Source organism: Eriocheir sinensis, chromosome 21, assembly GCF_024679095.1.
Source record: "Eriocheir sinensis breed Jianghai 21 chromosome 21, ASM2467909v1, whole genome shotgun sequence".
NCBI classification, from domain to species: domain Eukaryota; kingdom Metazoa; phylum Arthropoda; class Malacostraca; order Decapoda; family Varunidae; genus Eriocheir; species Eriocheir sinensis.
The window spans coordinates 25,408-97,335 of NC_066529.1; the positions used below are offsets into that span (position 1 = coordinate 25,408).

The window sequence follows — 71,928 nt, forward strand, 5'->3', positions numbered from 1 at the left end:
AAGCGTCAAATGGAAGGTGTAAAAGATGACGACGAATCCAGTGGTGTCATCAGAAATGCTCTAGGTTTAGAAATGAGGGACATATATGCATTTGTATCATTCATATGGGAAAACACGAATACTTCATTAATTCTGCACGACCAGCTACCACCTGATGCAGAATTTCACGAGGATGTCAAAACTGGTCTTGCTTTTACTCTATAACGAATGTTAAGAGAGTAATTGGCAGTTTTCTATATCAAGATCCTGATCCTGATGTCACAGAACTGGTCCCAGGTTCGTTGTTTATCTTTTTACTATCGGGGTAACAAAACCATTAAAACTTATTAGTTTACTTGAAAGCGTCAAATGGAAGGTGTAAAAGATGACGACGAATCCAGTGGTGTCATCAGAAATGCTCTAGGTTTAGAAATGAGGGACATATATGCATTTGTATCATTCATATGGGAAAACACGAATACTTCATTAATTCTGCACGACCAGCTACCACCTGATGCAGAATTTGACGAGGATGTCAAACTGGTCTTGCTTTTACTCTATAACGAATGTTAAGAGAGTAATTGGCAGTTTTTATATCTAGATCCTGATCTTGATGTCACAGAACTGGTCCCAAGTTCGTTGTTTATCTTTACTATCGGGGTAACAAAACCATTAAACTTATTAGTTTACTTGAAAGCGTCAAATAGAAGGTGTAAAAGATGACGACGAATCCAGTGGTGTCATCAGAAATGCTCTAGGTTTAGATATGAGGACATATATGCATTTGTATCATTCATATGGGAAAACACGAATACTTCATTAATTCTGCACGACCAGCTACCACCTGATGCAGAATTTCACGAGGATGTCAATACTGGTCTTGCTTTTACTCTATAACGAATGTTAAGAGAGTAATTGGCAGTTTTTTATATCTAGATCCTGATCTTGATGTCACAGAACTGGTCCCAAGTTCGTTGTTTATCTTTTACAATCGGGGTAACAAAACCATTAAAACTTATCAGTTTACTTGAAAGCGTCAAATAGAAGGTGTAAAAGATGACGACGAATCCAGTGGTGTCATCAGAAATGCCCTAGGTTTAGAAATGAGGACATATGCATATGTATCATTCATATGGGAAAACACGAATACTTCATTAATTCTGCACGACCAGCTACCACCTGATGCAGAATTTCACGAGGATGTCAAAACTGGTCTTGCTTTTACTCTATAATGAATGTTAAGAGAGTAATTGGCAGTTTTCTATATCGAGATCCTGATCTTGATGTCACAGAACTGGTCCCAAGTTCGTTGTTTATCTTTTTACAATCGGGGTAACAAAACCATTAAAACTTATTAGTTTACTTGAAAGCGTCAAATAGAAGGTGTAAAAGATGACGACGAATTCAGTGGTGTCATCAGAAATGCCCTAGGTTTAGAAATGAGGGACATAGATGCATTTGTATCATTCATATGGGAAAACACGAATACTTCATTAATTCTGCACGACCAGCTACCACCTGATGCAGAATTTGACGAGGATGTCAAAACTGGTCTTGCTTTTACTCTATAACGAATGTTAAGAGAGTAATTGGCAGTTTTCTATATCTAGATCCTGATCTTGATGTCACAGAACTGGTCCCAAGTTCGTTGTTTATCTTTTTACTATCGGGGTAACAAAACCATTAAAACTTATTAGTTTACTTTAAAGCGTCAAATGGAAGGTGTAAAAGATGACGACGAATCCAGTGGTGTCATCAGAAATGCTCTAGGTTTAGAAATGAGGGACATATATGCATTTGTATCATTCATATGGGAAAACACGAATACTTCATTAATTCTGCACGACCAGCTACCACCTGATGCAGAATTTCACGAGGATGTCAAAACTGGTCTTGCTTTTACTCTATAACGAATGTTAAGAGAGTAATTGGCAGTTTTCTATATCAAGATCCTGATCCTGATGTCACAGAACTGGTCCCAGGTTCGTTGTTTATCTTTTTACTATCGGGGTAACAAAACCATTAAAACTTATTAGTTTACTTGAAAGCGTCAAATGGAAGGTGTAAAAGATGACGACGAATCCAGTGGTGTCATCAGAAATGCTCTAGGTTTAGAAATGAGGGACATATATGCATTTGTATCATTCATATGGGAAAACACGAATACTTCATTAATTCTGCACGACCAGCTACCACCTGATGCAGAATTTCACGAGGATGTCAAAACTGGTCTTGCTTTTACTCTATAACGAATGTTAAGAAAGTAATTGGCAGTTTTTTATATCTAGATCCTGATCTTGATGTCACAGAACTGGTCCCAAGTTCGTTGTTTATCTTTTTACAATCGGGGTAACAAAACCATTAAAACTTATCAGTTTACTTGAAAGCGTCAAATAGAAGGTGTAAAAGATGACGACGAATTCAGTGGTGTCATCAGAAATGCCCTAGGTTTAGAAATGAGGGACATATATGCATATGTATCATTCATATGGGAAAACACGAATACTTCATTAATTCTGCACGACCAGCTACCACCTGATGCAGAATTTCACGAGGATGTCAAACTGGTCTTGCTTTTACTCTATAATGAATGTTAAGAGAGTAATTGGCAGTTTTCTATATCGAGATCCTGATCTTGATGTCACAGAACTGGTCCCAAGTTCGTTGTTTATCTTTTTACAATCGGGGTAACAAAACCATTAAAACTTATTAGTTTACTTGAAAGCGTCAAATAGAAGGTGTAAAAGATGACGACGAATTCAGTGGTGTCATCAGAAATGCCCTAGGTTTAGAAATGAGGGACATAGATGCATTTGTATCATTCATATGGGAAAACACGAATACTTCATTAATTCTGCACGACCAGCTACCACCTGATGCAGAATTTGACGAGGATGTCAAAACTGGTCTTGCTTTTACTCTATAACGAATGTTAAGAGAGTAATTGGCAGTTTTCTATATCTAGATCCTGATCTTGATGTCACAGAACTGGTCCCAAGTTCGTTGTTTATCTTTTTACTATCGGGGTAACAAAACCATTAAAACTTATTAGTTTACTTTAAAGCGTCAAATGGAAGGTGTAAAAGATGACGACGAATCCAGTGGTGTCATCAGAAATGCTCTAGGTTTAGAAATGAGGGACATATATGCATTTGTATCATTCATATGGGAAAACACGAATACTTCATTAATTCTGCACGACCAGCTACCATCTGATGCAGAATTTCACGAGGATGTCAAAACTGGTCTTGCTTTTACTCTATAACGAATGTTAAGAGAGTAATTGGCAGTTTTCTATATCAAGATCCTGATCCTGATGTCACAGAACTGGTCCCAGGTTCGTTGTTTATCTTTTTACTATCGGGGTAACAAAACCATTTAAACTTATTAGTTTACTTGAAAGCGTCAAATGGAAGGTGTAAAAGATGACGACGAATCCAGTGGTGTCATCAGAAATGCTCTAGGTTTAGAAATGAGGGACATATATGCATTTGTATCATTCATATGGGAAAACACGAATACTTCATTAATTCTGCACGACCAGCTACCACCTGATGCAGAATTTCACGAGGATGTCAAAACTGGTCTTGCTTTTACTCTATAACGAATGTTAAGAGAGTAATTGGCAGTTTTTTATATCTAGATCCTGATCTTGATGTCACAGAACTGGTCCCAAGTTCGTTGTTTATCTTTTTACAATCGGGGTAACAAAACCATTAAAACTTATCAGTTTACTTGAAAGCGTCAAATAGAAGGTGTAAAAGATGACGACGAATTCAGTGGTGTCATCAGAAATGCCCTAGGTTTAGAAATGAGGGACATATATGCATATGTATCATTCATATGGGAAAACACGAATACTTCATTAATTCTGCACGACCAGCTACCACCTGATGCAGAATTTCACGAGGATGTCAAAACTGGTCTTGCTTTTACTCTATAATGAATGTTAAGAGAGTAATTGGCAGTTTTCTATATCGAGATCCTGATCTTGATGTCACAGAACTGGTCCCAAGTTCGTTGTTTATCTTTTTACAATCGGGGTAACAAAACCATTGAAACTTATTAGTTTACTTGAAAGCGTCAAATAGAAGGTGTAAAAGATGACGACGAATTCAGTGGTGTCATCAGAAATGCCCTAGGTTTAGAAATGAGGGACATAGATGCATTTGTATCATTCATATGGGAAAACACGAATACTTCATTAATTCTGCACGACCAGCTACCACCTGATGCAGAATTTGACGAGGATGTCAAAACTGGTCTTGCTTTTACTCTATAACGAATGTTAAGAGAGTAATTGGCAGTTTTCTATATCTAGATCCTGATCTTGATGTCACAGAACTGGTCCCAAGTTCGTTGTTTATCTTTTTACTATCGGGGTAACAAAAACATTAAAACTTATTAGTTTACTTGAGAGCGTCAAATAGTAGGTGTAAAAGATGACGACGAATCCAGTGGAGTCATGAGAATTGCTCTAGGTTTAGAAATGAGGGACATATATGCATTTGTATCATTCATATGGGAAAACACGAATAATTCATTAATTCTGCACGACCAACTATCACCTGATGCAGAATTTGACGAAAATGTCAAAACTGGTCTTGCTTTTACTCTATAACGAATGTTAAGAGAGTAATTGGCAGTTTTTTATATCTAGATCCTGATCTTGATGTCACAGAACTGGTCCCAAGTTCGTTGTTTATCTTTTTACAATCGGGGTAACAAAACCATTAAAACTTATCAGTTTACTTGAAAGCGTCAAATGGAAGGTGTAAAAGATGACGACGAATCCAGTGGTGTCATCAGAAATGCTCTAGGTTTAGAAATGAGGACATATATGCATTTGTATCATTCATATGGGAAAACACGAATACTTCATTAATTCTGCACGACCAGCTACCACCTGATGCAGAATTTCACGAGGATGTCAAAACTGGTCTTGCTTTTACTCTATAACGAATGTTAAGAGAGTAATTGGCAGTTTTCTATATCAAGATCCTGATCCTGATGTCACAGAACTGGTCCCAGGTTCGTTGTTTATCTTTTTACTATCGGGGTAACAAAACCATTAAAACTTATTAGTTTACTTGAAAGCGTCAAATGGAAGGTGTAAAGATGACGACGAATTCAGTGGTGTCATCAGAAATGCTCTAGGTTTAGAAATGAGGGACATATATGCATTTGTATCATTCATATGGGAAAACACGAATACTTCATTAATTCTGCACGACCAGCTACCACCTGATGCAGAATTTCACGAGGATGTCAAAACTGGTCTTGCTTTTACTCTATAACGAATGTTAAGAGAGTAATTGGCAGTTTTTTATATCTAGATCCTGATCTTGATGTCACAGAACTGGTCCCAAGTTCGTTGTTTATCTTTTTACAATCGGGGTAACAAAACCATTAAAACTTATCAGTTTACTTGAAAGCGTCAAATAGAAGGTGTAAAAGATGACGACGAATTCAGTGGTGTCATCAGAAATGCCCTAGGTTTAGAAATGAGGGACATATATGCATATGTATCATTCATATGGGAAAACACGAATACTTCATTAATTCTGCACGACCAGCTACCACCTGATGCAGAATTTCACGAGGATGTCAAAACTGGTCTTGCTTTTACTCTATAATGAATGTTAAGAGAGTAATTGGCAGTTTTCTATATCGAGATCCTGATCTTGATGTCACAGAACTGGTCCCAAGTTCGTTGTTTATCTTTTTACTATCGGGGTAACAAAACCATTAAAACTTATTAGTTTACTTGAAAGCGTCAAATAGAAGGTGTAAAAGATGACGACGAATTCAGTGGTGTCATCAGAAATGCCCTAGGTTTAGAAATGAGGGACATAGATGCATTTGTATCATTCATATGGGAAAACACGAATACTTCATTAATTCTGCACGACCAGCTACCACCTGATGCAGAATTTGACGAGGATGTCAAAACTGGTCTTGCTTTTACTCTATAACGAATGTTAAGAGAGTAATTGGCAGTTTTCTATATCTAGATCCTGATCTTGATGTCACAGAACTGGTCCCAAGTTCGTTGTTTATCTTTTTACTATCGGGGTAACAAAACCATTAAAACTTATTAGTTTACTTTAAAGCGTCAAATGGAAGGTGTAAAAGATGACGACGAATCCAGTGGTGTCATCAGAAATGCTCTAGGTTTAGAAATGAGGGACATATATGCATTTGTATCATTCATATGGGAAAACACGAATACTTCATTAATTCTGCACGACCAGCTACCATCTGATGCAGAATTTCACGAGGATGTCAAAACTGGTCTTGCTTTTACTCTATAACGAATGTTAAGAGAGTAATTGGCAGTTTCTATATCAAGATCCTGATCCTGATGTCACATAACTGGTCCCAGGTTCGTTGTTTATCTTTTTACTATCGGGGTAACAAAACCATTAAAACTTATTAGTTTACTTGAAAGCGTCAAATGGAAGGTGTAAAAGATGACGACGAATCCAGTGGTGTCATCAGAAATGCTCTAGGTTTAGAAATGAGGGACATATATGCATTTGTATCATTCATATGGGAAAACACGAATACTTCATTAATTCTGCACGACCAGCTACCACCTGATGCAGAATTTCACGAGGATGTCAAAACTGGTCTTGCTTTTACTCTATAACGAATGTTAAGAGAGTAATTGGCAGTTTTTTATATCTAGATCCTGATCTTGATGTCACAGAACTGGTCCCAAGTTCGTTGTTTATCTTTTTACAATCGGGGTAACAAAACCATTAAAACTTATCAGTTTACTTGAAAGCGTCAAATAGAAGGTGTAAAAGATGACGACGAATCCAGTGGTGTCATCAGAAATGCTCTAGGTTTAGAAATGAGGGACATATATGCATTTGTATCATTCATATGGGAAAACACGAATACTTCATTAATTCTGCACGACCAGCTACCACCTGATGCAGAATTTCACGAGGATGTCAAAACTGGTCTTGCTTTTACTCTATAACGAATGTTAAGAGAGTAATTGGCAGTTTTTTATATCTAGATCCTGATCTTGATGTCACAGAACTGGTCCCAAGTTCGTTGTTTATCTTTTTACAATCGGGGTAACAAAACCATTAAAACTTATCAGTTTACTTGAAAGCGTCAAATAGAAGGTGTAAAAGATGACGACGAATTCAGTGGTGTCATCAGAAATGCCCTAGGTTTAGAAATGAGGGACATATATGCATTTGTATCATTCATATGGGAAAACACGAATACTTCATTAATTCTGCACGACCAGCTACCACCTGATGCAGAATTTCACGAGGATGTCAAAACTGGTCTTGCTTTTACTCTATAACGAATGTTAAGAGAGTAATTGGCAGTTTTCTATATCTAGATCCTGATCCTGATGTCACAGAACTGGTCCCAGGTTCGTTGTTTATCTTTTTACTATCGGGGTAACAAAATCATTAAAACTTATTAGTTTACTTGAAAGCGTCAAATAGAAGGTGTAAAAGATGACGACGAATCCTGTGGTGTCATCAGAAATGCTCTAGGTTTAGAAATGAGGGACATATATGCATTTGTATCATTCATATGGGAAAACACGAATACTTCATTAATTCTGCACGACCAACTATCACCTGATGCAGAATTTGACGAGGATGTCAAAACTGGTCTTGCTTTTACTCTATAACGAATGTTAAGAGAGTAATTGGCAGTTTTCTATATCGAGATCCTGATCTTGATGTCACACAACTGGTCCCAGGTTCGTTGTTTATCTTTTTACAATCGGGGTAACAAAACCTTTAAAACTGATTGATTGAGTTTATTGTTGCAGGTAAACAACAAGGGAGAAGTATTAGTTTACTTGAAAGCGTCAAATAGGTGTAAAAGATGACGACGAATCCAGTGGTGTCATCAAAATTGCTCTAGGTTTAGCAATGAGGGACATATATGCATTTGTTGATTGATTGATAGTTTATTGTTGCAGGTAAACAACAAGGGAGAAGGGAGGAACATGCCATCCCAACCCCCAGGCAGGACAGAGTGTGATTATACAACTATTAATACATGTGTAGGGAGCACCATGAAACTAAAAAGACACAATGGCAGGAAGGAAAGCACAACAAGGGATCATTCATATGGGAAAACACGAATACTTCGTTGATTCTGCACGACCAACTATCACCTGATGCAGAATTTGACGAGGATGTCAAAACTGGTCTTGCTTTTACTCTATAACGAATGTTAAGAGAGTAATTCGCAGTTTTCTATATCTAGATCCTGATCTTGATGTCACAGAACTTGTCCCAGGTTCGTTGTTTATCTTTTTACTATCGGGGTAACAAAATCATTAAAACTTATTAGTTTACTTGAAAGCGTCAAATGGAAGGTGTAAAAGATGACGACGAATCCAGTGGTGTCATCAGAATTGCTCTAGGTTTAGAGATGAGGGACATATATGTATTTGTATCATTGATTTTTGAAAAACACGAATCATTGCTTAATTCTGCACGACCAAGTATCATCTGATGCAGAATGTGACGAGGATTCCAAAACTGGTGTTAGTTTTCCTCAGTAACGAATATTAAGAGTATTATTCGTAGTTTTCTATATCTAGATCCTGATCTTGACGTCACAGGCTTGTGTGTGCGAGGTGAGGGGTTGTGGATTCTTCCGCGCTTGTCCGTGGTGACCCTTGCTGGCTGGGCTCGGCCTTGTGTTTCCTGACCTCGTAGCGTCTGCACGCGTTCCCTCCTTCTGCCTTGGTGTTCACGCTGCTGCCAGCAGGCTTGCTCCTGTGTCTGCACGTGTCCGCGAAGGTTCCTGGGGCCGTTTCATCGCCGACTACATGCAAAGGGCCCTAGCTGCCCCACCAGGAGTGTGCTTACGCTGCAAGCGGGTTCCGGGCAGGAGCTGAGAGGAGTGTCTCGTCCTTAGGCTGACCACGTGCACGCTAAGTATCGAACCTCATCTCCACCACAGGGCTTTAACTTAAGTTAGCTAGGTTAGCTTGTCCTTACTGTAACCTGTTGTGTGTGGGAGTGGGTTGGGGCTTCTAGTAAATAAATATTGTGTTAGTGTTGTGAAGTGTGTTACTGCTCCTGGCATCTGGGAGGAGTGGAGTCTCCTTAGTCACCCCTGTAGAGGTTATTACAAGTACCCTCAAGGGCTGGGTTAGGTTGTGTGTGTATGTGTGTTGTTGTCTTCCTTGCAGGTCCAATTCTGCCCAGCAGCATCGGAGGAGGTCCACATGGTACCCGCAGGCGGAGTGAGGGCTCTCTAGGACAGCACTGAAGCACGCGCACGCATTCTCTAATCATAATTTACCTAACCCAAGCATAACCTTGACGTTTTGCCTGATTGATAGTTTATTGTTGCAGGTAAACAACAAGGGATAAGGGTTGTATTCTGTTGTATTTTGTTGTATTCGGTTGTATTCTGTTGTATTCCAGTGGTGTCATCAGAATTGCTGTACGTTTAGAAATAAGGGACGTTTATGCATTGTTATCATTGACTTGGAAAAAACACGAACGTTTGCTTGATTATGGACGAACGGCTCAGAGTTGCTTTGTGCAATATTAGGTAATGTGGCCCAAATACTGGCCACTGGGGGGCGTGGACTATTACAACATAATTTAGAGGTGTGCCGGCAGGTGTGTGAGGTGCCAGGTCAGGTGAGCCAGCGTTAGTTACCCCGTTAGGAGCGATTCTAACACCCGCTTCTTCGGGGGCCGCCGGACCTGAGCCATGCCCCGTACAGACAGTTTTTCTTACGTTATGTCACTAATTATCGTTTGCAAGAGACGCCACAACGCCCCACGCATTCACTGTCGATGGGGAAAGGCTTGCCTACACTGGTGTTAGCGTATATGATGTAATATTGCAGAAAACAAGCTCAAATATTCTCAGCGGGCGGGGCGGGGCGGGGCGGGGCGGGACAGTTTGACCTTCACCTCGTAACAAAATTTTCGTCTTCACGGCTAAAATACATCTTTCCTGCACTAGTCTCATATATCCACGTGTGCACGGGCGTGGAAGGCTGTCGTGGGCGTACGGGCGTGATCTTAACAGTCTTCCTTTGTGAGAAAATAAGGATATATATTTTTCGTGGCGGGTTTGGGCATTAACCTAGCCCGTAACATATTTCTCGTTTTCACGGCTAAAATACATCTTTCCTGCACTAGTCTCATGTATCCACGTGTGCACGGGCGTGGAAGGCTGTCGTGGGCTTATGGGCGTGATCTTAAGTGTCTTCCTTTTTGAGAAAATAAGGATATATATTTTTCATGGCGGGCTGGGACAGTAACCTAGCCCGCAACATATTTTTTCGTTTTCACGGCTAAAATACATCTTTCCTGCACTACTCTCATATATCCTCGTGTGTACGGGCGTGGACAGCTGCCGTGGGCGTACGGGCGTGATCTTAAGTGTCTTCCTTTTTGAGAAAATAAGGATATATATTTTTCGTGGCGGGCTGGGACAGTAACCTAGCCCGTAACATATTTTTTCATTTTCACGGCTAAAATACATTTTTCCTGCACTAGTATCATATATCCACGTGTGCACGGGCGTGGAAGGCTGTCGTGGGCTTATGGGCGTAATCTTAAGTGTCTTCCTTTTTGAGAAAATAAGGATAGGTATATATTTTTCGTGGCGGGCTGGGACAGTAACCTAGCCCGTAACATATTTTTTAGTTTTCACGGCTAAAATACATCTTTCCTGCACTAGTCTCATATATCCACGTGTGCACGGGCGTGCAAGGCTGTCATGGGCTTATGGGCGTGATCTTAAGTGTCTTCCTTTTTGAGATAATAAGGATATATATTTTTCGTGGCGGGTTTGGGCAGTAACCTAGCCCGTAATATATTTCTCGTTTTCACGGCTAAAATACATCTTTCCTGCACTAGTCTCATGTATCCACATGTGCACGGGCATGGAAGGCTGTCGTGGGCTTATGGGCGTGATCTTAAGTGTCTTCCTTTTTGAGAAAATAAGGATATATATTTTTCGTGGCGGGCTGGGACAGTAACCTAGCCCGTAACATATTTTTTCTTTTTCACGGCTAAAATACATCTTTCCTGCACTAATCTCATGTATCCACGTATGCACGGGCGTGGAAGGCTGTCGTGGGAATCAAACTCGGGCTCTCTCATTTGTGAGCCGAGTGTGCTAACCACTGCACCACGAAGCCCCCTGCTGGGTTGGGAGAGGGGGGGGGCGGATTGTTTGCATATGTGGACATTTTTTGTGGTGTGTAGTGGGCTGGTGTAATAGTGGTTTAGGTCTGGTAATTCCTTGTATTTTACAGAAACCACTACAAGCCTGAGATGACTCGCCCCACCTTCCTGGCCTGCCCGCCCCCTGGCATAAATTGGTAAGAAATGCCTGCTGTTAATGGATATTCCAGTCCATAGCTATGTGGGGTGTGTTGTTATATATACCCTTGATTTGCATCCCTTTACTGTAACATTCAAAACAATTCTTACATAACCTTGGGAGTAGAAGTTAGGTAGCATATTAGCTTTGCATACCAATTTTGAGACACTGACTGTTCATTTCTAATAAATATATGATGCCTGTTATTATTTATAAGGTTATAGTTTCCAGAAACCCCTAAATGACCGACTCTTCCATGTCTGAGATGACCCGCCCTGCCCTGCGTCATGACCTCCCGGCATACATTGGTAAGAAATGCATACCACTGTTGATGGTTACACAAGCCCATAGCTGTGTGGGCTTTGTTGTGTTCATGCATAGTTACCCTTGAACTGCTTCATTTAGTACTAACCCGGTAGCAGTGACGGGCCAAATTTGTGGCCTTACCTTGTAGCAGTGACGGGCCAAATTTGTGGCTTTACCGTGTAGCAGTGACAGGCCAAATTTGTGTCTTTACCGTGTAGCAGTGACGGGCCAAATTTTTGGCTTTACCGTGTAGCAGTGACGGGCCAAATTTGTGACCTTACCTTGTAGCAGCAACGGGCCAAATTTGTGCCATGATATAAACCCCCCAAAAATAGATGATGCATAAACTGGTCACAAATGCTTTGATATATATTATGAAATGGTTTGTGTGAGGGGTGATTTTTTCTCATTTTTCTTGCTTAGAGGGACCATTAAGAAACATGATCCCCCGCTGCTACTGCCGGGTCAATAATAAAAGAAAACTAACCTAATCTAACCCCTTCTGAGAATTTACTCTGAAAATTTCTCTTATTCCATTTGTGCCTTGATTCATTGGTATTATTACAACATAATTTAGAGGTGTGCCGGCAGGTGTGTGAGGTGCCAGGTCAGGTGTGCCAGCGTTAGTTACCCCGTTAGGAGCGATTCTAACACCCACGTCATCGGGGGCCGCCTGACCTGAGCCCAGCCCCGTACAGACAGTTTTTCTTACGTTGTGTCACTAATTATCGTTTGCAAGAGTCGCCACAACGCCTCACGCATTCACTGTCGATGGGGAAAGGCTTTCCTACACTGGCATTAGCATAGATGATGTAATATTGCAGAAAACAAGCTCAAATATTCTCGGCGGGGTGGGGCGGGGCGGGGCAGTTTGACATTCACCTCGTAACAAAATTTTCGTCTTCACGGCTAAAATATATCTTTCCTGCACTACTCTCATATATCCACGTGTGCACGGGCGTGGAAGGCTGTCGTGGGCTTATGGGCGTGATCTTAAGTGTCTTCCTTTTTGAGAAAATAAGGATATATATTTTTTGTGGCGGGTTTGGGCAGTAACCTACCCGTAACATATTTCTCGTTTTCACGGCTAAAATACATCTTTCCTGCACTAGTCTCATGTATCCACATGTGCACGGGCATGGAAGGCTGTCATGGGCTTATGGGCGTGATCTTAAGTGTCTTCCTTTTTGAGAAAATAAGGATATATATTTTTCGTGGCGGGCTGGGACAGTAACCTAGCCCGTAACATATTTTTTCGTTTTCACGGCTAAAATACATTTTTCCTGCACTAGTCTCATATTTCCACGTGTGCACGGGCGTGGAAGGCTGTCGTGGCTTATGGGCGTTTTTCAGAAAATAAGGATATATATTTTTCGTGGCGGGCTGGGACAGTAACCAAGCCCGTAACATATTTTTTCGTCTTCACGGTTAAAATACATCTTTCCTGCACTACTCTCATATATCCACGTGTGCACGGGCGTGGAAGGCTGTCGTGGGCTTATGGGCGTGATCTTAAGTGTCTTCCTTTTTGAGAAAATAAGGATATATATTTTTTGTGGCGAGCCGGGGCAGTAACCTAGCCCGTAACATATTTTTTCATTTTCACGGCTAGAATACATTTTTCCTGCACTAGTCTCATATATCCACGTGTGCACGGGCGTGGAAGACTGTCATGGGCTTATAAGCGTGATCTTAAGTGTCTTCCTTTTTGAGAAAATAAGGATATATATTTTTCGTGGCGGGTTTGGGCAGTAACCTAGCCCGTAACATATTTCTCGTTTTCACGGCTAAAATACATCTTTCCTGCACTAGTCTCATGTATCCACATGTGCACGGGCATGGAAGGCTGTCGTGGGCTTATGGGCGTGATCTTAAGTGTCTTCCTTTTTGAGAAAATAAGGATATATATTTTTCATGGCGGGCTACGACAGTAACCTAGCCCGTAACATATTTTTTCGTTTTCACGGCTAAAATACATTTTTCCTGCACTAGTCTCATATATCCACGTGTGCACGGGCGTGGAAGGCTGTCGTGGGCTTATGGGCGTGATATTAAGTGTCATCCTTTTTGAGAAAATAAGGATATATATTTTTCGTGGCGGGTTTGGGCAGTAACCTAGCCCGTAACATATTTCTCGTTTTCACGGCTAAAATACATCTTTCCTGCACTAGTCTCATGTATCCACATGTGCACGGGCGTGGAAGGCTGTCGTGGGCTTGTGGGCGTGATCTTAAGTGTCTTCCTTTTTGAGAAAATAAGGATATATATTTTTCGTGGCGGGCTGGGACAGTAACCTAGCCCGTAACATATTTTTTCGTTTTCACGGCTGAAATACATTTTTCCTGCACTAGTCTCATATTTCCACGTGTGCACGGGCGTGGAGGGCTGTCGTGGGCTTATGGGCGTGATCTTAAGTGTCTTCCTTTTTGAGAAAATAAGGATATATATTTTTCATGGCGGGCTGGGGCAGTAACCTAGCCCGTAACATATTTTTTCGTTTTCACGGCTAAAATACATTTTTCCTGCACTAGTCTCATATACCCACGTGTGCACGGGCGTGGAAGGCTGTCGTGGGCTTATGGGCGTCATCTTAAGTGTCTTCCTTTTTGAGAAAATAAGGATATATATTTTTCGTGGCGGGTTTGGGCAGTAACCTAGCCCGTAACATATTTCTCGTTTTCACGGCTAAAATACATCTTTCCTGCACTAGTCTCATGTATCCACATGTGCACGGGCGTGGAAGGCTGTCGTGGGCTTATGGGCGTGATCTTAAGTGTCTTCCTTTTTGAGAAAATAAGGATATATATTTTTCGTGGCGGGCTGGGACAGTAACCTAGCCCGTAACATATTTTTTCGTTTTCACGGCTAAAATACATTTTTCCTGCACTAGTCTCATATTTCCACGTGTGCACAGGCGTGGAAGGCTGTCGTGGCTTATGGGCGTTTTTGAGAAAATAAGGATATATATTTTTCGTGGCAGGCTGGGACAGTAACCTAGTCCGTAACATATTTTTTCGTTTTCACGGCTAAAATACATTTTTCCTGCACTAGTCTCATATTTCCACGTGTGCACGGGCGTGGAAGGCTGACGTGGGCGTACGGGCGTGATCTTAAGTGTCTTCCTTTTTGAGAAAATAAGGATATATATTTTTCATGGCGGGCTACGACAGTAACCTAGCCCGTAACATATTTTTTCGTTTTCACGGCTAAAATACATTTTTCCTGCACTAGTCTCATATATCCACGTGTGCACGGGCGTGGAAGGCTGTCGTGGGCTTATGGGCGTGATCTTAAGTGTCTTCCTTTTTGAGAAAATAAGGATATATATTTTTCGTGGCGGGTTTGGGCAGTAACCTAGCCCGTAACATATTTCTCATTTTCACGGCTAAAATACATCTTTCCTGCACTAGTCTCATGTATCCACATGTGCACGGGCGTGGAAGGCTGTCGTGGGCTTATGGGCGTGATCTTAAGTGTCTTCCTTTTTGAGAAAATAAGGATATATATTTTTCGTGGCGGGCTGGGACAGTAACCAAGCCCGTAACATATTTTTTCGTTTTCACGGCTTAAATACATTTTTCCTGCACTAGTCTCATATTTCCACGTGTGCACGGGCATGGAAGGCTGTCGTGGGCTTATGGGCGTGATCTTAAGTGTCTTCCTTTCTGAGAAAATAAGGATATATATTTTTCATGGCGGGCTGGGGCAGTAACCTAGCCCGTAACATATTTTTTCGTTTTCACGGCTAAAATACATTTTTCCTGCACTAGTCTCATATATCCACGTGTGCACGGGCGTGTAAGGCTGTCGTGGGCTTATGGGCGTGATCTTAAGTGTCTTCCTTTTTGAGAAAATAAGGATATATATTTTTCGTGGCGGGCTGGGACAGTAACCTAGCCCGTAACATATTTTTTCGTTTTCACGGCTAAAATACATTTTTCCTGCACTAGTCTCATATTTCTACGTGTGCACGGGCGTGGAAGGCTGTCGTGGCTTATGGCCGTTTTTGAGAAAATAAGGATATATATTTTTCGTGGCGGGCTGGGACAGTAACCAAGCCCGTAACATATTTTTTCGTCTTCACGGTTAAAATACATCTTTCCTGCACTACTCTCATATATCCACGTGTGCACGGGCGTGGAAGGCTGTCGTGGGCTTATGGGCGTGATCTTAAGTGTCTTCCTTTTTGAGAAAATAAGGATATATATTTTTCGTGGCGGGTTTGGGCAGTAACCTAGCCCGTAACATATTTCTCGTTTTCACGGCTAAAATACATCTTTCCTGCACTAGTCTCATATATCCACATGTGCACGGGCGTGGAAGGCTGTCGTGGGCTTATGGGCGTGATCTTAAGTGTCTTCCTTTTTTGAGAAAATAAGGATATATATTTTTCGTGGCGGGCTGGGACAGTAACCTAGCCCGTAACATATTTTTTCGTTTTCACGGCTAAAATACATCTTTCCTGCACTAATCTCATATATCCACGTGTCCACGGGCGTGGAAGGCTGACGTGGGCGTACGGGCGTGATCTTAAGTGTCTTCCTTTTTGAGAAAATAAGGATATATATTTTCGTGGCGGGTTTGGGCAGTAACCTAGCCCGTAACATATTTCTCGTTTTCACGGCTAAAATACATCTTTCCTGCACTAGTCTCATATATCCACGTGTGCAAGGGCGTGGAAAGCTGACGTGGGCGTACGGGCGTGATCTTAAGTGTCTTCCTTTTTAAGAAAATAAGGATATATATTTTTCGTGGCGGGCTGGGAATGTAACCTAGCCCGTAACATAATTTTTCGTTTTCACGGCTAAAATACATCTTTCCTGCACTAATCTCAAGTATCCACGTATGCACGGGCGTGGAAGGCTGTCGTGGGCTTATGGGCTATATCTTAAGTGTCTTCCTTTTTGAGAAAATAAGGATATATATTTTTCATGGCGGGCTGGGACAGTAACCTAGCCCGTAACATATTTTCGTCTTCACGGCTAAAATACATCTTTCCTGCACTAATCTCATGTATCCACGTATGCACGGGCGTGGAAGGCTGTCGTGGGAATCGAACTCGGGCTCTCTCATTTGTGAGCCGAGTGTGCTAACCACTGCCCCACGAAGCCCCCTGCTGGGTTGGGAGAGGGGGGGGGCGGTTAGTTTGCATATGTGGACATTTTTTGTGGTGTGTAGTGGGCTGGTGTAATAGTGGTTTAGGTCTGGTAATTCCTTGTATTTTACAGAAACCACTACATGCCTGAGATGACTCGCCCTGCCCCACCTTCCTGGCCTGCCTGCCCCCTGTCATAAATTGGTAAGAAATGCCTGCTGTTAATTGATATTTCAGTCCATTGCTATGTGGGGTGTGTTGTTATATATACCCTTGATTTGCATCCCTTTACGCCGGGCGGGGCGGGCGGGCAGTTTGACATTCACCTCGTAACAAAATTTTCGTCTTCACGGCTAAAATACATCTTTCCTGCACTACTCTCATATATCCACGTGTGCATGGGCTTGGAAGGCTGACGTGGGCGTACGGGCGTGATCTTAAGTGTCTTCCTTTTTGAGAAAATAAGGATATATATTTTTCGTGGCGGGTTTGGGCAGTAACCTAGCCTGTAACATATTTCTCGTTTTCACGGCTAAAATACATCTTTCCTGCACTACTCTCATATATCCAAGTATGCACAGGCGTGGAAGGCTGACGTGGGCTTATGGGCGTGATCTTAAGTGTCTTCCTTTTGGAAAATAAGGATATATATTTTTCGTGGCGGGTTTGGGCAGTAACCTAGCCCGTAACATATTTCTCGTTTTCACGGCTAAAATACATCTTTCCTGCACTAGTCTCATGTATCCACATGTGCACGGGCGTGGAAGGCTGTCGTGGGCTTATGGGCGCGATCTTAAGTGTCTTCCTTTTTGAGAAAATAAGGATATAAATTTTTCGTGGCGGGCTGGGACAGTAACCTAGCCCGTAACATATTTTTTCGTTTTCACGGCTAAAATACATTTTTCCTGCACTAGTCTCATATATCCACGTATGTACGGGCGTGGAAGGCTGTCGTGGGCTTATGGGCGTGATCTTAAGTGTCTTCCTTTTTGAGAAAATAAGGATATATATTTTTCATGGCGGGCTGGGACAGTAACCTAGCCCGTAACACATTTTTTCGTTTTCACGGCTAAAATACATCTTTCCTGCACTAATCTCTTGTATCCACATGTGCACGGGCATTGAAGGCTGTCGTGGGCTTATGGGCGTGATCTTAAGTGTCTTCCTTTTTGAGAAAATAAGGATATATATTTTACGTGGTGGGCTTGGACAGTAACCTAGCCCGTAACATATTTTTTCGTTTTCACGGCTAAAATACATTTTTCCTGCACTAGTCTCATATTTCCACGTGTGCACGGGCGTGGAAGGCTGTCGTGGCTTATGGGCGTTTTTGAGAAAATAAGGATATATATTTTTCGTCGCGGGCTGGGACAGTAACCAAGCCCGTAACATATTTTTTCGTCTTCACGGTTAAAATACATCTTTCCTGCACTACTCTCATATATCCACGTGTGCACGGGCGTGGAAGGCTGTCGTGGCTTATGGGCGTTTTTGAGAAAATAAGGATATATATTTTTTGTGGCGGGCTGGGACAGTAACCTAACCCGTAACATATTTTTTCGTTTTCACGGCTAAAATACATCTTTCCTGCACTAATCTCATGTATCCATGTATGCATGGGCGTGGAAGGCTGTCGTGGGCTTATGGGCGTGATCTTAAATGTCTTCCTTTTTGAGAAAATATGGATATATATTTTTCATGGCGGGCTGGGACAGCAACCTAGCCCGTAACATATTTTTTCGTTTTCACGGCTAAAATACATTTTTCCTGCACTAGTCTCATATTTCCACGTGTGCACGGGCGTGGAAGGCTGTCGTGGCTTATGGGCGTTTTTGAGAAAATAAGGATATATATTTTTCGTGGCGGACTGGGACAGTAACCAAGCCCGTAACATATTTTTTCGTCTTCACGGTTAAAATACATCTTTCCTGCACTACTCACATATATCCACGTGTGCACGGGCGTGGAAGGCTGTCGTGGGCTTATGGGCGTGATCTTAAGTGTCTTCCTTTTTGAGAAAATAAGGATGTATATTTTTCGTGTCGGGTTTGGGCAGTAACCTAGCCCGTAACATATTTCTCGTTTTCACGGCTAAAATACATCTTTCCTGCACTAGTCTCATGTATCCACATGTGCACGGGCGTGGAAGGCTGTCGTGGGCTTATGGGCGTGATCTTAAGTGTCTTCCTTTTTGAGAAAATAAGGATATATATTTTTCGTGGCGGGCTGGGACAGTAACCTAGCCCGTAACATATTTTTTCGTTTTCACGGCTAAAATACATCTTTCCTGCACTAATCTCATATATCCACGTGTCCACGGGCGTGGAAGGCTGACGTGGGCGTACGGGCGTGATCTTAAGTGTCTTCCTTTTTGAGAAAATAAGGATATATATTTTCGTGGCGGGTTTGGGCAGTAACCTAGCCCGTAACATATTTCTCGTTTTCACGGCTAAAATACATCTTTCCTGCACTAGTCTCATATATCCACGTGTGCAAGGGCGTGGAAAGCTGACGTGGGCGTACGGGCGTGATCTTAAGTGTCTTCCTTTTTAAGAAAATAAGGATATATATTTTTCGTGGCGGGCTGGGAATGTAACCTAGCCCGTAACATATTTATCGTTTTCACGGCTAAAATACATCTTTCCTGCACTAATCTCAAGTATCCACGTATGCACGGGCGTGGAAGGCTGTCGTGGGCTTATGGGCTATATCTTAAGTGTCTTCCTTTTTGAGAAAATAAGGATATATATTTTTCATGGCGGGCTGGGACAGTAACCTAGCCCGTAACATATTTTTTCGTTTTCACGGCTAAAATACATCTTTCCTGCACTAATCTCATGTATCCACGTATGCACGGGCGTGGAAGGCTGTCGTGGGAATCGAACTCGGGCTCTCTCATTTGTGAGCCGAGTGTGCTAACCACTGCCCCACGAAGCCCCCTGCTGGGTTGGGAGAGGGGGGGGGCGGTTAGTTTGCATATGTGGACATTTTTTGTGGTGTGTAGTGGGCTGGTGTAATAGTGGTTTAGGTCTGGTAATTCCTTGTATTTTACAGAAACCACTACATGCCTGAGATGACTCGCCCCGCCCTGCCCCACCTTCCTGGCCTGCCTGCCCCCTGGCATAAATTGGTAAGAAATGCCTGCTGTTAATTGATATTTCAGTCCATAGCTATGTGGGGTGTGTTGTTATATATACCCTTGATTTGCATCCCTTTACGCGGGGCGGGGCGGGGCGGGGCAGTTTGACATTCACCTCGTAACAAAATTTTCGTCTTCACGGCTAAAATACATCTTTCCTGCACTACTCTCATATATCCACGTGTGCATGGGCTTGGAAGGCTGACGTGGGCGTACGGGCGTGATCTTAAGTGTCTTCCTTTTTGAGAAAATAAGGATATATATTTTTCGTGGCGGGTTTGGGCAGTAACCTAGCCCGTAACATATTTCTCGTTTTCACGGCTAAAATACATCTTTCCTGCACTACTCTCATATATCCAAGTATGCACAGGCGTGGAAGGCTGACGTGGGCTTATGGGCGTGATCTTAAGTGTCTTCCTTTTGGAGAAAATAAGGATATATATTTTTCGTGGCGGGTTTGGGCAGTAACCTAGCCCGTAACATATTTCTCGTTTTCACGGCTAAAATACATCTTTCCTGCACTAGTCTCATGTATCCACATGTGCACGGGCGTGGAAGGCTGTCGTGGGCTTATGGGCGCGATCTTAAGTGTCTTCCTTTTTGAGAAAATAAGGATATATATTTTTCGTGGCGGGCTGGGACAGTAACCTAGCCCGTAACATATTTTTTCGTTTTCACGGCTAAAATACATTTTTCCTGCACTAGTCTCATATATCCACGTATGTACGGGCGTGGAAGGCTGTCGTGGGCTTATGGGCGTGATCTTAAGTGTCTTCCTTTTTGAGAAAATAAGGATATATATTTTCATGGCGGGCTGGGACAGTAACCTAGCCCGTAACACATTTTTTCGTTTTCACGGCTAAAATACATCTTTCCTGCACTAATCTCTTGTATCCACATGTGCACGGGCATTGAAGGCTGTCGTGGGCTTATGGGCGTGATCTTAAGAGTCTTCCTTTTTGATAAAAAAAGGCTATATATTTTTCGAGGTGGGCTGGGACAGTAACCTAGCAAGTAACATATTTTTTCGTTTTCACGGCTAAAATACATCTTTCCTGCACTAATCTCATGTATCCACATGTGCACGGGCGTGGAAGGCTGTCGTGGCTTATGGGCGTTTTTGAGAAAATAAGGATATATCTTTTATTTGGCGGGCTGGGACAGTAACCAAGCCCGTAACATATTTTTTCGTCTTCACGGTTAAAATACATCTTTCCTGCACTACTCTCATATATCCACGTGTGCACGGGCGTGGAAGGCTGTCGTGGCTTATGGGCGTTTTTGAGAAAATAAGGATATATATTTTTTGTGGCGGGCTGGGACAGTAACCTAACCTGTAACATATTTTTCGTTTTCACGGCTAAAATACATCTTTCCTGCACTAATCTCATGTATCCATGTATGCATGGGCGTGGAAGGCTGTCGTGGGCTTATGGGCGTGATCTTAAATGTCTTCCTTTTTGAGAAAATATGGATATATATTTTTCATGGCGGGCTGGGACAGCAACCTAGCCCGTAACATATTTTTTCGTTTTCACGGCTAAAATACATTTTCCTGCACTAGTCTCATATTTCCACGTGTGCACGGGCGTGGAAGGCTGTCGTGGCTTATGGGCGTTTTGAGAAAATAAGGATATATATTTTCGTGGCGGACTGGGACAGTAACCAAGCCCGTAACATATTTTTCGTCTTCACGGTTAAAATACATCTTTCCTGCACTACTCACATATATCCACGTGTGCACGGGCGTGGAAGGCTGTCGTGGGCTTATGGGCGTGATCTTAAGTGTCTTCCTTTGTGAGAAAATAAGGATATATATTTTTCGTGGCGGGCTGGGACAGTAACCTAGCCCGTAACATATTTCTCGTTTTCACGGCTAAAATACATCTTTCCTGCACTAGTCTCATGTATCCACATGTGCACGGGCATGGAAGGCTGTCGTGGACTTATGGGCGTGATCTTAAGTGTCTTCCTTTTTGAGAAAATAAGGATATATATTTTTCGTGGCGGGCTGGGACAGTAACCTAGCCCGTAACATATTTTTTCGTTTTCACGGCTAAAATACATCTTTCCTGCACTAATCTCATGTATCCACGTATGCACGGGCGTGGAAGGCTGTCGTGGGAATCAAACTCGGGCTCTCTCATTTGTGAGCCGAGTGTGCTAACCACTGCACCACGAAGCCCCCTGCTGGGTTGGGAGAGGGGGGGGGCGGTTTGTTTGCATATGTGGACATTTTTTGTGGTGTGTAGTGGGCTGGTGTAATAGTGGTTTAGGTCTGGTAATTCCTTGTATTTTACAGAAACCACTACATGCCTGAGATGACTAGCCCCACCTTCCTGGCCTGCCCGCCCCCTGGCATAAATTGGTAAGAAATGCCTGCTGTTAATGGATATTCCAGTCCATAGCTATGTGGGGTGTGTTGTTATATATACCCTTGATTTGCATCCCTTTACTGTAAGATTCAAAACAATTCTTACATAACCTTGGGAGTAGGAGTTAGGTAGCATATTAGCTTTGCATACCAATTTTGAGACACTGACTGTTCATTTCTAATAAATATATGATGCCTGTTATTATTTATAAGGTTATAGTTTCCAGAAACCCCTAAATGACCGACTCTTCCATGTTTGAGATGACCCGCCCTGCCCTGCGTCATGACCTCCCGGCATACATTGGTAAGAAATGCATACCACTGTTGATGGTTACACAAGCCCATAGCTGTGTGGGCTTTGTTGTGTTCATGCATAGTTACCCTTGAACTGCTTCATTTAATACTAACCCGGTAGCAGTGACGGGCCAAATTTGTGGCCTTACCGTGTAGCAGTGACGGGCCAAATTTGTGGCTTTACCATGTAGCAGTGACGGGCTAAATTTGTGTCTTTACCGTGTAGCAGTGACGGGCCAAATTTGTGGCTTTACCGTGTAGCAGTGACAGGCCAAATTTGTGGCTTTACCGTGTAGCAGTGACGGGCCAAATTTGTGGCCTTACCTTGTAGCAGCAACGGGCCAAATTTGTGCAATGATATAAACCCCCCAAAAATAGATGATGCATAAACTGATCACAAATGCTTTGATATATATTATGAAATGGTTTGTGTGAGGGGTGATTTTTTCTCATTTTTCTTGCTTAGAGGGACCATTAAGAAACATGATCCCCCGCTGCTACTGCCGGGTCAATAATAAAAGAAAACTAACCTAATCTAACCCCGTCTGAGAATTTACTCTGAAAATTTCTCTTATTCCATTTGTGCCTTGATTCATTGGTATTATTACAACATAATTTAGAGGTGTGCCGGCAGGTGTGTGAGGTGCCAGGTCAGGTGTGCCAGCGTTAGTTACCCCGTTAGGACCGATTCTAACACCCGCGTCATCGGGGCCACCTGACCTGAGCCCAGCCCGTACAGACAGTTTTCTTACGTTGTGTCACTAATTATCGTTTGCAAGAGTCGCCACAACGCCTCACGCATTCACTGTCGATGGGGAAGGCTTTCCCTACACTGGCGTTAGCGTAGATGATGTAATATTGCAGAAAACAAGCTCAAATGTTCTCGGCAGGGTGGGGGGGCAGTTTGACATTCACCTCGTAACAAAATTTTCGTCTTCACGGCTAAAATACATCTTTCCTGCACTACTCTCATATATCCACGTGTGCACGGGCGTGGAAGGCTGACGTGGGCGTACGGGCGTGATCTTAAGTGTCTTCCTTTTTGAGAAAATAAGGATATATATTTTTCATGGCGGGCTACGACAGTAACCTAGCCCGTAACATATTTTTTCGTTTTCACGGCTAAAATACATTTTTCCTGCACTAGTCTCATATATCCACGTGTGCACGGGCGTGGAAGGCTGTCGTGGGCTTATGGGCGTGATCTTAAGTGTCTTCCTTTTTGAGAAAATAAGGATATATATTTTTCGTGGCGGGTTTGGGCAGTAACCTAGCCCGTAACATATTTCTCGTTTTCTCGGCTAAAATACATCTTTCCTGCACTAGTCTCATGTATCCACATGTGCACGGGCGTGGAAGGCTGTCGTGGGCTTATGGGCGTGATCTTAAGTGTCTTCCTTTTTGAGAAAATAAGGATATATATTTTTCGTGGCGGGCTGGGACAGTAACCTAGCCCGTAACATATTTTTTCGTTTTCACGGCTAAAATACATTTTTCCTGCACTAGTCTCATATTTCCACGTGTGCACGGGCGTGGAAGGCTGTCGTGGCTTATGGGCGTTTTTGAGAAAATAGGGATATATATTTTTCGTGGCGGGCTGGGACAGTAACCAAGCCCGTAACATATTTTTTCGTCTTCACGGTTAAAATACATCTTTCCTGCACTACTCTCATATATCCACGTGTGCACAGGCGTGGAAGGCTGTCGTGGGCTTATGGGCGTGATCTTAAGTGTCTTCCTTTTTGAGAAAATAAGGATATATATTTTTCATGGCGGGCTGGGACAGTAACCTAGCCCGTAACATATTTTTTCGTTTTCACGGCTAAAATACATTTTTTCTTAACTAGTCTCATATATCCACGTGTGCACGGGCGTGGAAGGCTGTCGTGGGCTTATGGGCGTGATCTTAAGTGTCTTCCTTTTTGAGAAAATAAGGATGTATATTTTTCGTGTCGGGTTTGGGCAGTAACCTAGCCCGTAACATATTTCTCGTTTTCACGGCTAAAATACATCTTTCCTGCACTAGTCTCATGTATCCACATGTGCACGGGCGTGGAAGGCTGTCGTGGGCTTATGGGCGTGATCTTAAGTGTCTTCCTTTTTGAGAAAATAAGGATATATATTTTTCGTGGCGGGCTGGGACAGTAACCTAGCCCGTAACATATTTTTTCGTTTTCACGGCTAAAATACATCTTTCCTGCACTAATCTCATATATCCACGTGTCCACGGGCGTGGAAGGCTGACGTGGGCGTACGGGCGTGATCTTAAGTTTCTTCCTTGTTTGAGAAAATAAGGATATATATTTTCGTGGCGGGTTTGGGCAGTAACCTAGCCCGTAACATATTTCTCGTTTTCACGGCTAAAATACATCTTTCCTGCACTAGTCTCATATATCCACGTGTGCAAGGGCGTGGAAAGCTGACGTGGGCGTACGGGCGTGATCTTAAGTGTCTTCCTTTTAGAAAATAATGATATATATTTTTCGTGGCCGGGTGGGGAACGAACCCTGGCCGGTACATTTTTTATCGTTTTCACGGCTAAAATACATCTTTCCTGCACTAATCTCAAGTATCCACGTATGCACGGGCGTGGAAGGCTGTCATGGGCTTATGGGCTATATCTTAAGTGTCTTCCTTTTTGAGAAAATAAGGATATATATTTTTCATGGCGAGCTTGGGGCAGACACTTAGCCCGTAACATATTTTTCGTTTTCACGGCTAAAATACATCTTTCCTGCACTAGTCTCATGTATCCACGTGTGCACGGGCGTGGAAGGCTGTCGTGGGAATCGAACTCGGGCTCTCTCGTTTGTGAGCCGAGTGTGCTAACCACTGCCCACGAAGCCCCTGCTGGGTTGGGAGAGGGGGGGGGCGGTTAGTTTGCATATGTGGACATTTTTTGTGGTGTGTAGTGGGCTGGTGTAATAGTGGTTTAGGTCTGGTAATTCCTTGTATTTTACAGAAACCACTACATGCCTGAGATGACTCGCCCCGCCCTGCCCCACCTTCCTGGCCTGCCTGCCCCCTGGCATAAATTGGTAAGAAATGCCTGCTGTTAATGGATATTTCAGTCCATAGCTATGGGGTGTGTTGTTATATATACCCTTGATTTGCATCCCTTTACGCGGGGCGGGGCGGGGCGGGGCAGTTTGACATTCACCTCGTAACAAAATTTTCGTCTTCACGGCTAAAATACATCTTTCCTGCACTACTCTCATATATCCACGTGTGCATGGGCTTGGAAGGCTGACGTGGGCGTACGGGCGTGATCTTAAGTGTCTTCCTTTTTGAGAAAATAAGGATATATATTTTTCGTGGCGGGTTTGGGCAGTAACCTAGCCCGTAACATATTTCTCGTTTTCACGGCTAAAATACATCTTTCCTGCACTACTCTCATATATCCAAGTATGCACAGGCGTGGAAGGCTGACGTGGGCTTATGGGCGTGATCTTAAGTGTCTTCCTTTTGGAGAAAATAAGGATATATATTTTTCGTGGCGGGTTTGGGCAGTAACCTAGCCCGTAACATATTTCTCGTTTTCACGGCTAAAATACATCTTTCCTGCACTAGTCTCATATATCCACATGTGCACGGGCGTGGAAGGCTGTCGTGGGCTTATGGGCGCGATCTTAAGTGTCTTCCTTTTTGAGAAAATAAGGATATATATTTTTCATGGCGGGCTGGGACAGTAACCTAGCCCGTAACATATTTTTTCGTTTTCACGGCTAAAATACATTTTTCCTGCACTAGTCTCATATATCCACGTATGTACGGGCGTGGAAGGCTGTCGTGGGCTTATGGGCGTGATCTTAAGTGTCTTCCTTTTGAGAAAATAAGGATATATATTTTCATGGCGGGCTGGGACAGTAACCTAGCCCTTAACATTTTTCTCGTTTTCACGGCTAAAATACATCTTTCCTGCACTAATCTCTTGTATCCACATGTGCACGGGCATTGAAGGCTGTCGTGGGCTTATGGGCGTGATCTTAAGTGTCTTCCTTTTTGAGAAAATAAGGATATATATTTTTCGTGGTGGGCTGGGACAGTAACCTAGCCCGTAACATATTTTTTCGTTTTCACGGCTAAAATACATTTTTCCTGCACTAGTCTCATATTTCCACGTGTGCACGGGCGTGGAAGGCTGTCGTGGCTTATGGGCGTTTTTGAGAAAATAAGGATATATATTTTTCGTCGCGGGCTGGGACAGTAACCAAGCCCGTAACATATTTTTTCGTCTTCACGGTTAAAATACATCTTTCCTGCACTACTCTCATATATCCACGTGTGCACGGGCGTGGAAGGCTGTCGTGGCTTATGGGCGTTTTGAGAAAATAAGGATATATATTTTTTGTGGCGGGCTGGGACAGTAACCTAACCCGTAACATATTTTTTCGTTTTCACGGCTAAAATACATCTTTCCTGCACTAATCTCATGTATCCATGTATGCATGGGCGTGGAAGGCTGTCGTGGGCTTATGGGCGTGATCTTAAATGTCTTCCTTTTTGAGAAAATATGGATATATATTTTTCATGGCGGGCTGGGACAGCAACCTAGCCCGTAACATATTTTTTCGTTTTCACGGCTAAAATACATTTTTCCTGCACTAGTCTCATATTTCCACGTGTGCACGGGCGTGGAAGGCTGTCGTGGCTTATGGGCGTTTTTGAGAAAATAAGGATATATATTTTTCGTGGCGGACTGGGACAGTAACCAAGCCCGTAACATATTTTTTCGTCTTCACGGTTAAAATACATCTTTCCTGCACTACTCACATATATCCACGTGTGCACGGGCGTGGAAGGCTGTCGTGGGCTTATGGGCGTGATCTTAAGTGTCTTCCTTTTTGAGAAAATAAGGATATATATTTTTCATGGCGGGCTGGGACAGTAACCTAGCCCGTAACATATTTTTTCGTTTTCACGGCTAAAATACATTTTTCCTGCACTAGTCTCATGTATCCACATGTGCACGGGCATGGAAGGCTGTCGTGGACTTATGGGCGTGATCTTAAGTGTCTTCCTTTTTGAGAAAATAAGGATATATATTTTTCGTGGCGGGCTGGGACAGTAACCTAGCCCGTAACATTTTTCGTTTTCACGGCTAAAATACATCTTTCCTGCACTAATCTCATGTATCCACGTATGCACGGGCGTGGAAGGCTGTCGTGGGAATCAAACTCGGGCTCTCTCATTTGTGAGCCGAGTGTGCTAACCACTGCACCACGAAGCCCCCTGCTGGGTTGGGAGAGGGGGGGGGCGGTTTGTTTGCATATGTGGACATTTTTTGTGGTGTGTAGTGGGCTGGTGTAATAGTGGTTTAGGTCTGGTAATTCCTTGTATTTTACAGAAACCACTACATGCCTGAGATGACTAGCCCCACCTTCCTGGCCTGCCCGCCCCCTGGCATAAATTGGTAAGAAATGCCTGCTGTTAATGGATATTCCAGTCCATAGCTATGTGGGGTGTGTTGTTATATATACCCTTGATTTGCATCCCTTTACTGTAAGATTCAAAACAATTCTTACATAACCTTGGGAGTAGGAGTTAGGTAGCATATTAGCTTTGCATACCAATTTTGAGACACTGACTGTTCATTTCTAATAAATATATGATGCCTGTTATTGTTTATAAGGTTATAGTTTCCAGAAACCCCTAAATGACCGACTCTTCCATGTCTGAGATGACCCGCCCTGCCCTGCGTCATGACCTCCCGGCATACATTGGTAAGAAATGCATACCACTGTTGATGGTTACACAAGCCCATAGCTGTGTGGGCTTTGTTGTGTTCATGCATAGTTACCCTTGAACTGCTTCATTTAATACTAACCCGGTAGCAGTGACGGGCCAAATTTGTGGCCTTACCGTGTAGCAGTGACGGGCCAAATTTGTGGCTTTACCATGTAGCAGTGACGGGCTAAATTTGTGTCTTTACCGTGTAGCAGTGACGGGCCAAATTTGTGGCTTTACCGTGTAGCAGTGACAGGCCAAATTTGTGGCTTTACCGTGTAGCAGTGACGGGCCAAATTTGTGGCCTTACCTTGTAGCAGCAACGGGCCAAATTTGTGCAATGATATAAACCCCCCAAAAATAGATGATGCATAAACTGATCACAAATGCTTTGATATATATTATGAAATGGTTTGTGTGAGGGGTGATTTTTTCTCATTTTTCTTGCTTAGAGGGACCATTAAGAAACATGATCCCCCGCTGCTACTGCCGGGTCAATAATAAAAGAAAACTAACCTAATCTAACCCCGTCTGAGAATTTACTCTGAAAATTTCTCTTATTCCATTTGTGCCTTGATTCATTGGTATTATTACAACATAATTTAGAGGTGTGCCGGCAGGTGTGTGAGGTGCCAGGTCAGGTGTGCCAGCGTTAGTTACCCCGTTAGGAGCGATTCTAACACCCGCGTCATCGGGGGCCACCTGACCTGAGCCCAGCCCCGTACAGACAGTTTTTCTTACGTTGTGTCACTAATTATCGTTTGCAAGAGTCGCCACAACGCCTCACGCATTCACTGTCGATGGGGAAAGGCTTTCCTACACTGGCGTTAGCGTAGATGATGTAATATTGCAGAAAACAAGCTCAAATGTTCTCGGCGGGGCGGGGCGGGGCAGTTTGACATTCACCTCGTAACAAAATTTTCGTCTTCACGGCTAAAATACATCTTTCCTGCACTACTCTCATATATCCACGTGTGCACGGGCGTGGAAGGCTGACGTGGGCGTACGGGCGTGATCTTAAGTGTCTTCCTTTTTGAGAAAATAAGGATATATATTTTTCATGGCGGGCTACGACAGTAACCTAGCCCGTAACATATTTTTTCGTTTTCACGGCTAAAATACATTTTTCCTGCACTAGTCTCATATATCCACGTGTGCACGGGCGTGGAAGGCTGTCGTGGGCTTATGGGCGTGATCTTAAGTGTCTTCCTTTTTGAGAAAATAAGGATATATATTTTTCGTGGCGGGTTTGGGCAGTAACCTAGCCCGTAACATATTTCTCGTTTTCTCGGCTAAAATACATCTTTCCTGCACTAGTCTCATGTATCCACATGTGCACGGGCGTGGAAGGCTGTCGTGGGCTTATGGGCGTGATCTTAAGTGTCTTCCTTTTTGAGAAAATAAGGATATATATTTTTCGTGGCGGGCTGGGACAGTAACCTAGCCCGTAACATATTTTTTCGTTTTCACGGCTAAAATACATTTTTCCTGCACTAGTCTCATATTTCCACGTGTGCACGGGCGTGGAAGGCTGTCGTGGCTTATGGGCGTTTTTGAGAAAATAGGGATATATATTTTTCGTGGCGGGCTGGGACAGTAACCAAGCCCGTAACATATTTTTTCGTCTTCACGGTTAAAATACATCTTTCCTGCACTACTCTCATATATCCACGTGTGCACAGGCGTGGAAGGCTGTCGTGGGCTTATGGGCGTGATCTTAAGTGTCTTCCTTTTTGAGAAAATAAGGATATATATTTTTCATGGCGGGCTGGGACAGTAACCTAGCCCGTAACATATTTTTTCGTTTTCACGGCTAAAATACATTTTTTCTTAACTAGTCTCATATATCCACGTGTGCACGGGCGTGGAAGGCTGTCGTGGGCTTATGGGCGTGATCTTAAGTGTCTTCCTTTTTGAGAAAATAAGGATGTATATTTTTCGTGTCGGGTTTGGGCAGTAACCTAGCCCGTAACATATTTCTCGTTTTCACGGCTAAAATACATCTTTCCTGCACTAGTCTCATGTATCCACATGTGCACGGGCGTGGAAGGCTGTCGTGGGCTTATGGGCGTGATCTTAAGTGTCTTCCTTTTTGAGAAAATAAGGATATATATTTTTCGTGGCGGGCTGGGACAGTAACCTAGCCCGTAACATATTTTTTCGTTTTCACGGCTAAAATACATCTTTCCTGCACTAATCTCATATATCCACGTGTCCACGGGCGTGGAAGGCTGACGTGGGCGTACGGGCGTGATCTTAAGTGTCTTCCTTTTTGAGAAAATAAGGATATATATTTTCGTGGCGGGTTTGGGCAGTAACCTAGCCCGTAACATATTTCTCGTTTTCACGGCTAAAATACATCTTTCCTGCACTAGTCTCATATATCCACGTGTGCAAGGGCGTGGAAAGCTGACGTGGGCGTACGGGCGTGATCTTAAGTGTCTTCCTTTTTAAGAAAATAAGGATATATATTTTTCGTGGCGGGCTGGGAATGTAACCTAGCCCGTAACATATTTTTTCGTTTTCACGGCTAAAATACATCTTTCCTGCACTAATCTCAAGTATCCACGTATGCACGGGCGTGGAAGGCTGTCGTGGGCTTATGGGCTATATCTTAAGTGTCTTCCTTTTTGAGAAAATAAGGATATATATTTTTCATGGCGGGCTGGGACAGTAACCTAGCCCGTAACATATTTTTTCGTTTTCACGGCTAAAATACATCTTTCCTGCACTAATCTCATGTATCCACGTATGCACGGGCGTGGAAGGCTGTCGTGGGAATCGAACTCGGGCTCTCTCATTTGTGAGCCGAGTGTGCTAACCACTGCCCCACGAAGCCCCCTGCTGGGTTGGGAGAGGGGGGGGGCGGTTAGTTTGCATATGTGGACATTTTTTGTGGTGTGTAGTGGGCTGGTGTAATAGTGGTTTAGGTCTGGTAATTCCTTGTATTTTACAGAAACCACTACATGCCTGAGATGACTCGCCCCGCCCTGCCCCACCTTCCTGGCCTGCCTGCCCCCTGGCATAAATTGGTAAGAAATGCCTGCTGTTAATTGATATTTCAGTCCATAGCTATGTGGGGTGTGTTGTTATATATACCCTTGATTTGCATCCCTTTACGCGGGGCGGGGCGGGGCGGGGCAGTTTGACATTCACCTCGTAACAAAATTTTCGTCTTCACGGCTAAAATACATCTTTCCTGCACTACTCTCATATATCCACGTGTGCATGGGCTTGGAAGGCTGACGTGGGCGTACGGGCGTGATCTTAAGTGTCTTCCTTTTTGAGAAAATAAGGATATATATTTTTCGTGGCGGGTTTGGGCAGTAACCTAGCCCGTAACATATTTCTCGTTTTCACGGCTAAAATACATCTTTCCTGCACTACTCTCATATATCCAAGTATGCACAGGCGTGGAAGGCTGACGTGGGCTTATGGGCGTGATCTTAAGTGTCTTCCTTTTGGAGAAAATAAGGATATATATTTTTCGTGGCGGGTTTGGGCAGTAACCTAGCCCGTAACATATTTCTCGTTTTCACGGCTAAAATACATCTTTCCTGCACTAGTCTCATGTATCCACATGTGCACGGGCGTGGAAGGCTGTCGTGGGCTTATGGGCGCGATCTTAAGTGTCTTCCTTTTTGAGAAAATAAGGATATATATTTTTCATGGCGGGCTGGGACAGTAACCTAGCCCGTAACATATTTTTTCGTTTTCACGGCTAAAATACATTTTTCCTGCACTAGTCTCATATATCCACGTATGTACGGGCGTGGAAGGCTGTCGTGGGCTTATGGGCGTGATCTTAAGTGTCTTCCTTTTTGAGAAAATAAGGATATATATTTTTCATGGCGGGCTGGGACAGTAACCTAGCCCGTAACACATTTTTTCGTTTTCACGGCTAAAATACATCTTTCCTGCACTAATCTCTTGTATCCACATGTGCACGGGCATTGAAGGCTGTCGTGGGCTTATGGGCGTGATCTTAAGTGTCTTCCTTTTTGAGAAAATAAGGATATATATTTTTCGTGGTGGGCTGGGACAGTAACCTAGCCCGTAACATATTTTTTCGTTTTCACGGCTAAAATACATTTTTCCTGCACTAGTCTCATATTTCCACGTGTGCACGGGCGTGGAAGGCTGTCGTGGCTTATGGGCGTTTTTGAGAAAATAAGGATATATATTTTTCGTCGCGGGCTGGGACAGTAACCAAGCCCGTAACATATTTTTTCGTCTTCACGGTTAAAATACATCTTTCCTGCACTACTCTCATATATCCACGTGTGCACGGGCGTGGAAGGCTGTCGTGGCTTATGGGCGTTTTTGAGAAAATAAGGATATATATTTTTTGTGGCGGGCTGGGACAGTAACCTAACCCGTAACATATTTTTTCGTTTTCACGGCTAAAATACATCTTTCCTGCACTAATCTCATGTATCCATGTATGCATGGGCGTGGAAGGCTGTCGTGGGCTTATGGGCGTGATCTTAAATGTCTTCCTTTTTGAGAAAATATGGATATATATTTTTCATGGCGGGCTGGGACAGCAACCTAGCCCGTAACATATTTTTTCGTTTTCACGGCTAAAATACATTTTTCCTGCACTAGTCTCATATTTCCACGTGTGCACGGGCGTGGAAGGCTGTCGTGGCTTATGGGCGTTTTTGAGAAAATAAGGATATATATTTTTCGTGGCGGACTGGGACAGTAACCAAGCCCGTAACATATTTTTTCGTCTTCACGGTTAAAATACATCTTTCCTGCACTACTCACATATATCCACGTGTGCACGGGCGTGGAAGGCTGTCGTGGGCTTATGGGCGTGATCTTAAGTGTCTTCCTTTTTGAGAAAATAAGGATATATATTTTTCATGGCGGGCTGGGACAGTAACCTAGCCCGTAACATATTTTTTCGTTTTCACGGCTAAAATACATTTTTCCTGCACTAGTCTCATGTATCCACATGTGCACGGGCATGGAAGGCTGTCGTGGACTTATGGGCGTGATCTTAAGTGTCTTCCTTTTTGAGAAAATAAGGATATATATTTTTCGTGGCGGGCTGGGACAGTAACCTAGCCCGTAACATATTTTTTCGTTTTCACGGCTAAAATACATCTTTCCTGCACTAATCTCATGTATCCACGTATGCACGGGCGTGGAAGGCTGTCGTGGGAATCAAACTCGGGCTCTCTCATTTGTGAGCCGAGTGTGCTAACCACTGCACCACGAAGCCCCCTGCTGGGTTGGGAGAGGGGGGGGGCGGTTTGTTTGCATATGTGGACATTTTTTGTGGTGTGTAGTGGGCTGGTGTAATAGTGGTTTAGGTCTGGTAATTCCTTGTATTTTACAGAAACCACTACATGCCTGAGATGACTAGCCCCACCTTCCTGGCCTGCCCGCCCCCTGGCATAAATTGGTAAGAAATGCCTGCTGTTAATGGATATTCCAGTCCATAGCTATGTGGGGTGTGTTGTTATATATACCCTTGATTTGCATCCCTTTACTGTAAGATTCAAAACAATTCTTACATAACCTTGGGAGTAGGAGTTAGGTAGCATATTAGCTTTGCATACCAATTTTGAGACACTGACTGTTCATTTCTAATAAATATATGATGCCTGTTATTGTTTATAAGGTTATAGTTTCCAGAAACCCCTAAATGACCGACTCTTCCATGTCTGAGATGACCCGCCCTGCCCTGCGTCATGACCTCCCGGCATACATTGGTAAGAAATGCATACCACTGTTGATGGTTACACAAGCCCATAGCTGTGTGGGCTTTGTTGTGTTCATGCATAGTTACCCTTGAACTGCTTCATTTAATACTAACCCGGTAGCAGTGACGGGCCAAATTTGTGGCCTTACCGTGTAGCAGTGACGGGCCAAATTTGTGGCTTTACCATGTAGCAGTGACGGGCTAAATTTGTGTCTTTACCGTGTAGCAGTGACGGGCCAAATTTGTGGCTTTACCGTGTAGCAGTGACAGGCCAAATTTGTGGCTTTACCGTGTAGCAGTGACGGGCCAAATTTGTGGCCTTACCTTGTAGCAGCAACGGGCCAAATTTGTGCAATGATATAAACCACAAAATAGATGATGCATAAACTGATCACAAATGCTTTGATATATATTATGAAATGGTTTGTGTGAGCGGTGATTTTTTCTCATTTTTCTTGCTTAGAGGGACCATTAAGAAACATGATCCCCCGCTGCTACTGCCGGGTCAATAATAAAAGAAAACTAACCTAATCTAACCCCGTCTGAGAATTTACTCTGAAAATTTCTCTTATTCCATTTGTGCCTTGATTCATTGGTATTATTACAACATAATTTAGAGGTGTGCCGGCAGGTGTGTGAGGTGCCAGGTCAGGTGTGCCAGCGTTAGTTACCCCGTTAGGAGCGATTCTAACACCCGCGTCATCGGGGGCCACCTGACCTGAGCCCAGCCCCGTACAGACAGTTTTTCTTACGTTGTGTCACTAATTATCGTTTGCAAGAGTCGCCACAACGCCTCACGCATTCACTGTCGATGGGGAAAGGCTTTCCTACACTGGCGTTAGCGTAGATGATGTAATATTGCAGAAAACAAGCTCAAATGTTCTCGGCGGGGTGGGGCGGGGCGGGGCAGTTTGACATTCACCTCGTAACAAAATTTTCGTCTTCACGGCTAAAATACATCTTTCCTGCACTACTCTCATATATCCACGTGTGCACGGGCGTGGAAGGCTGACGTGGGCGTACGGGCGTGATCTTAAGTGTCTTCCTTTTTGAGAAAATAAGGATATATATTTTTCATGGCGGGCTACGACAGTAACCTAGCCCGTAACATATTTTTTCGTTTTCACGGCTAAAATACATTTTTCCTGCACTAGTCTCATATATCCACGTGTGCACGGGCGTGGAAGGCTGTCGTGGGCTTATGGGCGTGATCTTAAGTGTCTTCCTTTTTGAGAAAATAAGGATATATATTTTTCGTGGCGGGTTTGGGCAGTAACCTAGCCCGTAACATATTTCTCGTTTTCTCGGCTAAAATACATCTTTCCTGCACTAGTCTCATGTATCCACATGTGCACGGGCGTGGAAGGCTGTCGTGGGCTTATGGGCGTGATCTTAAGTGTCTTCCTTTTTGAGAAAATAAGGATATATATTTTTCGTGGCGGGCTGGGACAGTAACCAAGCCCGTAAAATATTTTTTCGTTTTCACGGCTAAAATACATTTTTCCTGCACTAGTCTCATATTTCCACGTGTGCACGGGCGTGGAAGGCTGTCGTGGCTTATGGGCGTTTTTGAGAAAATAGGGATATATATTTTTCGTGGCGGGCTGGGACAGTAACCAAGCCCGTAACATATTTTTTCGTCTTCACGGTTAAAATACATCTTTCCTGCACTACTCTCATATATCCACGTGTGCACAGGCGTGGAAGGCTGTCGTGGGCTTATGGGCGTGATCTTAAGTGTCTTCCTTTTTGAGAAAATAAGGATATATATTTTTCATGGCGGGCTGGGACAGTAACCTAGCCCGTAACATATTTTTTCGTTTTCACGGCTAAAATACATTTTTTCTTAACTAGTCTCATATATCCACGTGTGCACGGGCGTGGAAGGCTGTCGTGGGCTTATGGGCGTGATCTTAAGTGTCTTCCTTTTTGAGAAAATAAGGATGTATATTTTTCGTGTCGGGTTTGGGCAGTAACCTAGCCCGTAACATATTTCTCGTTTTCACGGCTAAAATACATCTTTCCTGCACTAGTCTCATGTATCCACATGTGCACGGGCGTGGAAGGCTGTCGTGGGCTTATGGGCGTGATCTTAAGTGTCTTCCTTTTTGAGAAAATAAGGATATATATTTTTCGTGGCGGGCTGGGACAGTAACCTAGCCCGTAACATATTTTTTCGTTTTCACGGCTAAAATACATCTTTCCTGCACTAATCTCATATATCCACGTGTCCACGGGCGTGGAAGGCTGACGTGGGCGTACGGGCGTGATCTTAAGTGTCTTCCTTTTTGAGAAAATAAGGATATATATTTTCGTGGCGGGTTTGGGCAGTAACCTAGCCCGTAACATATTTCTCGTTTTCACGGCTAAAATACATCTTTCCTGCACTAGTCTCATATATCCACGTGTGCAAGGGCGTGGAAAGCTGACGTGGGCGTACGGGCGTGATCTTAAGTGTCTTCCTTTTTAAGAAAATAAGGATATATATTTTTCGTGGCGGGCTGGGAATGTAACCTAGCCCGTAACATATTTTTTCGTTTTCACGGCTAAAATACATCTTTCCTGCACTAATCTCAAGTATCCACGTATGCACGGGCGTGGAAGGCTGTCGTGGGCTTATGGGCTATATCTTAAGTGTCTTCCTTTTTGAGAAAATAAGGATATATATTTTTCATGGCGGGCTGGGACAGTAACCTAGCCCGTAACATATTTTTTCGTTTTCACGGCTAAAATACATCTTTCCTGCACTAATCTCATGTATCCACGTATGCACGGGCGTGGAAGGCTGTCGTGGAATCGAACTCAGCTCTCTCATTTGTGAGCCAGTGTGCTGAAGCCACTGGAAGCCCCCTGCTGGGTTGGGAGAGGGGGGCAGTTGGTTGCATATGTGGACATTTTTTGTGGTGTGTAGTGGGCTGGTGTAATAGTGGTTTAGGTCTGGTAATTCCTTGTATTTTACAGAAACCACTACATGCCTGAGATGACTCGCCCCGCCCTGCCCCACCTTCCTGGCCTGCCTGCCCCCTGGCATAAATTGGTAAGAAATGCCTGCTGTTAATTGATATTTCAGTCCATAGCTATGTGGGGTGTGTTGTTATATATACCCTTGATTTGCATCCCTTTACGCGGGGCGGGGCGGGCGGGGCAGTTTGACATTCACCTCGTAACAAAATTTTCGTCTTCACGGCTAAAATACATCTTTCCTGCACTACTCTCATATATCCACGTGTGCATGGGCTTGGAAGGCTGACGTGGGCGTACGGGCGTGATCTTAAGTGTCTTCCTTTTTGAGAAAATAAGGATATATATTTTTCGTGGCGGGTTTGGGCAGTAACCTAGCCTGTAACATATTTCTCGTTTTCACGGCTAAAATACATCTTTCCTGCACTACTCTCATATATCCAAGTATGCACAGGCGTGGAAGGCTGACGTGGGCTTATGGGCGTGATCTTAAGTGTCTTCCTTTTGGAGAAAATAAGGATATATATTTTTCGTGGCGGGTTTGGGCAGTAACCTAGCCCGTAACATATTTCTCGTTTTCACGGCTAAAATACATCTTTCCTGCACTAGTCTCATGTATCCACATGTGCACGGGCGTGGAAGGCTGTCGTGGGCTTATGGGCGCGATCTTAAGTGTCTTCCTTTTTGAGAAAATAAGGATATATATTTTTCATGGCGGGCTGGGACAGTAACCTAGCCCGTAACATATTTTTTCGTTTTCACGGCTAAAATACATTTTTCCTGCACTAGTCTCATATATCCACGTATGTACGGGCGTGGAAGGCTGTCGTGGGCTTATGGGCGTGATCTTAAGTGTCTTCCTTTTTGAGAAAATAAGGATATATATTTTTCATGGCGGGCTGGGACAGTAACCTAGCCCGTAACACATTTTTTCGTTTTCACGGCTAAAATACATCTTTCCTGCACTAATCTCATGTATCCACATGTGCACGGGCATTGAAGGCTGTCGTGGGCTTATGGGCGTGATCTTAAGTGTCTTCCTTTTTGAGAAAATAAGGATATATATTTTTCGTGGTGGGCTGGGACAGTAACCTAGCCCGTAACATATTTTTTCGTTTTCACGGCTAAAATACATTTTTCCTGCACTAGTCTCATATTTCCACGTGTGCACGGGCGTGGAAGGCTGTCGTGGCTTATGGGCGTTTTTGAGAAAATAAGGATATATATTTTTCGTCGCGGGCTGGGACAGTAACCAAGCCCGTAACATATTTTTTCGTCTTCACGGTTAAAATACATCTTTCCTGCACTACTCATATATCCACGTGTGCACGGGCGTGGAAGGCTGTCGTGGCTTATGGGCGTTTTTGAGAAAATAAGGATATATATTTTTTGTGGCGGGCTGGGACAGTAACCTAACCCGTAACATATTTTTTCGTTTTCACGGCTAAAATACATCTTTCCTGCACTAATCTCATGTATCCATGTATGCATGGGCGTGGAAGGCTGTCGTGGGCTTATGGGCGTGATCTTAAGTGTCTTCCTTTTTGAGAAAATAAGGATATATATTTTTCATGGCGGGCTGGGACAACCTAGCCCGTAACATATTTTTTCGTTTTCACGGCTAAAATACATTTTTCCTGCACTAGTCTCATATTTCCACGTGTGCACGGGCGTGGAAGGCTGTCGTGGCTTATGGGCGTTTTTGAGAAAATAAGGATATATATTTTTCGTGGCGGACTGGGACAGTAACCAAGCCCGTAACATATTTTTTCGTCTTCACGGTTAAAATACATCTTTCCTGCACTAGTCTCATATATCCACGTGTGCACGGGCGTGGAAGGCTGTCGTGGGCTTATGGGCGTGATCTTAAGTGTCTTCCTTTTTGAGAAAATAAGGATATATATTTTTCATGGCGGGCTGGGACAGTAACCTAGCCCGTAACATATTTTTTCGTTTTCACGGCTAAAATACATCTTTCCTGCACTAATCTCATGTATCCACATGTGCACGGGCGTGGAAGGCTGTCGTGGACTTATGGGCGTGATCTTAAGTGTCTTCCTTTTTGAGAAAATAAGGATATATATTTTCTGGGACAGTAACGAAGGCTGTCGACTGATCTTTGTCGTCTTCCTTTTGAGAAAATAAAATATATTTTTTTATGGCGGGGGCTGGACAGTAACCTAGCCCGTAAATATTTTTTCGTTTGGATATATATTTTTCGTGGCGGGCTGGACAGTAACCTAGCCCGTAATAACATATTTTTTCGTTTTCACGGCTAAAATACATTTTTCCTGCACTAGTCTCATGTATCCACATGTGCACGGGCATGGAAGGCTGTCGTGGACTTATGGGCGTGATCTTAAGTGTCTTCCTTTTTGAGAAAATAAGGATATATATTTTTCGTGGCGGGCTGGGACAGTAACCTAGCCCGTAACATATTTTTTCGTTTTCACGGCTAAAATACATCTTTCCTGCACTAATCTCATGTATCCACGTATGCACGGGCGTGGAAGGCTGTCGTGGGAATCAAACTCGGGCTCTCTCATTTGTGAGCCGAGTGTGCTAACCACTGCACCACGAAGCCCCCTGCTGGGTTGGGAGAGGGGGGGGGCGGTTTGTTTGCATATGTGGACATTTTTTGTGGTGTGTAGTGGGCTGGTGTAATAGTGGTTTAGGTCTGGTAATTCCTTGTATTTTACAGAAACCACTACATGCCTGAGATGACTAGCCCCACCTTCCTGGCCTGCCCGCCCCCTGGCATAAATTGGTAAGAAATGCCTGCTGTTAATGGATATTCCAGTCCATAGCTATGTGGGGTGTGTTGTTATATATACCCTTGATTTGCATCCCTTTACTGTAAGATTCAAAACAATTCTTACATAACCTTGGGAGTAGGAGTTAGGTAGCATATTAGCTTTGCATACCAATTTTGAGACACTGACTGTTCATTTCTAATAAATATATGATGCCTGTTATTATTTATAAGGTTATAGTTTCCAGAAACCCCTAAATGACCGACTCTTCCATGTCTGAGATGACCCGCCCTGCCCTGCGTCATGACCTCCCGGCATACATTGGTAAGAAATGCATACCACTGTTGATGGTTACACAAGCCCATAGCTGTGTGGGCTTTGTTGTGTTCATGCATAGTTACCCTTGAACTGCTTCATTTAATACTAACCCGGTAGCAGTGACGGGCCAAATTTGTGGCCTTACCGTGTAGCAGTGACGGGCCAAATTTGTGGCTTTACCATGTAGCAGTGACGGGCTAAATATGTGTCTTTACCGTGTAACAGTGACGGGCCAAATTTGTGGCTTTACCGTGTAGCAGTGACAGGCCAAATTTGTGGCTTTACCGTGTAGCAGTGACGGGCCAAATTTGTGGCCTTACCTTGTAGCAGCAACGGGCTAAATTTGTGCAATGATATAAACCCCCAAAAAATAGATGATGCATAAACTGATCACAAATGCTTTGATATATATTATGGAATGGTTTGTGTGAGCGGTGATTTTTTCTCATTTTTCTTGCTTAGAGGGACCATTAAGAAACATGATCCCCCGCTGCTACTGCCGGGTCAATAATAAAAGAAAACTAACCTAATCTAACCCCGTCTGAGAATTTACTCTGAAAATTTCTCTTATTCCATTTGTGCCTTGATTCATTGGTATTATTACAACATAATTTAGAGGTGTGCCGGCAGGTGTGTGAGGTGCCAGGTCAGGTGTGCCAGCGTTAGTTACCCCGTTAGGAGCGATTCTAACACCCGCGACATCAGGGGCCGCCTGACCTGAGCCCAGCCCCGTACAGACAGTTTTTCTTACGTTGTGTCACTAATTATCGTTTGCAAGAGTCGCCACAACGCCTCACGCATTCACTGTCGATGGGGAAAGGCTTTCCTACACTGGCGTTAGCGTAGATGATGTAATATTGCAGAAAACAAGCTCAAATGTTCTCGGCAGGTGGGTGGAGCGGGGCAGTTTGACATTCACCTCGTAACAAAATTTTCGTCTTCACGGCTAAAATACATCTTTCCTGCACTACTCTCATATATCCACGTGTGCACGGGCGTGGAAGGCTGACGTGGGTGTACGGGCGTGATCTTAAGTGTCTTCCTTTTTGAGAAAATAAGGATATATATTTTTCATAGCGGGCTACGACAGTAACCTAGCCCGTAACATATTTTTTCGTTTTCACGGCTAAAATACATTTTTCCTGCACTAGTCTCATATATCCAAGTGTGCACGGGCGTGGAAGGCTGTCGTGGGCTCATGGGCGTGATCATAAGTGTCTTCCTTTTTGAGAAAATAAGGATATATATTTTTCGTGGCGGGTTTGGGCAGTAACCTAGCCCGTAACATATTTCTCGTTTTCACGGCTAAAATACATCTTTCCTGCACTAGTCTCATGTATCCACATGTGCACGGGCGTGGAAGGCTGTCGTGGGCTTATGGGCGTGATCTTAAGTGTCTTCCTTTTTGAGAAAATAAGGATATATATTTTTCGTGGCGGGCTGGGACAGTAACCTAGCCCGTAACATATTTTTTCGTTTTCACGGCTAAAATACATTTTTCCTGCACTAGTCTCATATTTCTACGTGTGCACGGGCGTGGAAGGCTGTCGTGGCTTATGGTCGTTTTTGAGAAAATAAGGATATATATTTTTCGTGGCGGGCTGGGACAGTAACCAAGCCCGTAACATATTTTTTCGTCTTCACGGTTAAAATACATCTTTCCTGCACTACTCTCATATATCCACGTGTGCACGGGCGTGGAAGGCTGTCGTGGGCTCATGGGCATGATCTTAAGTGTCTTCCTTTTTGAGAAAATAAGGATATATATTTTTCGTGGCGGGTTTGTGCAGTAACCTAGCCCGTAACATATTTCTCGTTTTCACGGCTAAAATACATCTTTCCTGCACTAGTCTCATGTATCCACATGTGCACGGGCGTGGAAGGCTGTCGTGGGCTTATGGGCGTGATCTTAAGTGTCTTCCTTTTTGAGAAAATAAGGATATATATTTTTCGTGGCGGGCTGGGACAGTAACCTAGCCCGTAACATATTTTTTCGTTTTCACGGCTAAAATACATTTTTCCTGCACTAGTCTCATATTTCTACGTGTGCACGGGCGTGGAAGGCTGTCGTGGCTTATGGGCGTTTTTGAGAAAATAAGGATATATATTTTTCGTGGCGGGCTGGGACAGTAACCAGGCTCGTAACATATTTTTTCGTCTTCACGGTTAAAATACATCTTTCCTGCACTACTCTCATATATCCACGTGTGCACGGGTGTGGAAGGCTGTCGTGGGCTTATGGGCGTGATCTTAAGTGTCTTCCTTTTTGAGAAAATAAGGATATATATTTTTCATCGCGGGCTGGGACAGTAACCTAGCCCGTAACATATTTTTTCGTTTTCACGGCTAAAATACATCTTTCCTGCACTAATCTCATGTATCCACGTATGCACGGGCGTGGAAGGCTGTCGTGGGAATCAAACTCGGTCTCTCTCATTTGTGAGCCGAGTGTGCTAACCACTGCACCACGAAGCCCCCTGCTGGGTTGGGAGAGGGGGGGGGGCGGTTTGTTTGCATATGTGGACCTTTTTTGGGGTGTGTAGTGGGCTATTGTAATAGTGGTTTAGGTCTTATAATTCCTTGTATTTTACAGAAACCACTACATGCCTGAGATGACTCGCCCCACCTTCCTGGCCTGCCCGCCCCCTGGCATAAATTGGTAAGAAATGCCTGCTGTTAATGGATATTCCAGTCCATAGCTATGTGGGGTGTGTTGTTATATATACCCTTGATTTGCATCCCTTTACTGTAAGATTCAAAACAATTCTAACCTAACCTTGGGAGTAGGTGTTAGGTAGCATACAGTACCCTCGCGAGTTTCGCGCTTACTTTGTTCCCGAGACATAGCGCGAAACTCGCGGATCGCGAAACTCGAACATTAAAAACAATGTAAAACAGCTTATACGTTCCGACCCGCGAGTGAAATCGACTTTTTTTTTCCATATTACTCCTTTATCTCGAAATACATACGTTAAAATTGATGTTTTTCTTGCAGTTAATGGGCAAAGTGTTCTTGCAAAGACAAAGAATAATGGGGAGAGATACACTTTATTGAAAAAATGAAAACGAGAAAAGAAATGACAATAAACATTCCCTGCCCTCTTGTCGCCAGTCACTCGATCACTCCTGGTCGGCTAGTACGAAGCCTTCAAAGTCGTCACCCAAATTCTCTGGGGCTACTTCATTGTCCACAAGCAGATCATTATCCTCTCCATCATCATGTTCAGCAACAACAGCAGGTGGCATATCTTCTCGCTTGTCACGGTTACGTAAGTAGCGTGTGATCAAGGCTTGTTGAAGGTTGTTGACTCGGGTTTCGTACATCAGTTTGTATTCATTTAATCCCTTTTGAATTGTGTGGATGCATGTCTCACGTCGGTCCGAATTTGAATCAAATTTGTAAATGGCCTCCTTCAATTTTTCTGTTATTGCAAATATTTCTGTTAACTGCTGAACTGTTGGCTCATCTTTCTTCTCTTTTTCTTCCTCCTCCTCATCATCAGCCTCCTCATCATCAATCATGTCTTCTGCACTACGTTCAGCGACTCCTCCATCAATGAGAACTTCCATATCAGCAACACTGACATTCTCATACCCCGTGATGGGTAACGTTTTAGCCACCTGAAGCAACGTGTCCATAGCGGCCGCTACGCGCTGCCTGTCACCGCCGCTCATTTCTGTCTTCACCCACGGGAGAACCTTCCTCCATCCATGCTTCACCGTTGCAATATTGACAAAGTGCCAGCATTCTACCATTAAGTCCACTGCTTTCTTGATATTAAAATTACAAAAGAAAGTCTGTGCAGTCATAATCTGCTTGGGTCTGCCTGGCGGCACTGCTTGGAATGTTGTATCAGGTGTGTGCTGCACTGTCTGTGAGTGGTGTGGGGCCCCAACCTCTGCAGTGGTCAGTGGCATGGCTGACTGAAATACATGAAAAATAAACTCTGATGGGTCAACCTAAACAACAAGAAGTGTTAAAAAAAAAAAAACGTACGATGTCATAGGTTGTAATGAAGGGGGCATGAGTAGCGTTGCCAGACGTACGCACAAACATACATACCTCTGCTTGTGGATGAACACCTGTCTGGCCGTATGGCTCATCACTCACGTGCACATCATCCACCTGCAGCTGTCTCTGTAAAATTGTGATATCAATAATGTCAATGATAATGTTTATAATGATAATTATGATCATTGTGTTAGCCATCACAAGGAAACGTTTCAAGGACGCTGCATGTGTAGCCTGCGCGTCTCTCTCTCTCTCTCTCTCTCTGTGTGTGTGTGTGTGTGTGTGTGTGTGTGTTCAGAGCAACGTTAAGTTGTAGGCTACATGTGCAATTCTCTCTCTCTCTCTCTCTCTCTCTCTCTCTCTCTCTCTCTCTCTCTCTCTCTCTCTCTCTCTCTCTCTCTCTCTCTCTCTCTCTCTCTCTCTCTCTCTCTCTCTCTCTCTCTGAGCAATTAAAGCACCCAAGAGTCCAAATCATATCATTCATTGTACAAACCTCTGCTGAAGGGTCGCCTGTCTGCTTGTCTGGCTCGTCAATCTCCTCCTCCACTTGCAGCTGTAGAGTAAAAACAATAATGATGTTGATAATATAATTTGTCAGGTTTGTAATAAACACGAATCCTCTCTCTCTCTCTCTCTCTCTCTCTCTCTCTCTCTCTCTCTCTCTCTCTCTCTCTCTCTCTCTCTCTCTCTCTCTCTCTCTGAGCAAATTAAAGCACCCAGGAGTCCAAATCATCATTCATCGTACAAACCTCTGCTGAAGGGTCGCCTGTCTGCTGGTCTGGCTCGTCAATCTCCTCCTCCACTTGCAGAAGGATCTGTAGAGTAAAAACAATAATGATGTTGATAATAATATTTGTCAGGTTTGTAATAAACACTTGAATCCTCTCTCTCTCTCTCTCTCTCTCTCTCTCTCTCTCTCTCTCTCTCTCTCTCTCTCTCTCTCTCTCTCTCTCTCTCTCTCTCTCTCTCTCTCTCTCTGTGTGTGTATGTGTGTGTGTGTGTGTTCAGAGCAACGTCAAGTTGTAGCCTCCATGTGCAATTCTCTCTCTCTCTCTCTCTCTCTCTCTCTCTCTCTCTCTCTCTCTCTCTCTCTCTCTCTCTCTCTCTCTCTCTCTCTCTCTCTCTCTCTCTCTCTCTCTCTCTCTCTCTCTCTCTCTGTGTGTGTGTATGTGTGTGTGTGTGTGTGTGTGTGTGTGTTCAGAGCAACGTCAAGTTGTAGGCTACATGTGCAATTCTCTCTCTCTCTCTCTCTCTCTCTCTCTCTCTCTCTCTCTCTCTCTCTCTCTCTCTCTCTCTCTCTCTCTCTCTCTCTCTCTCTCTCTCTCTCTCTCTCTCTCTCTCTCTCTCTCTCTCTCTCTCTCTCTCTCTCTCAAATGTGTGCAGGTTCTACTTACATCATCAGTGTCCAGTGCTTCTTCAAGCTTCTTCCAAGTTCTCCTGTAGAATTCTAGCTTGACATTGGCGATTATTTCTTGATCCAAGGGCTGTATTATGGAGGTTGTGTTAGGGGGAAGGAACACGACCTCGCAGTTAGGATGACGGCCTCTCAGAAACGTTGGATGCCCGGGTGCGTTGTCCAGCAGAAGCATGAGCTTGAAGGCTAGATTGTTCCTCTCGCAGTATTCCTTTCCTTCGGGTATGAAGTGGTTATCGAACCAATCTAAGAAGGTAACAGTTGTCATGTACCCTTTCTTGTTGGAGACCCAGTGCACATTTAGATTTTTCATGTCCTTGTGACGATAAGGTCGAGGGCGAGCAGCGGTGTAGAGAACAAGTGGCTTCAGTTTACAGTCACCAGTTGCATTGACCGTAAAGAGAACACTGAAACGCTGTTTACTTTCCTTGTGCCCTCTAGGCTTCTTTTGTTTGGCGATTATGGTTGATCTTGGCTGCTGTTTCCAGTGAAAACCAGTTTCATCTGCATTGAATATTTGACGAAGATCGTAACCGCCGCCCTCGATCAGCTGTTTCAAGACATCAGTGAAGCTTTCCACCTCATGTGTAGGTGCGTCTGCTGCTTCACCCAGACATCGTGCCCTTTTGAGCGAGTGTCTTTTCTTAAACCTTGAGAACCAACCACTGCTAGCAGAGAAAGGTGGAGGATTATCAATGGTTAACTTACGTGCTACTGCCGCATATATTTCTCTTGCCTTCTCTCTTGCCTTAGCAGAAGATATGCAGACATTTCGATCATTTTTGTCTTCAATATATTTCTTCAGATAGTGTTCTGTTGTCACCATCAACTTGCTTGTAGGATGCGTGATGTGAGCAACTTCAATCACAGAGCTCCCCCGGGCATCTTTCAGGAAACGTTGTATTTCAATACGTTTTGCTCTTATTCCTCTTACAGTAGATTCACTAATGTTGAAAAAGTTCCCAACGGCAACAGGTCCCATTCCAGTATCAAGCTTTTTCAACACTTCCCCCTTTTCTTTCATGCTTAACAGTCTCTTCTTTTTACCTTGCCTCTCTGGCCTGCTTCCTTTTACCGAAATTGGTTTCTTTGAGCCACATGCTGCAGTGCCTCCTCTGTCCTCAGACATCACAGCAAACTCGCGGAGAAATATCAAGAGGCTAGTGGAAGAGGGCAAGGACACGTATGCACGTAGTCAACACCGCCAGCCAACTGAGGGAGTCGAGGCATCATGCGTGACGCCACACGTAAACGCGTTTGATACTTGTCGAAACAGCGCGAAACTCGGGAAAATAATGCGCTAAACTCGAGATGGTAAGAATTTAGGACTGAGCGCGAAACTCGCGGATCGCTAAACTCGAACACCGCGAAACTCGCGAGGGTACTGTATTAGCTTTGCATACCAATTTTGAGACACTGACTGTTCATTTCTAATAAATATATGATGCCTGTTATTATTTATAAGGTTATAGTTTCCAGAAACCCCTAAATGACCGACTCTTCCATGTCTGAGATGACCCGCCCTGCCCTGCGTCATGACCTCCCGGCATACATTGGTAAGAAATGCATACCACTGTTGATGGTTACACAAGCCCATAGCTGTGTGGGCTTTGTTGTGTTCATGCATAGTTACCCTTGAACTGCTTCATTTAGTACTAACCCGGTAGCAGTGACGGGCCAAATTTGTGGCCTTACCGTGTAGCAGTGACGGGCCAAATTTGTGGCTTTACCGTGTAGCAGTGACGGGCCAAATTTGTGGCCTTACCTTGTAGCAGCAACGGGCTAAATTTGTGCCATGATATAAACCCCCCAAAAATAGATGATGCATAAACTGATCACAAATGCTTTGATATATATTATGAAATGGTTTGTGTGAGGGGTGATTTTTTCTCATTTTTCTTGCTTAGAGGGACCATTAAGAAACATGATCCCCCGCTGCTACTGCCGGGTCAATAATAAAAGAAAACTAACCTAATCTAACCCCGTCTGAGAATTTACTCTGAAAATTTCTCTTATTCCATTTGTGCCTTGATTCATTGGTATTATTACAACATAATTTAGAGGTGTGCCGGCAGGTGTGTGAGGTGCCAGGTCAGGTGTGCCAGCGTTAGTTACCCCGTTAGGAGCGATTCTAACACCCGCGTCATCGGGGGCCACCTGACCTGAGCCCAGCCCCGTACAGACAGTTTTTCTTACGTTGTGTCACTAATTATCGTTTGCAAGAGTCGCCACAACGCCTCACGCATTCACTGTCGATGGGGAAAGGCTTTCCTACACTGGCGTTAGCGTAGATGATGTAATATTGCAGAAAACAAGCTCAAATGTTCTCGGCGGGGTGGGGCGGGGCGGGGCAGTTTGACATTCACCTCGTAACAAAATTTTCGTCTTCACGGCTAAAATACATCTTTCCTGCACTACTCTCATATATCCACGTGTGCACGGGCGTGGAAGGCTGACGTGGGCGTACGGGCGTGATCTTAAGTGTCTTCCTTTTTGAGAAAATAAGGATATATATTTTTCATGGCGGGCTACGACAGTAACCTAGCCCGTAACATATTTTTTCGTTTTCACGGCTAAAATACATTTTTCCTGCACTAGTCTCATATATCCACGTGTGCACGGGCGTGGAAGGCTGTCGTGGGCTCATGGGCGTGATCTTAAATGTCTTCCTTTTTGAGAAAATAAGGATATATATTTTTCGTGGCGGGTTTGGGCAGTAACCTAGCCCGTAACATATTTCTCATTTTCACGGCTAAAATACATCTTTCCTGCACTAGTCTCATGTATCCACATGTGCACGGGCATGGAAGGCTGTCGTGGGCTTATGGGCGTGATCTTAAGTGTCTTCCTTTTTGAGAAAATAAGGATATATATTTTTCGTGGCGGGCTGGGACAGTAACCTAGCCCGTAACATATTTTTTCGTTTTCACGGCTAAAATACATCTTTCCTGCACTAATCTCATGTATCCACGTATGCACGGGCGTGGAAGGCTGTCGTGGGAATCAAACTCGGTCTCTCTCATTTGTGAGCCGAGTGTGCTAACCACTGCACCACGAAGCCCCCTGCTGGGTTGGGAGAGGGGGGGGGGCGGTTTGTTTGCATATGTGGACATTTTTTGTGGTGTGTAGTGGGCTGGTGTAATAGTGGTTTAGGTCTGGTAATTCCTTGTATTTTACAGAAACCACTACATGCCTGAGATGACTCGCCCCACCTTCCTGGCCTGCCCGCCCCCTGGCATAAATTGGTAAGAAATGCCTGCTGTTAATGGATATTCCAGTCCATAGCTATGTGGGGTGTGTTGTTATATATACCCTTGATTTGCATCCCTTTACTGTAAGATTCAAAACAATTCTAACATAACCTTGGGAGTAGGAGTTAGGTAGCATATTAGCTTTGCATACCAATTTTGAGACACTGACTGTTCATTTCTAATAAATATATGATGCCTGTTATTGTTTATAAGGTTATAGTTTCCAGAAACCCCTAAATGACCGACTCTTCCATGCCTGAGATGACCCGCCCTGCCCTGCGTCATGACCTTCCGGCATACATTGGTAAGAAATGCATACCACTGTTGATGGTTACACAAGCCCATAGCTGTGTGGGCTTTGTTGTGTTCATGCATAGTTACCCTTGAACTGCTTCATTTAGTACTAACCCGGTAGCAGTGACGGCCAAATTTGTGGCCTTACCGTGTACCAGTGACGGGCCAAATTTGTGGCATTACCGTGTAGCAGTGACGGGCCAAATTTGTGACTTTACCGTGTAGCAGTGACGGGCCAAATTTGTGGCTTTACCGTGTAGCAGCGACGGGCCAGATTTGTGGCTTAACCATGTAGCAGTGACAGGCAGGAAATAGTTAGAAGAGAACACCATGTACCTTTAAGGAAGAAAGGGCCATGGAAATTTTACAGTAAAGAGAGAAATAAGAGGAAATTACTACCCTTAACTTACACTACTGGTAACCTAAGCTGTGGGGGAAAATGACTTCATTACATAAGAACATAAGAACATAGAAATACTTATTCCTGCTTTGGTCAGTATATGATGCTCTTTATAATGAGGATGCTGCTATTTTACAGAAACCGTGCGCTGAATGGATGACTTTTTAATGCTGGAGGTCCACTCCCTGACGCCCCGCCCTGCCCCGCCCCGGCGTCAGTTGGTAAGTAATGCATAGTACTGTTAATGGTTATCCAGCACACAGCTAGGTGGGCAATATTGTTGTCATATATATTACCCATGAGCTGGTTCTGTTTAAAGCAAGAATTATTACCTCATAAAACCTAACGTGTGCCGCTGATGCAATACATTGTCCGAGGTGTGATCAAATCGCTAGGAACTTTACTGTTATTTAATTCTAACCTAACCTAATGAACAAGACCTAACATGACACCTGACTGACCTGTGTCTCTGCCAGAATACAATGGCATTTATAAAACTTTTCATTTTTTTTTCAGAAGTTTTCAATATTCTGTAAGCTGTTAGTTAGTATTAATGAAATGCCAGAATTTTCTCTTCACAACACTCCCACACGACAAACCGCGTGTAACGAAACACACGAGAAATTAATCCAGACAAGGTAAGGTTTGCCGGCGCCGGGGATCGAACCCGCGACCAGCGTAACGGGAGAGCTACTCCTTTACCAGTCGGCCAAAGAGGTACCCCCCTGGCTAAGTGGGTTATGCGAGGCTCACCCATCAGGCAAGTCGTGTCACTACATTAAGATACTAACATAATGTATTAAACCTCCTGTGAAACGTCGCTAATATGTATATTGTACACCCTTACCACCGTCAGGGTATGTGTCAGGAGAGGATTTTAAGTGTCTTCCACCAAATTGTCTGAGGTGGTGGGCACTTTTTCCTATATATGATGAGTGTATTTACTCATGAGAATATTGTTTACATGAGTTAGTTTACTTTTTACAACTCTTAAGCTGAATTACAATTATTGGATTTAAAACCTCAATTCCACCAACAGTTATAAATACTGTTAATCTTATAGCTCAGTTCAAATTACAGCTACTCTTCCTCGCACTCGGTCTCCTCGCTTTGCGCGGTGCCAGCCGCACGAGCAGCCTCCCGCCCCGGGCCTCCACCACCTGTGGTGTCGCGACGGGCGGCCTCGTGAGCACAACACATGGCCCTCAGGGCGTCGACACTGCCGATTGAGTCACACGCCTGGTACACTTGTTGCCTCAGTGTCACGTCACGGAGGACTCCCATTAACTTTCTAAGCGACAAGTACTCCGACAAATCTGTGCTACGCTGTTGGCACTTAAAGGCACAGTCTGTCGCTTTCTGTGTGCACTTGGTTATGTACTCACTGACACTCTCCTGCTCCTGCCTCACTCCAAAGAACTCTGCCCACTGCACTGCCTGTGTATATGGCCGAAGGACGAGCTTGCCGATGGCGTCCAAGGCCGTGGGTGGAGTCAGGGTGCTCCACCAGTCCATAGTGAAGCGTGCGTCCAGGGCCCAATGCAGGGCAGGGACGCATTGGAGCCTGACGTGTTGCACTGCCTCCTGTGGCGGCCACCTGCACAGAAGCAGCCAGCACTCCATGGACCTCCTCCGTGACTTAAAGGCGGCTGGCGACATCTCCAGCTCGCACTTCTCTGGAGCGGAGGCTGGTGACGGCCGGGGAGGAGTGGTCAGTTAGTAGGTCCAGACTTCCGTTCACTGTGCCATGTAAGATGTCTGGCTAAGGAAATGCAGGGCGTGTGTGCTCCCGTTTACTGAGTGAGTCAATAACTGACAGAGGTTCGCCTCGCGGGTGCGGGCGCAGGCAGAAAACATCTCGTACATCCAACAGGAACCCCCTTATATGGGCGGTTGCCTACGTCACTATACGTCGTTACTACGTCATAACCATTGACTTTACACATAAGGCACTGAGGGTGCACTCTATGATATGGTTACATCCTCATAAGTACATAAGAGTGAATATTCATGAGTATTCTACATGGCTTGGGTTTACATGATTCTCGTCCTTTAGCGTGGTGCTGTCGTTGGGTGAAGTGGGTGGTTTCCGGCAGAGCTATGTGGTGGCCTGAGACGCCCCTTTTTACTTCCTGTGTGTTTCCATAATGGTTTGTTCTTCACACTGTCGCCTCGCTTTGCTGTGTTCTTCAAATTGTTCTTGTTATTAGATGAATTCTACCGTTCATCATCGCTTTCTTCTTCTTTATTTATTTGTGGTGCTCGTACTGGGTCAGGAGGTGTTACTGCATCTGTGTTGGTAGATGTAGTGCCCTGCGGGGCACCACAAGTGCCTGCCTGCCTTTCACAGCCTTCCTCTTCGTGTGTGTGTGTGTGTGTGTGTGTGTGTGTGTGTGTGTGTGTGTGTGTGTGTGTGTGTGTGTTGTGTTGACTCTTATTTTCTTTTATTTTTTCTTCCTAACTGTTTTCCTGTCAACAGAGTGTCCAGAGGAAGGAAAGAAGAGAGAAAGGAAGGAAGTGAGTGGACAGCTTTTGGTGGCTTTTTCTTTGGTCAGGTCAGGTCAGGTCAGGGGCCGGGACATGCAGCTTTTTTTCCTTGTCCTCAGAAGAGTGTTCTGGCTACACCTGTCAGTGTTAGATTGGAATTATAAGAACCAGAAATTTGTAAGAAAAGTTTTTGAGGAAACAGTTTTGTTGTTTGGAAGAAGAATGTCATGGCTCTGTGAACCAGTCCTCCTCCTCCTCCTCCTCCTCCTCCTGTGGTGGCTTATAGCAGCACATGTAGTGTGCCGGGCTGCACTGTGTTGTCAGTCTGGGCAGCAGCAGTGTTCTGGGCTCATCCACTCATTGTAATGTTGGTTTTTCAGAGCGGTGGCACTGCCCGGCACTTCCTCAAGAAGGCTCTCCTGCCCCTGACTGGCTGGTGTGACTCTGCTGCTTCTTGGTGAGTGTAAGATGTCCGGCTAAGGAAACGCAGGGCGTGTGTGCTCCCGTTTACTGAGTGAGTGAGTAACTGACAAAGGTTCGCCTCGCGGGTGCCGGCGCTGGCGGAAAACATCTCGTACATCCAACATCCCCCCTCCAAGATACATCTGTGCCCAACAATGGATCTGAAAATTATTATTCCTACTAGAAATGAATACAATGCAATGGACTGGGTGGGAGCATAACGGGGGGACGATGTGTGTGTTCATACAAAGTCATCCAGCCACTGAGGCCGTCGTGCGTGCCTCCGCGGTCGGCGCGGCTGCGGTGACGGGTCACGCGTCAGTGCTGTAGACGGGGCGGCCGCAGGTCGTGGAGGACCGGCGCCACTCTGTTGTACCTCTGGCCTGTCTCCGTGGGGGTTAGGCGCCGTGGATGGCCTCAGATGCTTTCTGTTCCTTATGGAGACGCGCCCGCTGCCGTCCAGTCTGACAGCATACTGTCTGTGGGGTCTGGCTTCCACCACGAGGCCCGTCCGGTCCCACAGGTTAGATGACTGGTTTTGGACCCTCACACGCGTACCGGGCGATAGGGGCAGGAGCCTCCTGGGTGTGCTGCTTGCCTCCCGGGCGTTGTTGTCGTCCGCCATCTGCACCTCTCGCCTGCGGAGCGTCCAGCCCCACTGTCCGTCAACCATGAGCTGCCAGCGGGCCGTCGGTACTCCATCTCGCAGCTGCCTGCCCGCTGCAAACTGGGCTGGGGACCTGTCTCCTCCTCTTAGCGGGGTGTTGAGGTACCGTAGCAGAGCCAGCGCCATCCTGTCAGTGTCGAGTTTGCCTCCGTCGCCGGTGTTGGGCACGATGAGCCTCTTGGCTGTCTTGACGGCGACCTCGGCCCTTCCGTTGGATTGTGGGTATTGGGCAGAGGACATGCGCACGCCCCACTTTTTCAGGAACTCCATCATCTCGTCGCTGGCCAGGTTCGTGCTGCCATCCGTGGATACTTGCTCCGGGGCCCCCCAGCAGGCGAAGTATCGCCGCAGTTGCGTCTTGATTCTCTGGGACGTGGCGCCGTGTGGGAAGTGAGCTATTTCCAGCCAGCCGGCAAGCCTGTCGGCGTAGGCCATGTACGTGTGTCCTTCGTGCTGGAACATGTCGGCCACCGTCTGCTGGAACGGGTACTCAGGGGGCGGCGGCATCGCCAGCGTTTCAGCGGGCTGCGATGGGGCGCGTGTTTCGCATTCTGTGCATGCGGAGCGGTGGTGCCGCAGGTCCCCCTCAATCCCCGGCCAGTATACACAATGACTCGCCCTACTCAGAATGGAATCGAGGCCCTGGTGGCTGGCGTTTTGGTTTGCTGCTACCTGCTGTCGGAGAGCCGGGGATGACGAGGCGCACATACCCTGGTCAAACATGTATGTCACTACGTCGTGCATCACTGCCAGCCTGTCCTCGCCCCATAGAAGGGACGCAGGGATGCCACTTCTTGCTTTATGCTGGTGCCAGTCACCCACCATGACCTTGGCGACTAACATCTGGTACGTCGGGTCGTCGGCGGCCTTCCGCTTGACCTCCTCTTCGTCCACCACGCGTCCCGACCGGTGCAGGCTATGACTGCGGCGACTACCCGATGATGTCCTCGTCCGTCGAGGTCCGCTGTTGTCGGGGGTGCCCTGAGAGCTGGGTAGCGGACAGAAAGTCGGCGGCGGTGTTGCTCTTCCCAGGGAGGTATTTGATTTGGAATCGGAACTGTAGTGTTCGTTCCTTGAGCCTGAAGAGCCTGGGGTTGACAACGCTCGTCAGAGCTGTCTCCTAGGAGCTTCACAAGGGGCGGTGGTCGGTCACGATGGTGAGGTTTGGGCATCCCAGCAGGAACAACCTCGCCTTTTGGAGGCACCACGCCACCGCCAGAGCCTCCTTCCACAGCTGCGTATCCAGCCTCGGCGGTGGTGAGGTGCCGGCTGCACAGGGCCAGGTGCCACCGCCCTTACAGCAGTATGGGGCGGAGGCCGATGCACAACTGCAGTACTGCTGGAGGATGACGAATCTGATGCCCTCTCGGCTCCAGTCGGTGATGGCAGCGGTGGGCGGGTTTTATCGTGTCGTCAGACCGTCCTTGGCCAGCTGGCATATAGTGTCCTGGGCTTGGCGAATTTCTACTGAAGCTGGTCGTCCCAGTACACGTGTCTTCCGGTTGGTTTCTTCAGTAACTCCCGAAGGCGTTCATGATCGGCGGTGGCGAGAAGGGCGAGCTGGTTTACGAAGCCATACCACGATCTGATGTCCGTGATGGATGGCTTGCCCGGCATGTGGAAGCCCCTGACGTGGAAGGCTGACGTGGGCGTACGGGCGTGATCTTAAGTGTCTTCCGTGGTGAGATCATACGGCTATAGAGTTGTCATGGCGGGCTTGGGGCAGATACTTAGCCCGTAACATAGTTTTCGTTTTCACGGCTAAAATAGATCTTTCCTGCACTAGTCTCATGTACCCACGTGTGCACGGGCGTGGAAGGCTAATGGGAGTAGGTGGAATTCGTAATTAGGTCATGTTCGATGTCGAAGAATGGGTAAATGGGGTCAGTAAATTGAGTGGTGATAATTATAGGGGGCGGGGGCTAAAGGTAATTGAGGGGGCTAATGGGTGTAGGTGAAACTCAAAAATGGATCATGTGAGGTGTCAAATACTGGAATAATGGGGTCAGTAAATTGCGTGGTGATAATTAAAGGGGGCGGGGGTTAATGGTAATTGGGGGGGGGGGCTAATGGGAGTAGGTGAAATTCGAAAATAGGTCATGTGAGGTTTCAAATAATGGGTAAATGGGGTCAGTAAATTGCTTGGTGATAATCAGAGGGCGGGGTGAATGGTAATGGGGGTGCCATTGGATGTAGCTGGAATTCGTAATTTGGTCATGTTCGGTGTCGAATAATGGGTAAATGGGGTCAGTAAATTGCGTGGTGATAATTAAAGGGGGCGGGGGTTAATGGTAATGGGGGGGGGGCTCATTGGGAGTAGGTGGAATTCGTAATTTGGTCATGTTCGGTGTCGAATAATGGGTAAATGGGGTCAGTAAGTTGCGTGGTGATAATTAAAGGGGGTGGGGGCTAATGTTAATGGAGGGGCTAATGGAGTACGTGAAACTCGAAAATGGGTCATGTGAGGTGTCAAATACTGGGTTAATGGGGTCAGTAAATTGCGTGGTGATAATCAGAGGGGGCGGGGGCTGATAGTAATGGAGGGGGCTAATGGGAGTAGGTGGAATTCGCAATTTGGTCATGTTCGGTGTCGAATAATGGGTAGATGGGGACAGTAAATTGCGTGGTGATAATTAAAGGGGGCGGGGGTTAATGGTAATGGGGGCTATTGGGAGTATGTGGAATTCATAATTTGGTCATGTTCTGTGTCGAGTAATGGGTAAATGGGGTCAGTAAATTGCGTGGTGATAATTAAAGGGTGCGGGGATCTATGGTAATGGAGGGGCCCAATGGTGCAAGTGAAACTCGAAAATAGGTCATGTTCGGTGTCGAATGATGGGTAAATGGGGTCAGTAAATTGCGTGGTGACAATTAAAAAGGGCGGGGGTTAATGGTAATGGGGGGGGGGGCCATTGGGAGTAGGTGGAATTCGAAATTAGGTCATGTTCGGTGGCGAATAAGGGGTAAATAGGGTCAGTAAATTGCGTGCTGATAATTAAAAGGGGCGGGGGTTAACGGTAATGGGGGGGGGGCTAATGGGAGTAGGTGTAATTCGTAATTACCACGGCCTGATCATGTGCTAGACTCATGATATGTATTCACCAAGGCCTGATCATGTACTAGACTCGTGATATGGATTCACCATGGCCCGATCATGTGCTAGACTCGTGGTATGAGTTCACCATGGCCTGATCATGTGCTGGACTCGTGATGTGTTCACCACGGCCTGATCATGTGCTAGACTCGTGATATGTGTTCACCACGGCCTGATCATGTGCTAGACTCGTGATATGTGTTCACCACGGCCTGATCATGTGCTGGACTCGTGATATGTGTTCACCACGGCCTGATCATGTGCTGGACTCGTGATATGTGTTCACCACGGCCTGATCATGTGCTAGACTCGTGATATGTGTTCACCACGGCCTGATCATGTGCTGGACTCGTGATATGTGTTCACCACGGCCTGATCATGTGCTGGACTCGTGATATGTGTTCACCACGGCCTGATCATGTGCTGGACTCATGATATGTAATCACCACGGCCTGATCATGTGCTAGACTCGTGGTATAAGTTCACCACGGCCAGATCATGTGCTGGACTCTTTTATTCTGTTGTATTCTGTTGTATTCTCTTTTATTCTGTTGTATTCTGTTGTATTATCTTTTATTCTGTTGTATTCTGTTGTATTCTCTTTTATTCTGTTGTATTCTGTTGTATTATCTTTTATTCTGTTGTATTCTCTTTTATTCTGTTGTATTCTGTTGTATTCTCTTTTGTTCTGTTGTATTATGTTGTATTATCTTTTATTCTGTTGTATTCTCTTTTATTCTGTTGTATTCTGTTGTATTCTCTTTTATTCTGTTGTATTCTGTTGTATTCTCTTTTATTCTGTTGTATTCTGTTGTATTCTGTTGTATTCTCTTTTATTCTGTTGTATTCTGTTGTATTCTCTTTTATTCTGTTGTATTCTGTTGTATTCTGTTGTATTCTCTTTTATTCTGTTGTATTCTGTTGTATTATCTTTTATTCTGTTGTATTCTCTTTTATTCTGTTGTATTCTCTTTTATTCTGTTGTATTCTCTTTTATTCTGTTGTATTCTGTTGTATTCTCTTTTATTCTGTTGTATTCTGTTGTATTCTCTTTTATTCTGTTGTATTCTGTTGTATTCTGTTGTATTCTCTTTTATTCTGTTGTATTCTGTTGTATTCTCTTTTATTCTGTTGTATTCTGTTGTATTTTCTTTTATTCTGTTGTATTCTGTTGTATTATCTTTTATTCTTTTGTATTCTGTTGTATTCTCTTTTATTCTGTTGTATTCTGTTGTATTCTCTTTTATTCTGTTGTATTCTTTTTTATTCTGTTGTATTCTGTTGTATTATCTTTTATTCTGTTGTATTCTCTTTTATTCTGTTGTATTCTGTTGTATTCTCTTTTATTCTGTTGTATTCTCTTTTATTCTGTTGTATTCTGTTGTATTATCTTTTATTCTGTTGTATTCTCTTTTATTCTGTTGTATTCTGTTGTATTCTCTTTTATTCTGTTGTATTCTGTTGTATTCTCTTTTATTCTGTTGTATTCTGTTGTATTCTCTTTTATTCTGTTGTATTATCTTTTATTCTGTTGTATTCTCTTTTATTCTGTTGTATTCTGTTGTATTCTCTTTTATTCTGTTGTATTCTGTTGTATTCTCTTTTATTCTGTTGTATTCTGTTGTATTCTCTTTTATTCTGTTGTATTCTGTTGTATTCTCTTTTATTCTGTTGTATTCTGTTGTATTATCTTTTATTCTGTTGTATTCTGTTGTATTCTGTTGTATTCTCTTTTATTCTGTTGTATTCTCTTTTATTCTGTTGTATTCTGTTGTATTCTCTTTTATTCTGTTGTATTCTGTTGTATTCTCTTTTATTCTTTTGTATTCTGTTGTATTCTGTTGTATTCTCTTTTATTCTGTTGTATTCTGTTGTATTCTCATTTATTCTGTTGTATTCTCTTTTATTCTGTTGTATTCTGTTGTATTATCTTTTATTCTGTTGTATTCTGTTGTATTCTCTTTTATTCTGTTGTATTCTGTTGTATTCTGTTGTATTCTCTTTTATTCTGTTGTATTCTGTTGTATTATCTTTTATTCTGTTGTATTCTGTTGTATTATCTTTTATTCTGTTGTATTCTCTTTTATTCTGTTGTATTCTCTTTTATTCTGTTGTATTCTGTTGTATTCTCTTTTATTCTGTTGTATTCTGTTGTATTCTGTTGTATTCTCTTTTATTCTGTTGTATTCTGTTGTATTCTCATTTATTCTGTTGTATTCTCTTTTATTCTGTTGTATTCTGTTGTATTATCTTTTATTCTGTTGTATTCTGTTGTATTCTCTTTTATTCTGTTGTATTCTGTTGTATTCTGTTGTATTCTCTTTTATTCTGTTGTATTCTGTTGTATTATCTTTTATTCTGTTGTATTCTGTTGTATTATCTTTTATTCTGTTGTATTCTCTTTTATTCTGTTGTATTCTCTTTTATTCTGTTGTATTCTGTTGTATTCTCTTTTATTCTGTTGTATTCTGTTGTATTATCTTTTATTCTGTTGTATTCTGTTGTATTCTGTTGTATTCTCTTTTATTCTGTTGTATTCTGTTGTATTATCTTTTATTCTGTTGTATTCTGTTGTATTCTCTTTTATTCTGTTGTATTCTGTTGTATTCTCTTTTATTCTGTTGTATTCTGTTGTATTCTCTTTTATTCTGTTGTATTCTGTTGTATTCTGTTGTATTCTCTTTTATTCTGTTGTATTCTGTTGTATTATGTTGTATTCTCTTTTATTCTGTTGTATTCTGTTGTATTCTCTTTTATTCTGTTGTATTCTGTTGTATTCTCTTTTATTCTGTTGTATTCTGTTGTATTATCTTTTATTCTTTTGTATTCTGTTGTATTCTCTTTTATTCTGTTGTATTCTGTTGTATTCTCTTTTATTCTGTTGTATTCTTTTTTATTCTGTTGTATTCTGTTGTATTATCTTTTATTCTGTTGTATTCTCTTTTATTCTGTTGTATTCTGTTGTATTCTCTTTTATTCTGTTGTATTCTGTTATATTCTCTTTTATTCTGTTGTATTCTGTTGTATTATCTTTTATTCTGTTGTATTCTCTTTTATTCTGTTGTATTCTGTTGTATTCTCTTTTATTCTGTTGTATTCTCTTTTATTCTGTTGTATTCTGTTGTATTCTCTTTTATTCTGTTGTATTATCTTTTATTCTGTTGTATTCTCTTTTATTCTGTTGTATTCTGTTGTATTCTCTTTTATTCTGTTGTATTCTGTTGTATTCTCTTTTATTCTGTTGTATTCTGTTGTATTCTCTTTTATTCTGTTGTATTCTGTTGTATTCTCTTTTATTCTGTTGTATTCTGTTGTATTATCTTTTATTCTGTTGTATTCTGTTGTATTCTGTTGTATTCTCTTTTATTCTGTTGTATTCTCTTTTATTCTGTTGTATTCTGTTGTATTCTCTTTTATTCTGTTGTATTCTGTTGTATTCTCTTTTATTCTGTTGTATTCTGTTGTATTCTGTTGTATTCTCTTTTATTCTGTTGTATTCTGTTGTATTCTCATTTATTCTGTTGTATTCTCTTTTATTCTGTTGTATTCTGTTGTATTATCTTTTATTCTGTTGTATTCTGTTGTATTCTCTTTTATTCTGTTGTATTCTGTTGTATTCTGTTGTATTCTCTTTTATTCTGTTGTATTCTGTTGTATTATCTTTTATTCTGTTGTATTCTGTTGTATTATCTTTTATTCTGTTGTATTCTCTTTTATTCTGTTGTATTCTCTTTTATTCTGTTGTATTCTGTTGTATTCTCTTTTATTCTGTTGTATTCTGTTGTATTATCTTTTATTCTGTTGTATTCTGTTGTATTCTGTTGTATTCTCTTTTATTCTGTTGTATTCTGTTGTATTATCTTTTATTCTGTTGTATTCTGTTTTATTCTGTTGTATTCTGTTGTATTCTGTTGTATTCTGTTGTATTCTGTTGTATTCTGTTGTATTCTCTTTTATTCTGTTGTATTCTGTTGTATTCTGTTGTATTCTCTTTTATTCTGTTGTATTCTGTTGTATTCTGTTGTATTCTCTTTTATTCTGTTGTATTCTGTTGTATTCTGTTGTATTCTCTTTTATTCTGTTGTATTATTTTTTATTCTGTTGTATTCTGTTGTATTCTCTTTTATTCTGTTGTATTCTCTTTTATTCTGTTGTATTCTGTTGTATTATCTTTCAGTCTGTTGTATTCTGTTGTATTCTCTTTTATTCTGTTGTATTCTGTTGTATTATCTTTTATTCTGTTGTATTCTGTTGTATTCTCTTTTATTCTGTTGTATTCTCTTTTATTCTGTTGTATTCTGTTGTATTCTCTTTTATTCTGTTGTATTCTGTTGGTATTCTCTTTTATTCTGTTGTATTTTGTTGTATTCTCTTTTATTCTGTTGTATTCTGTTGTATTATCTTTTATTCTGTTGTATTCTCTTTTATTCTGTTGTATTCTGTTGTATTCTCTTTTATTCTATTGTATTCTGTTGTATTCTCTTTTATTCTGTTGTATTCTGTTGTATTCTCTTTTATTCTGTTGTATTCTGTTGTATTATCTTTTATTCTGTTGTATTCTCTTTTATTCTGTTGTATTCTGTTGTATTCTCTTTTATTCTGTTGTATTCTGTTGTATTATCTTTTATTCTGTTGTATTCTGTTGTATTCTCTTTTATTCTGTTGTATTCTGTTGTATTATCTTTTATTCTGTTGTATTCTCTTTTATTCTGTTGTATTCTGTTGTATTCTCTTTTATTCTGTTGTATTATCTTTTATTCTGTTGTATTCTGTTGTATTCTCTTTTATTCTGTTGTATTCTGTTGTATTATCTTTTATTCTGTTGTATTCTGTTGTATTCTCTTTTATTCTGTTGTATTCTCTTTTATTCTGTTGTATTCTGTTGTATTCTGTTGTATTCTCTTTTATTCTGTTGTTTTCTGTTGTATTCTCTTTTATTCTGTTGTATTTTGTTGTATTCTCTTTTATTCTGTTGTATTCTGTTGTATTATCTTTTATTCTGTTGTATTCTGTTGTATTCTCTTTTATTCTGTTGTATTCTGTTGTATTCTCTTTTATTCTGTTGTATTCTGTTGTATTCTCTTTTATTCTGTTGTATTCTTTTGTATTATCTTTTATTCTGTTGTATTCTGTTGTATTATCTTTTATTCTGTTGTATTCTGTTGTATTCTCTTTTATTCTGTTGTATTCTGTTGTATTCTCTTTTATTCTGTTGTATTCTGTTGTATTCTCTTTTATTCTGTTGTATTCTGTTGTATTATCTTTTATTCTGTTGTATTATTTTTTATTCTGTTGTATTCTGTTGTATTCTCTTTTATTCTGTTGTATTCTGTTGTATTCTGTTGTATTCTCTTTTATTCTGTTGTATTCTGTTGTATTCTCTTCTATTCTGTTGTATTCTCTTTTATTCTGTTGTATTCTGTTGTATTATCTTTTATTCTGTTGTATTCTGTTGTATTCTCTTTTATTCTGTTGTATTCTGTTGTATTATCTTTTATTCTGTTGTATTCTGTTGTAATCTGTTGTATTCTCTTTTATTCTGTTGTATTCTGTTGTATTATCTTTTATTCTGTTGTATTCTCTTTTATTCTGTTGTATTCTGTTGTATTCTCTTTTATTCTGTTGTATTCTGTTGTATTCTCTTTTATTCTGTTGTATTCTCTTTTATTCTGTTGTATTCTGTTGTATTCTCTTTTATTCTGTTGTATTCTGTTGTATTCTCTTTTATATCTGTTGTATTCTGTTGTATTCTGTTGTATTCTCTTTTATTCTGTTGTATTCTGTTGTATTATCTTTTATTCTGTTGTATTCTGTTGTATTCTGTTGTATTCTCTTTTATTCTGTTGTTTTCTCTTTTATTCTGTTGTATTCTGTTGTATTCTCTTTTATTCTGTTGTATTCTGTTGTATTATCTTTTATTCTGTTGTATTCTGTTGTATTCTCTTTTATTCTGTTGTATTCTGTTGTATTATCTTTTATTCTTTTGTATTCTGTTGTATTCTCTTTTATTCTGTTGTATTCTGTTGTATTATCTTTTATTCTGTTGTATTCTCTTTTATTCTGTTGTATTCTGTTGTATTCTGTTGTATTCTCTTTTATTCTGTTGTATTCTGTTGTATTCTCTTTTATTCTGTTGTATTCTCTTTTATTTTGTTGTATTCTGTTGTATTCTGTTGTATTCTCTTTTATTCTGTTGTATTCTCTTTTATTCTGTTGTATTCTGTTGTATTCTCTTTTATTCTGTTGTATTCTGTTGTATTATCTTTTATTCTGTTGTATTCTGTTGTATTCTCTTTTATTCTGTTGTATTCTGTTGTATTCTCTTTTATTCTGTTGTATTCTGTTGTATTATCTTTTATTCTGTTGTATTCTGTTGTATTCTGTTGTATTCTCTTTTATTCTGTTGTATTCTCTTTTATTCTGTTGTATTCTGTTGTATTCTCTTTTATTCTGTTGTATTCTGTTGTATTCTCTTTTATTCTGTTGTATTCTGTTGTATTCTCTTTTATTCTGTTGTATTCTGTTGTATTCTCTTTTATTCTGTTGTATTCTGTTGTATTCTCTTTTATTCTGTTGTATTCTCTTTTATTCTGTTGTATTCTGTTGTATTTTGTTGTATTCTCTTTTATTCTGTTGTATTCTGTTGTATTCTCTTTTATTCTGTTGTATTCTGTTGTATTCTGTTGTATTTGTTGTATTCTCTTTTATTCTGTTGTATTCTGTTGTATTATCTTTTATTCTGTTGTATTCTCTTTTATTCTGTTGTATTCTGTTGTATTCTGTTGTATTCTCTTTTATTCTGTTGTATTTTGTTGTATTCTCTTTTATTCTGTTGTATTCTGTTGTATTCTGTTGTATTCTCTTTTATTCTGTTGTATTTTGTTGTATTCTCTTTTATTCTGTTGTATTCTGTTGTATTATCTTTTATTCTGTTGTATTCTCTTTTATTCTGTTGTATTCTGTTGTATTCTCTTTTATTCTGTTGTATTCTGTTGTATTCTGTTGTATTCTCTTTTATTCTGTTGTATTCTCTTTTATTCTGTTGTATTCTCTTTTATTCTGTTGTATTCTGTTGTATTCTGTTGTATTCTCTTTTATTCTGTTGTATTCTCTTTTATTCTGTTGTATTCTGTTGTATTCTCTTTTATTCTGTTGTATTCTGTTGTATTCTCTTTTATTCTGTTGTATTCTCTTTTATTCTGTTGTATTCTGTTGTATTCTCTTTTATTCTGTTGTTTTCTGTTGTATTCTCTTTTATTCTGTTGTATTCTTTTGTATTCTCTATTATTCTGTTGTATTCTGTTGTATTCTCTTTTATTCTGTTGTATTCTGTTGTATTCTCTTTTATTCTGTTGTATTCTGTTGTATTATCTTTTATTCTGTTGTATTCTCTTTTATTCTGTTGTATTCTGTTGTATAACTGATTTTTATGTTTTGGGGGGAATTTCACGCAAGTTTTCCAGGCCGATATTACCCTTAATATTGAGTGTAGCGTTATGCAGATGCCAGAAATGAACTCCCCGTCTCGTTTTACCCAAGAAGAGTCACCGTTTTCATGAAAATAACCTCAAATAACATAAATATAGCTGATTTTCATGTTTTTGGAGGAATTTCACGCGAGCTTTCCGGGCCAATATCTTCCTTAATATTGAGTGTAGCGTTATGCCGAGGCCAGAATTGGATTCCTCGTCTCGTTTTACTAAAAAAAAAGTCACCGTTTGCATGAAAATAACATATATATAGGTTATTTTTCATGTTTTGGGGTGAATTTCACGCGAGCTTTCCGGGCCGATATCTCCCTTAATATTGAGTGTAGCGTTATGACGAGGCCAGAAATGGATTCCTCGTCTTATTTTACCCAAGAAGAGTCGCCGTTTGCATGAAAATAGCTTCAAATAACATAAATATAATTGATTTTCATGTTTTTTTGATAATTTCACGCTAGTTTTCCGTGCCGATATCTCCCTTAATATTTAGTGTATCGTTATGCCGAGGCCAGAAATGGATTCCTCGTCTCGTTTCCTTCTCGTTTAGTCGCCTTTTGCAGGACATGGCCGCTTTTTATTTTTTATTTTATTTTTTTCTAGGGACCCAAAGTATAACACTTTCACCTCAAGTACGAGAGTCCAGTGCGGGACACCTGGCGATTTCTGAGCCCCACACTGCTTTTATCACCCAAATAACCGCCTTCACATATGATTATTGTTTAAAGGGTTAATTATTGGGGCTTCTTGGCATCAGGTATGGGTCAGAAAACGGCAAATGCGCGGCTCTGAGTACGATAATCTAGCATCGGTGCGCGGTAAAAAATCATAACACAACACAGCTGATCGTCCACGCAGTTCCTCCTTCACGACGTAATTTGAGAGGTGTTTGCAGTGTGTTTGGGGGTAAGACAGTGTATTTTTACGTTCATGGTACAGAGGAAGGGTCAAACTACCACCAGGGTCATTAAATACACCTGAAAATGCTTACAACGCCTACGGAAGCCTTGTCAAATACGTGTTTATAGGTGACGAGTTATGACCCCGCGCCGTATCAGCTGTTCTTAAGAGGTCACAAAGGAGATGAATCGTGTTCCCGTGAGTGTCTTTTGACGGTCAAGCTACCACCAGGGTCATTGAATACCCCTGAAAATGCTTACAACGCCTACGGAAGCCTTGTCAAATACGTGTTTATAGGTGACGAGTTCTGACCCCGCGCCGTATCAGCTGTTCTTAAGAGGTCACAAAGGAGATGAATCGTGTTCCCGTGAGTGTCTTTTAACGTTCATGGTACAGAGGAAGGGTCAAGCTACCACCAGGGTCATGAACCACCTCTGGAAATGCCCCCCACAATGCCTACGAAAGCCTTGTCAAATATGTGACTCATTGACCTCAAGCATCAACCGCCCCCAAAATCATGTTACCGTTGATGAGGTTTGAGGCCCTGCTGCTGCTCTGCTTCTAAAAGGTAAAAAAAAAAAAGATTAATCGCTTTCCCGTGAGTGTTTTCTCCCCTTCATAGTACAGAGTTACGTCATGTGTTGGTGACGGACGAGTGTGTGACGTGACAGCAGTGTTTAAATGTGTTACGTGATCCCAGAGAGTGTTACACGTTGTGACATTAGTAGTATTCTGATACCTGGATACATGATAGGGCTGTTACTGGCTGTGTTACGTCACTGTGTTAAGGTGACGGGCTGTGACGTGGGCTCTCAGGTGTTATGCAGTGTTAACAGTGCCTCCGACAGTTCCATGTTCAGCAGGTGTTACGTGATGCAAGACAGATTAGTTACCCAGTGTTACAGTGTCTTGTTAACCTACCTGGTGTGACCCCCCTCCTGTGATGTGGGCTCAGCCTGGGTGTTTAATATGCAGTGCCACAGACAGTGTTATGTTACCAGGCAGTGTTCACAGTGGCATAGATTCGTGTGGTGCCAGAATCAGTGTGATGCCAGCCATTCGTGCCGGGGACGGCAAATGTATAGAATAACACCCATGTGACCCTAGGACCCTGTACAGAAGCTTCGGGAATATTCGCACCGCTGTGATGTAGTACTCTTGTTAATTAAAGTTAATCTCACGTCAAGGCTGATGAGACGAAGAGCCTTAGACTCCACTCTGTCCAGAAGAGCTGTGTGAGTGGAGCCCCCCCACACGTGAGAGGCATACTCCATGTGAGGGCGTATGAGTGGACAGGACAGTTTGTTATGGAAAGATCATTGATGAATAACAGGAAGAGAGTGGGTGATAGGACAGAGCCCTGTGGAACACCACTGGGTGATAGGACAGACATAGGCGGATCCAGGGGGGGGGCCACGGGGCCATGGCCCCCCCCAAACGCTCTGAGAGTATGTTTTGGCCCCCCCCAAAATTTACATATGGAGGCAAGAAGACGGGGTTGTCAAGATTAAAAAAGGTCAAGGCTGATGAAAGCAATGTTTTTAAATATTACGATGTGATTATTGTGATTCTTATATGTTATATATTAATATATGCTTAATAAAGACCAAAAGTATTCTGGATCTAATTCTTGAGTTATGCCCCTGAAAAGCACAATGCAATCCGATGTGACTTAATTCCATGTGTACAGTCCGTCGTCGATGAACAGTTGGCCCCCCCCAAAACTCAAGGCTGGATCCGCCCTTGAGGACAGAGCCCTGTGGAACACCACTGTTGATAGGTTTAGGGCAGTGTTTCTTAAAGTGTGGTCCGCGGACCCCCAGGGGTCCGTGGAATGTTCCAAGGGGTCTGCAGGATAATTTTTAATATCGATTTCAGTCAAATTTTCGGCCAAAACGTCATAAATTCCTATTTTTGTAGCACCAAATCCTGATGGAAATTATGTTAAGCAAAATATAAACATTTATTTTGAAGATAAGCCAGTAATAAATAATTCAGTTGTAATTTCAGTATATTATGACCTGCAAACACTTTCAAACTCAAGAGGAAAATTATAATAATAAAGGGTCCGCTACATGAGTAATTTTAATAAAAGGGGTCCGCTGCACAAAAAAGTTTAAGAAACACTGGTTTAGGGGAAGAACAGTGACCGTCTACCACCGCAGAGATAGAACGGCCGGAAAGGAAACTGGAGATAGAGGAACAGAGAGAGGGATAGAATCCGAAAGAGGGCAGCAGTTTAGAAAGCAAAGACTGGTGCCAGGCTGCCTGTGACTTGAACTCTTTAATAAGGAGGAGAGTATGAACACACCTCTCACAAAATTTTCCCCTCTCTTTTGGCCACATTCTCCATAGTTAGCACCATTGTTAGCACCAGGCTTTTTTATCATTATTAGTGGTATTTGTTCTCCCTTGGGCTGCTTCCTTTACAGTAAGACTTATTATGCCTAGGCCCACCTGTAGGGAGATGCAATTTGACCCAGTACAGTAAGACTTCTGCCTAGGCCCACTGTAGAGAGATGCAATTTGACCCTGTACAGAAGTGCTATTTGGCCCCACATACCAGAAGATAGCGTAGTAACATCTAAATTATTTTATGTATATATTTTTTTACGGCAGAGGAAGCAGGTCATGGGGCAAAGAAAGCACTATTGAGAAAAGAAAGCTTGCTGTTCACTGTGTTTAGCAGAGTGGCCAAAAGAGAGGTCAGCTTCAGGAGGAGAGGTGTCTCCATACCCTCCTCTTGAAAGAGTTCAAGTCATAGGCAGGAGGAAGTACAGACCAAGGAAGACTGTTCGGGAGTTTGCCATGAAGGGGATGAAGGAATGAGGATGCTGGTTAACTCTTGCATGAGGGATTGGGACTGTTGTTTCTTTATTGATATCTTTATTAATTGAAATGAAACGTGTTGACTCAAAAAGGTTTAGTGGTTCACCATTTTGGTACAGGTTTTGTAAAAGTATTAATTATTTAACCCAGGATTATTTACCTTCAATACATCTAACTATCTGTCTACCACTACTACTACTACTACTACGGGCCTCCATCTATTAGAGTTGCGTTGTGAGCGGTATATTCTCTCATATCCTTTCACAAAGCAATTCATTGGCCCCACCCCGCCAATGACTGTGGCCGACAACCATCTTTATTTAATATTACAAACTTTACTAAGCATTTTATTTTTAAGCTAACAGAGCTTGTGGTTGATATGACTATCGACCGCCGTCACCTCAAAGTCCAGGTCGGCAATGTGGGTGGTTTTGGGTGCAGGCGACCTGGTTCCTCTCAGGCAGACCAAGGCTGACCTCAGGAGGGAGAAGGACAGCCTGCATCTCATCCAGGCGACCACACTGCTTCTTGGCTGCTGTTTCTTATCCGCCAGTGTTTCGGCGAGTCTTGCGTAGAAGCTCTGCGCCCTTGGTCCCATCCCTCCTGCCGTCGTGAATACTACCGGGGTGAAGGAGCCCTGGTCCACATTCTGTATTCTTTCTTCATATGCTCTGTTCTTCTCTTGTTCGTTTCTTCTGTGGGCTGCATCAAGGGTCAGGTCTCTGTGGCAATGGGCCATGGGATCAAAGATCCTTATGTCAAAATATGCCCTTTGTCCACGAGTCCAAAACCCTCTGGCGCTAACATCCACTCGTGCTTCGTTCGAAACATTAGCGGTGCGTCTGGCGAGGTGTTCGCCTTGCAGAGGGAGCAGCATGGGTTCCACAGTCACGTCGTGGCAGACTTCTTTCAGCATCTGAGCTGTTATGTCTCTTACTTCGTCGTGTCTCATGCAGACGAGACCTCCTCGCTTGCATGTCATGGCATGATTTTGGTTGAAGGGTGAGCCACAGTTACACATGTTTGGGAGCCCATCCACTGGCCAGCCATACCTGAGGGCAAGGGCATCAGTAAATTCTTTTTTGTTTAAGTTGAAGCCTTTTGCCCTGATAGGTAGTGTGGTTAGCCAGTTTGAGGCGCCCACTTCCTGTGCAATATCTGTCCTCCTCCTTGTGTCTTCTGGGAGTTCTCTCATTAGGTCACTCAGAGTGTCTCTCTGTTTTCCTTCTCTGTTTATGGAGATTTCATTCCTTAGTGACCTAATATATTGAGGGTTGTCTTCTCCCCTTTCATTTTGATTGGTAATATATCCGGTCAAAGAGGCTGTGATTCGGATTGAGTTCCCGAATTCAGACTCGGCCAGATTTTGTGGGTTGGTGATGCCGAGCCCACCCATTTTTGGCGGCAACTCCAGCAATCTTCTCTCCTGGTCACTGGGACATCTCCCATTTGCTATCGCTGGTATGAAGGTGTTTCTGATAGCATCTTCCAGAGGTTTTAGTAACGGAGCAACATCAGGAACTGTCCTCATGAGGCTACTACTACTACTACTATCCCTGGACACTTTAGACTATCCCCACGGTGTCTAGAAGGCCTGTTATCCGACTATGCGACACCCCACAAGGCCACAACTACTACTACTACTAATATTACTACTACATATACTACTACTAATACTATTCTCTCCCCTACAGAGGTCCGGTGTCCCAACCTCACTACAACGCTGACTACTGCCTTAAGTGTGGTAGTGGAGGATAGAGGCCGAGTGGAGGCTACAGCGGACTATTCCTGCGAGAAGGGGAGGAGGATAGTCGGGAATAGTCAGCGGAAGTGTGGTAGTAATGGTATCTGGAGTGGCAGTCAACCGCGCTGTGAATGTAAGTAATAGTAGTTGTAGTAGTAGTAGTTCCAGTAAGTAGGTGATTGTAGTAGCTCTTGTAGGGTGTTGAATAGTAGTAATAAGACTATCCTAAGACTAACTAGACTATTCCTAATACCCCTCAGATGTAGTAGTAGTAGTAGTAGTAGTAGAAATAGCTTATGTTGGGTGTTGAATACTACTAACAGGACTATCCTAAGACTAACTAGACTATTCCTAACCCCCTCAGATGTAGTAGTAGTAGTAGTAGTAGTAGTAGTAGTAGTAGAAATAGCTTATGTTGGGTGTTGAATACTACTAACAGGACTATCCTAAGACTAACTAGACTATTCCTAACCCCCTCAGATGTAGTAGTAGTAGTAGTAGTAGTAGTAGTAGTAGTAGTAGTAGTAGCTTATGTAGGGTGTTGAATACTAGTAACAAGACTATCCTAAGACTAACTAGACTATTTTTAACCCTCCCAGATGTAGCAGTAGTAGTAGTAGTAGTAGTAGTAGTAGTAGTAGTAGAAATAGCTTATGTTGGGTGTTGAATACTACTAACATGACTATCCGAAGACTAACCAGACTATTCCTAACCCTTCCAGATGTGACCTGCGACCTACCACAAGGCTTGGATAATGGTAGAATAGTCCGACTCAACCAGACCCTGGAATACGGTAGCCTGGTCGAATATCACTGTCTACCGGAACACAGGCTGGTCGGGGGGAGCTTCCGGAGGTCGTGTGGCGAGCTGGGCGAGTGGTTGGGTGGAGAACCGAAGTGTGTGTTGGGTAAGTAGTAATAGTAGTAGTAGTAGTAGTAGTAGTAAAAATAGCTTATGTTGGGTGTTGAATACTAGTAATAAGATGATCCTAAGACTAACTAGACTATTTTTAACCCTCCCAGATGTAATAGTAGTAGTTGTAGTAGTAGTAGTAGTAGTAGTAGTAAAAATAGCTTATGTTGGGTGTTGAATACTAGTAATAAGACGATCCTAAGACTAATTAGACTATTTTTAACCCTCCCAGATGTAATAGTAGTAGTTGTAGTAGCAGTAGTAGTAGTAGTAGTAGTAGTAGAAATAGCTTATGTTGGGTGTTGAATACTAGTAATAAGACTATCCTAGGACTAACTAGACTATTTTTAACCCTCCCAGATGTAATAGTAGTAGTTGTGGTAGTAGTAGTAGTAGTAGTAAAAATAGCTTATGTTGGGTGTTAAATACTAGTAATAACACTATCCTAAGACTAACTAGACTATTTTTAACCCTCCCAGATGCATACCTGGGCACTTCCGCACCTCGGTCCGGACCTCCGCTCCTCCGCACCTGCGGACCGCCAAACGAGGTGCGGAAGCCCGGAAGTGCGGAACGTTTTCAAAAGTGCGGAAGTAACAGGTGCGGACAGGGGAAATTTTGGGTCCAGACTTCCGCACCTGAGATTTTCAAAGATAAAAAACGAAGACGACAAACAGTCCGCGGCATTACTTTCGCGCGTTTTGGCGGGCTATGTGCTACCAGCTGATCACTGTGTCAATTTTCTTTTTCTTTTCAGAATCTTTTGACATTTAGTGATTCACTGCGATTGTTTAGTGTTTAGTGTTTACAAATAAACATGGACAGATACGTGAAAAGAGGTGATAGCGACAGGAGCAGGAGTGTGTCAGGGGATAGTAGCGTCAATAGCGTGAGCTACAGAACCAGCACGCCTGCACCGTCAGCCTCCAGAACCCCTACGCCGCTGGCGACGTCAGACATTTCCTTGTCTGACGTGGAGCTGGACCCCTTCCAGTGTAATGCCAGAATTTAATTAAGAATGGGAAAATGTAAATTAGGGAGGAATAAGCCGTTACCGCATAGAACATTCCAGACTCGCGCTTGAGAGGCCCACCCCATTTGAAGGTAAATATATATATATATATATATATATATATATATATATATATATATATATATATATATATATATATATATATATATATATAGATATAGATATAGATATATACCAAGCTGGATGTATTATTGCCTTGTACTATTTTGTTTTATTTTTGAGGTGCGGACTAGTTTTTTCAGGCGCGCTTTAATAGTTTTACGTACAGTAGCGGAGGTGCGGAGGTCCGGTAGCGGACCGAGCGAAAAAATTTTAGGCGGGGAAGTACAGGTGCGGACTACCTGCGTCCGAAGTGCGGAGGAGCGGTAGCGGACTACCCCAAATCCAGTAACGCGCCCAGCTCTGCCCAGATGTAATAGTAGTAGTTGTAGTAGTAGTAGTAGTAGTAGTAGTAAAAATAGCTTATGTTGGGTGTTGAATACTAGTAATAAGACTATCCTAAGACTAACTAGACTATTTTTAACCCTCCCAGATGTAATAGTAGTAGTAGTAGTAGTAGAAATAGCTTATGTTGGGTGTTGAATACTAGTAATAAGACTATCCTAAGACTAACTAGACTATTTTTAACCCTCCCAGATGTAATAGTAGTAGTAGTAGTAGTAGTAGAAATAGCTTATGTTGGGTGTTGAATACTAGTAATAAGACTATCCTAAGACTAACTAGACTATTTTTAACCCTCCCAGATGTAATAGTAGTAGTAGTAGTAGAAATAGCTTATGTTGGGTGTTGAATACTAGTAATAAGACTATCCTAAGACTAACTAGACTATTTTTAACCCTCCCAGATGTAATAGTAGTAGTAGTAGTAATAGTAGTAGTAGTAGTAGTAAAAATAGTTTATGTTGGGTGTTGAATACTAGTAATAAGAC

General features: G+C 42.8%; 2 protein-coding genes and 1 long non-coding RNA gene across 4 annotated transcripts in view; 2 read left to right on the forward strand and 1 right to left on the reverse strand.

The window, feature by feature from the left end:
• The first annotated feature begins 10,983 nt into the window (after positions 1-10,983).
• On the forward strand, positions 10,984-44,724 carry LOC127001461 (uncharacterized). Its single transcript, XR_007755279.1, has 16 exons — positions 10,984-11,332; positions 11,559-11,642; positions 19,790-19,865; positions 22,177-22,242; positions 22,469-22,552; positions 25,505-25,580; positions 27,890-27,955; positions 28,182-28,265; positions 31,226-31,301; positions 33,620-33,685; positions 33,912-33,995; positions 36,947-37,022; positions 39,648-39,713; positions 39,940-40,023; positions 42,611-42,676; positions 43,013-44,724. It is a non-coding gene; the product is annotated as an uncharacterized LOC127001461 (long non-coding RNA).
• LOC127001458 (tigger transposable element-derived protein 1-like) lies at positions 43,052-46,835 on the reverse strand. Of its 2 annotated transcripts, XM_050865985.1 has the most exons (5): positions 45,424-46,835; positions 44,779-44,844; positions 44,523-44,582; positions 44,081-44,155; positions 43,052-43,941 (listed from the first exon to the last, which is right to left on the reverse strand). In XM_050865985.1, the coding sequence occupies exons 1-5, from the start codon at positions 46,570-46,572 to the stop codon at positions 43,138-43,140; spliced, it is 2,154 nt and encodes a 717-aa protein (XP_050721942.1). In that variant the 5' UTR covers positions 46,573-46,835; the 3' UTR covers positions 43,052-43,137. The 2 variants fall into 2 exon arrangements, with proteins under 2 accessions (XP_050721942.1, XP_050721943.1); XM_050865986.1 differs by lacking the exon at positions 44,523-44,582.
• Positions 46,836-53,942: 7,107 nt separating this feature from the next.
• The window catches only part of LOC127001425 (CUB and sushi domain-containing protein 3-like), a 98,330-nt gene continuing 80,344 nt past the window's right edge, over positions 53,943-71,928 (forward strand). Inside the window, exons 1-4 of the mRNA XM_050865953.1 lie at positions 53,943-53,996; positions 64,389-64,488; positions 69,006-69,188; positions 69,777-69,962. Coding sequence (XP_050721910.1) covers positions 53,943-53,996; positions 64,389-64,488; positions 69,006-69,188; positions 69,777-69,962 — 523 coding nt within the window. The remainder of the gene's footprint in view (positions 53,997-64,388; positions 64,489-69,005; positions 69,189-69,776; positions 69,963-71,928) is intronic.

What these genes read in the sequence shown, in the direction of transcription:
- LOC127001458 (XM_050865985.1), bottom strand. Translation starts at nt 46,572, where the DNA reads ATGTCTGAGGACAGAGGAGGCACTGCAGCATGTGGCTCAAAGAAACCA. An exon ending in AAGCACTGGACACTGATGAT is followed by an intron (nt 44,845 to 45,423) that starts GTAAGTAGAACC and finishes TTTACTCTACAG; the next exon opens with ATCCTTCTGCAAGTGGAGGA. An exon ending in GTGTTCATCCACAAGCAGAG is followed by an intron (nt 43,942 to 44,080) that starts GTATGTATGTTT and finishes CATGTATTTCAG; the next exon opens with TCAGCCATGCCACTGACCAC.